Below are 66,912 nucleotides of genomic sequence, written 5' to 3'. Positions count from 1 at the left end.
TTAATGTGAGGGAGAACTTTTTCCAAAAAGTAAGTGTAACCTTTTTTTGTGGGACAAACTAAAAAGGGAAGTTGACATCTATTATGGGACGGAGGGAGTAAAATCTACGTCAAAAAATGATTATACTAATTATTAATTGCTGATGTTGTGGCCCACACCAGCGAACAAGAGACCCACCTCTATGTCAAAGAGCTTTTTTTGTTGTATCAGTCTTTCTTTACTATTCTCTCATCATTTGTAATTCGATTTTCTTCTTCATCATTCATCTCAACATCCCTACTTTATTTGTCCTTCCGTTGACTTTTCCAAAACGAACAACAAAAGCTGATCGGATCATCATCGCAAGATGGCGGCGACTGCTTATGCATCTCTAGCTTCGTTGTTGAATACTATCAATCAGATCCAAACTCATCCTCTCCTTTCCACTTGTTTCGATAACTACCAGTTACAATCTCTTCAGAAAACGGTAGATTTTCTCGTCAATTTTGTGGAGAATTATTCTGAAGAAGGAGAAGATCTGATGAGGCCGATTGGACATGCAGCTCGTGAAGCTAAAGACATGATTGAAGTCGAAGCTGCTCATCAAATTACTACCTTATCTGCTAGCAAAAGTCTAACAATGTTGCTTCGCCTCGAGAAGATGATACGAGAAATGAGCTCCATCACGGATAAGGTTATCAAGTTTAAAGAGGAAACCCCATCCGTCCGTTCAACGCCTCAACCATCATCATTGTCTTCATCATCGTCGTCACCAGTTCCTCGTGCAGCTAATAAGACTTCCATGCTGGGATTTGATGGCTACATGGCGCAGCTTCTGGATGAGCTCATTGGACATGACTCTCGAAGAATACTCCCAATTGTCGGAATGGGAGGCGCTGGTAAGACCACTCTTGCCAAAAATGTCTATGAAGATTCTCATGTTGTGTATCATTTTGATGTTCGTGCTTGGATTACTGTGTCTCAAGAATATAATGCAACTCATATGCTTTCACAAGCTCTTTCTTGCCTACAAGTACGAGATATCGAGAATAAAACTGATGATCAACTAGGTGAAAAGTTGCATCAAACTTTATTTGGTCGGAGATATATGATCGTATTAGATGATGTGTGGAGTGTTGCGTCTTGGGAAAAGATTATGCCTTACTTCCCGGAAAATGGTAATGGAAGCCGAATTGTTGTGACAACCAGACAACAAGAGGTGGTTAATTACATTGGCTCCTCTTCACTTGCTGTGGGTTTTCTTGATTATCAGAATAGTTGGGACCTTTTTTGTGAAGTGACATTTGCACAACAAAATTGCCCTCCTCAGTTGCAAGAAATAGCGAAGATCATCGTCACAAAATGCGGAGGACTTCCACTTGCAATCCGTGTGATTGGTGGGCTACTTAGAAAAGTTCCGAGGACCAAAAAGTATTGGGAGGAAATCACAAACGACAAGAGCTTGGTTATGGAATATTCAGGTGAGGGAAACAAACCATCCAACATATTGTATTTGAGTTACAAGCATTTGCCTGTTTGGTTGAAATCATGTTTTCTCTACTTGGGATTATTTCCAGAAGATCATCAGATAAACGCGTCTCGTCTTATCAAGTTATGGGTTGCCGAGGGATTCATAAAAGCATCTAAAAACCAAAATTTGGAACAAGTTGCAGAGAGTTACATAAAGGAGCTTGTTGATACGAATCTTCTTTTAGTTGGTAGATTGACAGTACACAAGAAAGTAGAAAATTATTGTGTTCATGATCTTGTAAGAGAGTTGTGCATAAAGACAGCAGAGAAAGAAGACTTTTATTGTGTGCAAAGAGACATAGATGGGAGGCGTCATCACATATTTGATGAAAGATCGACAAGTTTTTACCAAGAATCTGTGACTTCAGAAAAGCCATCAGTTGACGAACCTCTAATATTGAGTTTGCAGAGAGAAGCACCATTTAAGTCTAGATTGTTGAGAGTGTTTTGTGGTAATGGTGAGAGTATGCTAGACATTTCTCTTAAACAAATCAACTTGCGCTACGCATACTACAAATACCATGATGAATCTCATGGAATTAGGAAAATTCCTCGGTCAATATCACTATGTTGGTGTCTGCAAACTTTGATTGTGTTTAATTTGTACCCAGTTGTTTTACCATCCGAGATTTGGAGGATGCTACAACTCAGGCATATAGATATTTGCGATCATATTCAAATTGATCCTCCTGCTGCAGGTGACGTCTCTGTTTTACAAAACCTACAGACGCTTAAAACAGTAAAGAATCTCATTTTTAGCGAGGAGTTGTGTGCCAAAATACCCAACATTAGAGAATTAAATATTCATTGCGACTTGAAAGAGGAATCGGATATTCTGTACGAGTTGGAAGAGAAATTTGAGCTGGATCGGTGTATGCGTCTGAATACTACTGTTGGCAGCTTAAGTAAGCTTGAATTGCTAAGTATCGGTTCCCCAAGCAAGTTTGAATTTCCAAGCACAGATGATGGTTTTAAACTACCGAATTCCCTCATAGGGCTCACTGTAGGCAATTGCACTATTGGGCGGAGAGCTATGGAAATGATTGCTTTGTTACCTAATCTTCAACTTCTTGAATTGTCGGATGCAGTATCAGGATCAGAATGGAATTTTTTTTTACAGAAATTTCATAGCTTGAAACATCTGACTGTTTCTTTTTCGACTTGTTTGATTAATTGGATTGTGGACAAATCCAATTTTCCTGTGTTGGAGACACTTTATCTTTCTTCCTTACTGCACTTGGAAGAGATTCCTTTAGATATTGGAGAGATATCCACACTTCAACAAATAACTGTTTGTGAATGTTCAGAATCAGCGAACATGTCAGCAATAAAGATACTGGAGGAACAGGAAAATCTCGGAAATCAAGCCCTTCAAGTTATAATTAATTTCGGCTCAGCAGCAAAGTTGACAAAAATAGATAAGATCAAGGAACCTTACACATCCAAAAATCTTCAGATCTACAGGTAATAATATAGAATGAAAAATACGTGTATTTCTTCCCATTTTCCGTCTTTTATGCTATGTGATTTCTATACTCCCTTCTTGGTACGATGGAATGAAATGAAAATGAGAATAGTTCGACGGTAGAAATGAAAAGACATTTTTTAACATTTCCTTTGCATTTTCATCCCGTCCTTATTCCATTGTACTAGAAAAATGAATAGAATAGAATAGGAATCATGTTCTATTTCATCATATAGTCTTTATTTCTTCTACACATCTTCGTGAATTTGATAATTTAAAATTATACATTTTCCTTTGAATAAAATTATTGGAATATATTTTTATCAGCCTTATTTTTATACTGTAATTATTCTACTCCCTCCGTCCACCATTTAAATAACCTTTTTGACTCATCACGAGTTTTAAGAAATTATTTGACTTTGTGAATAAAAAAGTAAAGGGCGAAGTGAGTGAAATGTGAATTTAGAGTGTTAGTTTTATAATCAGTGATGTAACAGACTCGTGCTTCTTATACTTGAATTAATGCAATTATCTTCTCTCAACTCTTCTCCCTAGAAGGAAAATCTATGATTATTGGTGTTTTTCTGATAACCGCTCTAATCATCGGAGACCCTGATATCGTACCACATTGAATGTTTTTATAGCTCTACATTAAACCAATTCTAATAATTTTGTAAATATTCTTATAGACAATTAATTAAGTTTAATTAGAATAGAAAGTCAATAAAACAACTATTTTTAAAATTTTGATGATTATCAATGTTTTAAAATAATATGTTATTAAACGAACCGTTCTGATCATCGGAGACCCTTATTGATGCACTTTTTATTAGTACTATATATAATACTCCTTCCGTCTCATTTAAGATGACACGTTTTCCTTTTTAGTTTGTCCCAACTAAGATGACACATTTCCTTTTTTTGGAAACTTTCTCTCTCCAATTAATACATCCAACCATTTTTTTCCACCCCTACTAAAATATTCATCTGTCTTTTTCTCTCTATTTTAATACTTTCACCAACCTTTTCTCTCTCCAATTAAACACATTAATCAATAACTCCTAAAATCCCGTGCCGGCTAAGGAATGTGTCATCTTAGCCGGGACAAAGGGAGTATATATAGTATAGCTAATGGTCATATATCGAACACAGGGAAAACGATAACAGACTGTCTACCTTCTAATAAGCGTCTTCTACTATTTGGAAAAATAAAAGGTTTTAGATTTTTGAAAAAAAAAATTGTATAAACAAGAGCAAATAACAATTGCAGATAAAACATAAAACACAAAGATTAATCAAATGAGATAAAGGGAATTCTGAATGTGCTTTCACTTGGTTATACAAATTCCAACTACAACACCCCAGCACAGTTCATACTTCACTAGAACAAGTCACAAATATAACAAAGTGAATTACAAACACTACGGGCGTCAATCTTAGATTAGTACCTCCTAAAAGCTTCTAAGACTCCTAATGTTCTCGCTCTCAATTAGCAGTGCCGTTTCAAGAGAAGCTAATTGTAACGTCAACTATTTCTTCTAACTCGCAAACCTCCTCTCACGAATATGTTGCAATCCAATAGATTCATAACCAATTGTGTCACTCAAACGTGAAACAATTATCGTATCAATATTTTCACCATGCTAGTAGCCATGGGTATCATTTGATCATCTTTTCTTCTGATTTAGTGTTTTCAAATATTGCCTCCTGCTAAATCTGATCACTTTTAAGCTATTGATGTTCTTGTTCATTTGTCACTTGTAAGATCACATCGATTCATTGGAACTGCAATGACTCTTTATACTGCATGAGTTAAAAGAAAAATCTGTAATAATGATCATCAGCAGGTAGATGCTAGATTAATTAATCTTGTTTATTTCTGAACAACATGATATATGTGCTTTAACTTCAAAACGAGGATTTCACATTGTTAATTAAGAACATCGCTCTTGGTAGTCCTCGAGATTAAAATGAAAGTGCTTGGCTTACTTTCTCTATTGGTGTAAAAGGCAAAACAGGGATTCAAGAATTTCAGAAATTAATTGTATCGATCAAGGAACTGATTGGAAAAGACACTCGTTTTATCGAAAGGGAAAAAGAGATAGGAAACTCCTCCTTGAGGCCACGGTTTTCACAGCCTACAATGATCTTTCTAGATGATTCTCCTAATCTCCACAGCTCTCCTTTTTATAGGAGTTTACAAATAAGCTAAGCAATCAATCATATCCTTATTATATAATAGTAATAGATAATGATGAGAGCAATTAAAGGGAAATAATATTTGTAATTAGCAAATATCTCTGCAATCCTCAATCAGCAATTCTTGACCATGGTAACTTCAATCATCTTCTCAATGAACTCCTTAATTCCAGCAATCACCATGATCTCCTTAATTCTTGTTGATTTGGGTACAGGTTATAATTCGTCACCTGTCGTGGTCCACATGTGTAGACCTTCCAAGAACGATTGCCATCACTTTCCTTGTCTAAGTTGAGTGAATGAACATGCAGGAATGTGCTGAGGTTAGAAAGGCATACATGGGTTCATAAACGAAGACTGAGAAAGATGTTGTCAACGTAATGACTTCTGCAAAGGAAGCAATGAAAGTTGTGGTTGCTGAGAAGATGCATCTCTTTGGTTCTGCTGGAAAAGCATGGTAACCAGCTCTCTCTTTTCTTTGTTCAACATTTTTCCTATTTGACGATAACCACAATAAGAAATTTGGAATTCATATGAGCATGTTTACATTAAGATATGGAAGAAGTTTTGAATGTAAAGAGAATGACTACGGATGTTGCGAATGGTTTTCAGTTGGTCTGTGGCATATGTATCAAAAACAACGTCAAGTAGCATAGTTGTTGTAACACTAACAAATGACCGTGTATGCACACACACTACGTACTCCACCTTATGCTGCCTAATAAACTGTCTAAAACATCACATTCAGGGGCAGGGGCAGTTCAGTTGCAATGATTACTTGTGATTAAAGGCCATGTCTATCACCTCAAATTACTGCTACATCACAGAATGTTGATTCACCACCTAAGCCCACAACAATAATAAAAGAACAATTGTGTTTATTATTGTGATATGAAAGGCGTTTTGATAATATTACTCATAAACTTTCACAGGAACACTAATCATTACTGTATAACAGAATTCCTATGGAGTTGATTAACCAAAGGTTTGTGTATGTAGACTGTATAGATGAGTTACCCCTATCTCAATTGTTAACTTGGTCATCCATAACGTAGTCTCTCATACTAATAGCATCCATAATGGGGCGGACTATCAATTCCTATGAAGTTGATTAACCAAAGGTTTGTGTATGTAGACTGTATAGATGAGTTACCCCTATCTCAACTGTTAACTTGGTCATCCATAACGTAGTCTCTCATACTAAGGGCATCCAAAATGGGGCGGACTATCATCCGCCCGATGCACTGTAGCATAGCGGACAATGGGTTATCCATCGTCCGCGCCCGATAGGTCGTCCGCGGATGATCTGCCGCCCGATGTCCATCGTCCGCCCCACTGTGGGCGACGCGGACGAAAGAGCGGACGATGCGACCCGTTTTTTATTTTTTAAAATTTTTTAATTCACCAAACACTATATATATACCTCACATTTTTCGTTCTATTTCACTCTTCCACTCTCTCTATTCTCTCTATTTCACTAAATACAATGAATCCCGAAGATTACCCAAGTCCGAATAGTCCGATGTTCGGTGGTAGTGCACGGTGGCCGGGTACATAACCAGATGAATATCGGCCCTTCGACTCCAACACCTAGTACGATCCCGACTTCAGCACGGATTCATACAGGCTGTCAGACATGAAGCCTTCTCCCACGCGCGCACATGCCCCACCCTGCGGCCGCTCCTCCTCCGCCGCCCCCTCCGCCGCCGCCGCCTCGGGATCCGCCACCAAAAAGAAGCGGACCAGGAAAGAGCCTAGAAGTTGCCGCTTCCGGTGAATAATGAAGAGTTCACCCCGGAGAGGATGAACTACAACCCGGATGAATCCATCGTCCTGACGAGGTGTTGGATTGATATTTCCGACGACCCGGTGTTCCCCAACAACCAGAAGCAGATCGCGTACTGGGAGCGCATCCCTGATAAATACAACGAGGGCAAGCCGCCTCACGCCTACAAGCGCTAGAGGGAGCAGCTCTGCAAGCACTGGGAGCAGATTAAGAAGTCGGTCAATTTGTTCTCAGTGGAGTGCGAGAAGTGCGAGAGGGAGCAGGGAAGCGGCGAGAATATGTCAGATGTGAGCGATAAGGCGATCGCGATGTACACTTCATTGTACGGCGATTTCAAGCACTACCAGTCCTGGCTCCTCTTGAAGGAGAAGCAGAAGTTCCAAGGAGGGATTCTGCCCCTATCGTATGCGGCGAAGAGGGCGGAGCACACCTTCGTCGGTGATTATATGAGCAGTGACATCGGCGCAACTCCAATGGACCTCAACCATCCGCTGTACGAGGATAAGAGTTCCGACACACCGATGTCCTCCCATCGTCCCTCTAGCGTCAAGGCGAGCAAGGGCAAGGCGAAGGCGACATCCTCACATTCTGCCCCCCGACCCCGACATCGGCTGCAGGACATGCCTACACGGAGTCGGTGGCCTCCACTGACTTTAGGATGTTGTTGGACACACACAACGCTCTCAGGCAGACGGACGACCCAGCTCAAGTCGAATACCTCAAGGATATGATCGAGCGCCTCCACTGCAAGTTGGGAATTTTAGACTAGCCTCTTTATTATCTGTAGAGCACTTTTTTCATTTCTATTTTATAACTTTTTTTTAATTAAGTAAATGTAGGACTTCCCTTATAAATTGTGGTGCTTTTTTTTTTTTTTGCTTGATATATTTGCAAACATAAAATAAATACAAAATAGAAGTATATAAACTATAGAGCGCCCCACTGCAGGTGGAAGGATAGGAGGATAAAATGCTGACGTGGTGGAGCAAAGAGCGCCCTATAGGGCGGACCTTAGGGCGCCCCATTGTGGATGCCTGACGTGGTGGAGCATTGTGGATGCCCTAAGAAGCTCCCCGGAGCCTCTCTAACCTCCTGTCCCACTCGACAATAAAAATTTGGTTCTTCCCACAAACGATCAGTTTTCCCTAAGTGGTTATCCCCAAGCAACCTATCTACGTACTCAAGAATACGCTGAAAACGATTGAATTGCTTGCGAAGTCTACCTGCCTCATGTGGCTCGACATACTACCAGCATACCAAGTAAGTATTATGTAGGGATCAGATCACTCGGGATTCGCTAATTACCGGGACCTCTTTATTGATTGATCTCTGAGATGGCTAGTCTCAGAAATTACAAGCCAAGTACAAACGGTGATACAAGATTACAAGTAATCTAACCCACTGAGATATCTAACTATTACAGGTATAGAACCCTAATTAAGCCCTAACTATTCCAAGATTTCAACCATTGAATTCAAGTCCTTGCCCAATTAGTACCTGCACACTCAAGTAGATAGATCAGTAAATCAACACAAGATCCTTTCGGATCTTAGTAGCAACAAACAAATGCAACAAAGACAGAATAGTAAGGATATGACTCAGGTCACAACAGTGACTACACTAGGCCAAGGACCTCCCCACACGCTTCTGCCACAAGTCACACGATGAGAAACCTTTGAATACTAGGTCAGAAAACCCTAGCTACACCGAATGTCACCCAGACTATTAGAACACTCCACAATCACCAGCAACTCACAAGATCCTCTCAAGTACTCACTTCTTGACCACTGCTCTTCACCAAATTCTAACCCTAGGTGAGAATCCTTCAAGCACTCTGTTGGAAACCGAGAAAGTCTCCAAACTCAAGATCTAAACCGATAAGATCCACTAAAACAAGGATCAATCGGTGTAACCCAAAGATCTGAGGAGTTCACCGGCGAAGTCGCCTGAAAACAAGAGAGAGAAAGCATAGAGAAGACGGAGAGAAAGTTCTGGAGTGTGAGAGGAGAGGAACTGAATTTGGGTAAGTGAGAGGTCGGCCTCTCACTTAACAAACACAACACAGAATCAACGGCCACAAAGCTGGATCCAGGTGAGAGATACACGTGGCAGACATCGGTGCAGTCAAGGTAAGTAATGGATCAAGCCGGGTTGGGCCACCATTACACAAACATTGGGCCACAGCATTTAATCAATTGGATCAGGCCCAATGCAAGATTAAATACTTAAGGTCCAACTAAAAAAGTAGACCATCAATATTCTAACATATTACGTATGCAACACTGGTTCACAGAAATGTAGTAATCGTGCAACATACAATCGACATACAGTATCCACATACAATACAAAGACAACCATTTAAACGACAAATAAGGTTTATGCATGTTGTATAATAAATTCATAAATAAGACAACAAAAATTAATTTTACTTGCCTAGCTTGTATCTTGGATATTTGATCCTGATAATGTACAATTGAATATCAAGGAACATTTTGTACTGGGGTAAATATAGTTAGTGTAAAAAATATATCAAAATACATAAAAAATGTATGTACAAAATATGTAACCTGGTGCCATGTGGGGATGGATAGGCAGTTCCAATACCTTGCTCTCTATTCGGTGGATGTTAAGGCTTCCATTTTTCCCCTGTTCACACTTCCCTAGAAATGTGCTTATGCTGTAGAAATAGCACTTAAAGATCCTCTGGTTCGTAACAAAACTGCACTTTAGAGCTCGAACTGACCATCTAATTCAACTGTGACAACATATACACAATACAAAAATTACAAACTCATACTCCCTCCTCAGTTTCACCATAAGCCATAAGTGAGCTATATCTTTTTTAGCAAAAAATAATATCTTTCTTCTTTTACTTTGTTCTCTAACTTACTCTACTCTCTCTTCATTCCTTTATTGTTTTCTGTCTCATACTTCTCTCTCTCTCTCCACTTAACTTTTTAAATATCAATTTCTTAAATCTTGTGCTCAAAAGAAGCGTTTGCCTTATGGCGGAAAAGAGGGAGTATTTTAAAGACAAATGATATCTATCAATTATCAACCCAATATCTACATATCAAAAATTCATACCAAAATTTTCAAAAATTCATCAACTAAGACCAAACTGGATAGAATAGGATGTTATTCATCCCAAAAATCTAAAAAAATCATCCAACATTACAATCATAAATTGCACAACTACAGTAAATAATCGGCATAAATTCCACAGTTTCAACATAAACTCTAAATTATCAAACTGGGAAACCAACATAATTTAACAAAATAATATGCAATAAACATAGATAAAAGAGAAATACAACAACATAGAAGAAAAAGTACCAGAATATCGCCGGAAATCGCTTGGAATTTCCGAAAATCCCACAAATCGCTGAAAATTTTTGTTGCCTGCTTCTTGTCGCAAATGGGGGAAATGATTTCAGAGTCCCGATTGTATTTAAGTTAGAGATGAATAAGGATCATGCGTCTTTTAATAGTCGCATAAGGCTCACACGTCTTTCCTTAATGAGACAAATGATCCTTATGCGTCTCTCACAATTTCGCATTTAAAAAAACAAAAAGAGCTTCCCTGATTGGGAAGCTCAATGGTAGAATACACCCTAAAAAGAATTTCGTTGTTTCCCAATAGATCACCTACATCATTGACTTCCCAAGAATGGAAATGAGCGCACAGTCTGCCTTCGGACATGGTGTGTGATTTACGATTTGATGATTGATGCACGGCCATGCGTTTCGAGATTGATACGCACGGTATGTGCAAGATATGCAGGTGTTCTGTTGTCTTTTTCTTGACTGCCAACATCATCATTTGATCATTTTACCTCAGACCTACAACCTGTAAGACCAAACTAGCACTAAAATGCATCTCTAAATCAACACAAAAAAGTGCATAAAATTAAGAGGGGAAATCATGCAAAATGTTATCACATCAGCATAATAGAGTTTTTAATCATAAATCAATACATTTCAATGAACTGATAGAATAAATAGAGTATCAAAATAAGGCTGATTAAAATTTATTCCACAGTTCATTTATTCAAAGGAAAATATATAGTTTCAAATTATCAAATTCATGAATTGTGTAGAAGGGACAAAGTCTCAAAGTGTATAGAAATCACATAATCTAAAGGAAAGGCATATTTTTCATTCGACTGTACCAGTAGATTTGAAGATTTGGGGATGTGTAGCGTTCCTTGATCTCTTCTATTTCGCTCAACTCTAGTGATGAGCCGATGTTAATTGTAACTTGAAGGGCTTGATTTCCGAGATCCTCTTGTTCCTCTAGTATCTTTATTGCTGACATGTTCGCTGATTCTGAACAATCATCAACAGTTATTTTTTGAAGTGTGGATATCTCTCCAATATCTAAAGGAATCTCTTCCAAGTTCCACAAGGAAGAAAGATAAAGCGTCTCCAACACTGGAAAATTGGATTTGTCCACAATCCAATTAAACAAACTATCACAATCATAAATGGTGAGATCTTTCAAACTATGAAATATATGTTTAAAGCAATTCCATTCTGCTCTTCGTACTGCATCCGATAATTCAAGAAGTTGAAGATGAGGTAATGAAGCAATCATTGCCATACCCCTCTGTCCAATAGAGCAATTGTCTAAAGTGAGCTCTCTGAGGGAATTCGGTAGTTTAAAATCATCATCTATATATAGCTTTCTCCAATACCATAGGCTTGGCAATTCAAACTTGCTTGGGGAACCGATTCTTAGCGATTCAAGCTTACTTAAGCAGCCAACATTATTCAGATGAAAACACCGATTTAGCTCAGATTCCACTTCAAACTCGTACATGATATTCAATTCTCTAATGTTGGGTATTTTGGTACACAACTCCACGCTGAAAATGAGATTCCGTACTGTTTTAAGCGTCTGTAAGTTTTGTAAAACAGAGACGTCACCTGCAGCAGGAGGATTAACTGAACATGATTGCAATCTATATGCCTGAGTTGTGGCATCCTCCAAATATCAGATGGTAAAACAACTGAGTACAAATTAAACACAATCAAAGTTTGCAGACTCCAACATAGTGATATAGAACAAGGAATTTGCCTAATTCCATGAGATTCATGGTAGATGTAGCGCAAGTTGATTTGTTTAAGAGTGTCTAGCATACACTCACGATTACAAGAAAACACTCTCAACAATCTAGACTTAGAGGGCGCTTCTCTTTGCCAACTCAATATTAGAGGTCTGAAAACTGATGGCTTTTTTGAACTCGGAGATTCTTGATGGTAAAAACTTGCTGATCTTTCATCAAATATGTAATGACGCCTCCCATCTAAGTCTCTTTGCACACAATAAAAGTCTTCCTTCTGTGCTGTCTTTATGCACAACTCTCTTACAAGATCATGAACACAATAATATTCTATTTTATTGTGTTCCGTCAAACTACCAACTAAAAGAAGATTCCTATCAACAAGCTCCTTTACGTAACTCTCTGCAACTTGTTCCAAATTTTGGTTTTTAGATGTTCTTATGAATCCCTCTGCAACCTATAACTTGATAAGACGAGATATGACTATCAGATGATCTTCTGGAAATAATCCCAAGTAGAGAAAACATGATTTCAACCAAACAGGCAAATGCTTGTAACTCATATACTCCCTCTGTCCCATTAGAAATGCAACGTTTTCCTTTTTGGGTTGTCCCACTAAAAATGAAACGTTTCCTAAAATGGAAACATCACTCTCTCTACTTTTCCCTCTCTCTTACTTTACTCTCTCTTCATTAACTCACAAAACAACACTGCATAAAATCCCGTGCCGGAAACCAAATGTTTCATATTTATTGGGACGGAGGGAGTATAATATGCTGGATGGTTTGTTTCCCTCACCTGAACATTCCATAACCAAGCTCTTGTCTTTTGTGATTTCCTCCCAATACTCTTGGGTCCTCGGAGCTTTTCCAAGTAGCCCACCAATCACATGGATTGCAAGTGGAAGTCCTCCACATTTCTTGACAATGCTCTTCGCTATTTTTTGCAACTGAGGAGGGCAATTTTGTTGTGCAAATGTCACTTGACAAAAAAGGTCCCAACTATTTTGATAATCAAGAAAACCAACAGCAAGTGAAGAGGAACCAAAGTAATTAACCACTTCTTGTTCCCTGGTTGTCACAACAATTCGGCTTCCATTACCATTTTCCGGAAAGAAAGGCTTAATCTTTTCCCAAGCCGCAACACTCCACACATCATCCAATACAATCATATATCTCCGACCAAATAAAGTTTGATGCAACCTTTCACCTAGTTGATCATCGGTAGTATTCTCGATATCCCCTGCTCGTAGGCAAGAAAGAGCTTGTGAAAGCATATGAGTTCCATTATAATCTTGAGACACAGTAACCCAAGCACGAACATCAAAATGATACACCACAAGTGAATTTTCATAGACATTTTTGGCAAGAGTGGTCTTACCAGCGCCTCCCATTCCAACAATTGGGAGTATTCTCCGAGAATCGTTTCCAATGAGCTCATCCAGAAGCTGTGCCACATAGCCATCAAATCCCAGCATGGTAGTCTTAATAGCTGGTGATGAAGACGATGATGATGGTGGAGGCATTGAACAGGCGGATGGAGTTTCCTCTTTAAACTCGATAACCTTATCCTTGATGGAGCTCATCTCTCGTATCATTGTCTCAAGGCGAGGAGTCATTGTTAGAGTTTCTGTAGCAGATGAAGCACTAATTCGATGAGCAGCATCAACTTCAATCATGTCTTCAGCTTCACGAGCTGCGTCCCCAATCAGCCTCATCAGATCTTCTGCTTCTTCGGAATAATTCTCAACAAAATCGACGAGAAAATCAACCGTTTCACGAAGAGATTGAAACTGGTAGTTGTCGAAACAAGTGGAAAGGAGACGATGAGACTGGATCTGATCCATAGTATTCAGCAACGAAACAAGAGATGCATAAGCAGACGCCGCCATCTCTGATCCGATCAACTTTTGATGTTTGTTTTGGCAAAATCAACGGAAGGGAAAATAAGAAGTGGAGTGAGTACAATGACTGATGCATAAGAAATTGGATATACAAAAGCTGACAGAAAATGCAAAAAAGGAGCCCCTTGAAAAGCGTGTTCTGTTGTCACTACTCACTAGTGTGGGCCACAGAAATTAAATAAATCAAATAATGCATAAACCATGAATTAATAAATCATTAGTGTAATTATTATTCTAACAAATACTCCCTCTGTCCCATTAAAAATGCAACGTTTTCCTTTTTTGGTTGTTCCACTAAAAATGAAACGTTTCCTTAAATGGAAACAACTATATCTCTACTTTTTCATCCCTCTTACTTTACTCTCTCTTCATTAACTCATAAAACAACATTACATAAAATCCCGTGCCAATTCTCAAATGTTGCATTTTAAATGGGACGGAGGGAGTACTCCATGTTTCCTTCCCTAGGTCATTACTTGTTCTATCTCGACTCGGCACGGAAGTTAAAAATTTTAAAAATAAATATATATATATATATTTCATTCGTCTTAATTAAGTTGAATCACAGCTTTTTTTTAGTTGTTGTATTTTAATTTTACTCCTTTTTACTCGTAGTCATATTCAATAAGAGACTTAAGTATTTTGCTGTAATTAATTTATTCTACTTTCTATTTTGAAGTTATTATATTTCTATTTGTTTTGTAAATATTACTCCCTCTGTCCTTTTTCCCAAGGTATTAGACCAACTTTCCTTTTTGGGATGTCCCAGCATATTAGACTCGTTTCCTTTTTAGCAAAACGCATCTATCTTATTTTATTCTCCACCTACTTTTTTCTCTCTTCTCTCTCCTACTTTTTCCCTCTCTCATACTTTACTCTCTCCATTTTAACTATTTAAATATCAATTCCTTAAATCATGTGCCCAAAAGAAGTGAGTCTAATACTCCGGGACGGAGGGAGTACATTTTTACTATACCTATAGTAGTACTTAGTTATGAATAACTGTCTTAAATAATTTTTATTTTTTATTATATTCATATTAAAAAATTCATAAATATTATATCAATTATTTAGTCACGGGATATATTTTTTATTTTTTATTTTATTTTTCAAAAATAGCTTATAGTTTGTATGAATAATTTACGATCAAAAGATTTACTATAGTATTTTATTTAACAAAATGAAATGAAAATGATTGATCGAATATTGAAGGGCTAAGGTAATGAAAATATCGTACCCCCGAACTAAAAATCCTGGATACTAGTAATTGAATGTTTTGTTTTTAGTCAAAAGAGGAAGTGACTCAACTTAATAGAGACATTCCAAAAATGAATACGACTCAACTTAGTGGGACAGAGGGAGTACTTTTTCCATCTTCTATTAGTTGGCACCAATATCATTTTTCGTCCAAGTCCTCAATCAATTATACTCTTACGTACGTTTTACTTTATCCGTCCTCCATTAGGAGTCTAACTTTAGTTCAGCACAGATTTTAAAAATATAGAGGCCAGTGGATGAGTAAAGATAGTGGAATGTAGAGCCATTTTTATATATTAGTTTTATTATAAAATGTGAGAGGAATTGGTTAATGGAAAGTGAGGTGTACCTACCATTTATAATAAAAGTGAATCCGGGACTCCTAATGGCGGACGGAGAGAGTACTACTTTTGGTAATGAACATCACTTTCTACTAACTCTTTCCACACATATTTTATTATAAAAATAATATACTCTCTCCGTACCAAGTTACTTGAGTCGTATTTCATTTTGGGTTGTCCCAAGTTACTTGAGTCATTTCTCTTTTTAGCTAAAAATAAAACATTTAATCACACTTACTTTATTCTTTCTTGTACTTTACACTCTCTCATCTCTCTTACTTTATTCTTTTTTCTACTTTATTTAACTCACTAAACACTACTTTTTTAAATCTCGTGTCGAAAAGAAACGCCTTAAGTAACGTGGGACGGAGGGAGTATAAAAGTAAGATTCACATTCCGCTAACTTTTTCCACTCATTTTCCACTACATTTCTTAAAATATATGCATGTCAATAGTGCCAATTAATGAGGAACGGAGGGAACAAGTAGGAAAAATCTACTTCCTCGGTCTATGAAAATATATTTTATTTTTCTATTTTAGGATGTCCGCAGTTTAAAGTTTCATTTGTTTTCTATCATACTTCATCTGTCGTCAAAATATAGACAAACTTGTAAATAACGCGGGTTTAATGAGTAAAATTATTATTTGTTGAAAACTTTTCACATGTAGACTTGATCTAATTTTGGAGGATGGTCCAAAATGGTAAAAAAAAAAAAGGGGGAAAGATAAATTAACAAAAATTGTGTATATAAAATACCCTTTAATTTAGTTCTATATTTTAGGATATAATTTTATGACTAATTTATCCTTATTTAATGTTAGTTATTTTTAACTCTATTAGTTTAGAAACGTATCATTGATTTAGATTATGAATTATTTATGGTAATACTAATTAACACACTACATAATTAAAGTACTATATTTAATCATAAAATAATTACTAGTAGTACTATATAATTTAATATAGTACCATATTTTTTTTTGAAAGAAATTCATATTTGATCATTTTATACATTAGTATCTAGTTTTTTTTGTCATTTATATTATTTTTTCATAACTTGTTTGTTTGTTTTTTTTTTAATTTTTTTATTCAAATTATCATACGATATAAATCATCAATGTTGTGACAGTGAAATAATTTAATATATGAAAAAATTAAATTAAAATAGTAAAGCATTTCAATATTTGATATGTGGACTACATGAGAAAATATTATAGCCATAATGGTTTAACATTTCTTGCAATATCTTTTTATTTTTGTGTTATTTTCCTTTAATGCTATTTTTCCTTAGCTTGTTCCCTTTTTCATTATATATCCAAAAGCAGATGTATGAATACTTTTTATTTTAATTTACTTTTAGCTATGAGTATTTTCATATTAAGGAAATATTAATTATTATTTCTTTCTTAATTAACATGGAGGGTGTTTATAGTAGAAATTAAATACATATACAAGTAGTTGCATTTATTTATAATTTTTAGAATCATTCAATCATGAAATAGTTCGATTCAAATAAATTTCTTTAACTTATTTTCTAATATTATCTAAACTTTAATTTCATTGCATGATTTTTTATTCCGAATGTAGCGAATAAAATGATATTGACTTAATGATAATTAATTTGTTGAATGACGGTACTCATAAGTTAAGTACATATTCTTGTACTATTATTTTTATAGTTTACAGTTTTTATCGTAGTCATTTTATAATTTACAATTTTTCGATGCGAATGACTAACATAGCTTTAATGTATTTTTTAAGTAGTACGTATTGAATTTATTTATGTTCCATGATTTTTAAATAATGTTGAGTCACGAGAAAATTGAATTAATGATTATCGATTAGATGTTTGACAATATAGACAATAAAAATTAAATATATATACATGTAGTCACTTTTTAGAATTACTCAATAATAAATTAGTTGAATGTAAATGACTATTATTATTTCAATTTATTATTATTATTATTATTATTATTATTATTATTATTATTATTATTATTATTAATAATAAGTAAAACCGACGTAATTATTATTAATTGGTTGGATGATAGTACAAGAAATTAAGTAGTATATATATACACTGCAGTTATTTTTATAATTTACAATTTAAGAGTCATTCTATTTGAAAGATTTTATCATTTTAATTTATTTGTTACTATTACATATCAATTAGTTGGATGAAAGTACTAAATCAAACTATATATATGTAGTCATTTTTATAATTTACAATTATTTGAATTATTTAATACTAATATAGTTGAATGCGAATGATTATTATCGTTTTAATCAATTCTAGTAAAAAAAAACCTACATAATCACCATTAATTAGTTGGATGAGAGTACTAATAAATTAAGTATATATATATATTGCATATATAGTCATTTTTATGATTTACAATTTTAAAATAGTTGAACAATAAAATAGTTGGATGTGAATGACTATTGTTATTATTTTATAACAAATTTAATTTTGTTTCATGGTTTTTGAGTCAAGATATTGAATATAAAAAAAATCAATTTAATATTTAGTATAGTTGAATACGAATGACTGTTATTTGTTAATATTTAGTTTTTACTATTTTATATTCATTTCATAATTTCGAATAAAGATATACAATACTCAAAGAAATCGATATGATGATATTTAATTAGTTGGATGAGATACTGATTAATTAAGTATACTTACAAATAGCTATTTTTATAATTTATTTATTTTTTATTACACAATGAAATAGTTTGTTTTGAATAACTATTATTGTTTTAGTTTATTTTTTATTACTGATTAATCAAAATAATAATTTTCAACTAGTTAGATGGTAATGCTAAAAATTAAAATAGTAGTAATATTTAATTAGTTGGATGACGATAATAAAAATTTAAATGCATTATGTGAATTATTTTAATGACTACTAACATATTATGTCAATTTATTATAAGATTTTATTGCATAAGGTATTTGAGTGTTGAGAAAATAGAAGAAATTTAATAATCTTCAAATACGTGATAAATTTATCTTTTTAGTTTTAATTTAGCTATAATTATGTAGCTTTAGAATGAATTATCTTTCCTAAATTTGCAGTTATTAAACTTAGAAACTTAATCTTCCCTAAATAGTTATAAAAGGGTAAATATGTAATGTTAAATTATTGTGAATGTAAAATATCTAAAATATTCAATTTTGTATATACAATGTTTGTTAATTTATCACTACTCAAAAAAAATTAATCTAGTTTTGAGGACAAAAAGAGTATTACGTAAGTGGACCTCGAAATTCAACTAAACCATTACACTCACATATTTTGAATTAATTACTTAAAGTCAGATATAACTATAGTATTAAAAGGATTAAAAATCACAAACTTGTAAAACAATTTTAATGTATTATCACATACATGTGCGATGCACACATTTTTATTTACTTAATATTAGTAAAAAAAATTTAAAAAAATAAAGTAATTTTTACACCCAAAACAAAAACAATTTCCCAATCACAAAATAATCAAGACTCAAGAGAATGAATTGAGAAAGCATACGCATGTTTACTTGGGCATAGGCTTGTTAGGAGGAACTATAAAGGACATAGCATATCCAACTGGGGGTTATTGATTAGGAACAAATCTTTGAGAGGTTCTGAAGATTTGATTTATCCCAATATATTAAAGCAAGGAGTGTTACATGTTTTACTCCATTAAAACATGATCTCCATTCCAAAATTCTGACCATAACCTTGGAGTGTATTTGGACTAACCATAAGTTATGCTGTTCTCATGAATGTATTTGTGTGTGTTACATATTGAACTATGTATTGGTCCAAAATTTTCTTTTCATTTTTTAATTTGATTATTATTGTTATTTGTATTCGTCTTTGTTTATTTTTGTATTTCAGTTTAGTTTAGGTAATTAGAAATAAAATACTGATTTCACTTTGTGATCTTAATTACCTTGTGCAAATAATAAAGTTGGAATGTTTTCTAGAACAGGTTCAGCTGCTGGATGGGGGCGAATTGATGATTCTTCTGTAATAAAGGTATATTCTTAGGTTCAGCTGTTGGAATGTTTGTTACAATGTCTCTAAATTCAAAGATTCTTTTTAGAATATTTCAAGTTTATGATAAAGTACTTATCTTAGTACAAATAAATATCAATAATGTTCTTAGTTCTTTAAATCTATCCTAATCTAAAGTGTCAGTTTGGTGAAAAGACCATTTTGCCCTTATCGGCGGAAAACTGTGAAGCTATTTTATTTACCCTTTTGGTCATTTTGCAAAATGGATAGAATTGTGAGTGGATTCTGACTGTGTTGGAATCTATGCCGGTCAATGGACTTTGACCAATTATAATTTCAACAAGACATTTAATTTTGTGAAATTAAATGATATAGCGTTGATCTACGTTCGGAGTAGATGACCGTGGTGATGGAACTGGCAGCGGAAGCGGTGTTGCATGGATTAACATAATTTAACAATTATTAATCACACCAATAAATCACATAATAATCGGATCTATTTAGAAGATTATTTAGACAAAATCTATTCGCTTAATTCTCACATGTATCATGCTCATAACTTGAATTGATCATGCTTAAGAATATTGAAACCTAAAACATGCTTTTCTACGGAGCAGAAAAATACCTAATTAATTCTCCAAAGAATTGAAGATGGCTTGTTGCTTCTCCACGTGACGCTTTGAATACTAGACCACAAATCTTCTCTCTGGTTCCCGAACTGTACTCCGATATCAGTGTGGGCTAATCTCACCAGAATACTAGGACTTAAATAAAGAAGACAGAAGAAATCATTTTGGGAAAAAGGAGTAGAAATCGAAATCTCCTTAAGCTGGGGGGGGGGGGGGACGAAAATTTCAAAAATTTTGAGGATAAAAATTGTGATATTTCTGTCTCCTTTATTCTCCTATTTATATTAAGTTCCTTTTGGGCCCAGACATGGATCTATGGAAGGTTTTGGATATGGGCTCATCCAATTTACTTTTTACTAATTAAATTGAACCCACAATTTAATATAAGTTATAATTAGAATATTACGAGCAGCCACTACAGAAGTAATATTGAACTCTCCCCATCCAAATCCGAAATTACAAGTAATCCGGGTTTCCGTTTAACTTTCATTTCCCGCGCTTAAGATAAAAATGTACATTAATTAATTAATGTCTGCTATGGACTTAATTAATTAACTTCTTATTAATTCCAAGAGTGGACTTAGCATGAAACGCTTATTTATTATTCATAGAGTAATCAAACTCCAACTAGCTAGGTGTAATACCCGCTTTTATTATTACCTTTTAATGTTAAGATTTTGTTTTGAGAACGAACGAGTGATAGATCTTGAACAAAATATCGTATTTGTTTTGATTGGTTGCGATTAGAAATATTAAGTGTTTGAATTGTTGTGGGTTGATTATGTGGTGAAAGTAGTCGACGAGATTGACGTGAAATTCGTCTATGAGAAATTGTTGGCATTCGGTTACGAGTACTTGGAATAACACCAAAGTACTATATTAAAACACCACAATTTAATCAAAATTGTAAACCAAATATTTGAACCTAATATCTTTTTAATTCTTCCTCTAGCTAATTATACTTATTCAATTGGGCTACTTTTATTGTAGCTATTTATTCCCAATTCCTAATTAAAACTCTGCAGTCAAATTGTTGGTCAACACATATTCCTTCTGCCAAATTCATTCATTCTACACGGGTTCTTCTCCACTCCCTAAAACTTCTCTAACAAACAAATCAGTCTCTACATAATATCCTCTCCACAACTGCATTCATTATCATCCGTTCCGCAACAACAGTCCAGTTTTCTTCTCTTCTGTGAAGGTAATTCCTCCTCATTCTTTTAAATATGAAAACCTCCATTGTTGACTCCATAATTCAAAATCACAGTGTGAAGATTCTTCACAGAGGAAGCCGAGATTATTTTATAATACCTTTGCTTGTGCAAATCTTCTTCCTCCTAAAGGTATTTTCTTTTCTTCAATTCCATGTTATAATTCCATACATTCACGGTAGACCACCGAATTGAATATCCGAAACTGTGGAATGATTCTTCTTGATAAAGTCTCAATCTTTAACACCATTAGAAGTTGCTCTCTTGTTTCCTCTTCATTTTAAATTCTTTAAAATCCCTTGTATGCCCAAAAGGGAGATGGATGCTTACCTGACGTGAACGGGCTGGGCAGTGGCGTCGGACAGCAGCTCCGAACCGAGCTTGCGGCGGCGACTTTTACCGACGGTGAGGAGAAACCGAAGGGAGAAAGATGGAGGCAGCTTTGTGCTTTTTATATTGGGGAATTGTAATTCATAAGTTGAGATTTTATTAGAGAGATGAGAGTGAGATTAAGGTTTTGCAAAATTGTGTATTGTAGAGGAGAGGCAGAGGGAGAAGCTGTTTTGGTGAGTTTCAGAGAGAGAGAACGTAGATGTTTTGAGATAAAAAAAAATTGGGAGAGAGACGTGTGATGTTTGGGAGTATATTAGACTACTGTTTTTTTTTCGTTTAGTTTGTGCAATTGGGCCTCTTATTAAATTCTTTGGTAATAATAGGCCTACTGGGCTTTTGTTACAAATGGGCCAGCTTAATTGTTGGTGTGGGTTGGCAGTTGGTGTATGGAGTTGAGTAGGGAGTATGTACGTGAGTTTTGGTTGGGAGTATATAAGTTAAACTCTTTTAATTAATTGTTTACTCTGTTCAAGTTTTGCTATGGGATTAGGAGTATTTTATTTTTACTTCTTTGAGCTTTGATAATTAGATTGGGTTTAGAAGTGGGCTAGTTTATTTGTTTGAATGGGTCGACAGTTGGGCGTATTTTGGTGATGGTCGGACTTTTGGTTGTTTAGTGGAGTTAATTTCTTTTTTTTTTCTCTTTCGGCCCGATAATTTAAATAAATCGCGAACTGATGTTGGATCGAGATTTATCTTGCAGAAGTAGGTTTTCGTCATAATAAAGATGAAGGATAAATTGAGCACACACATAGGATGCATGCATTGTTTTACATTAATTTATTTTGCAAAGTCTAATTTTGCATATTATGCTTTTCAAAAAGGGTGAACTTGTGCACGTTGTTTGCGGTGGAAACGAAAAGTGAATTGAGGAGCTAAGCTTGTGAGGTGGGCTTTCGTTTTAAATAAGGACTATGTCCTAAATACTATTTTATGTGAAAGGAGGTGAAAATTTGTTTGTCTTGCCATGTTTTGTGTTTGAATGAACCTATCTGAAGTGGCTATGCCATGTATGTTTAATCGAATTCGGGTCCCAGTAGGACCGCAAACCCTGCTCGGACTAGTGTACACCCAGTAGATCGTGCGCTATCTCTTTGGAGTTGGCCGGTCTAGTGACTTGGTTCGTGGCCACGTTCCTTGTCATGTATGTTCAGATATGGTGATGGTGATGTGGATGGAAGATGGTTGCAACCGAACTTTATGTGAAAATGCTTTTTAGTGACTTGGGTTCTTTTCATTTAAAACCCCCAAGATCACTCGGTATGGCTTGACAAACTGATTTGGCATGTGTCCACTGAGTGCATCAAGTACTCAGCCCTGCATATTTGTTTTCTTAATGTGCAGATTGAGCGACGACGGGCGTGGAGGATGTTGAGCAGAATTTATGGATTATTTATGTTTGGCTTAATATTGTTGGATGTGTCGTGTCTTCATAATCGGCATTTTCCGTGTCTTGAACGCTTCCGCTAGGTGTCTTTTCTTTAAAATTGTTTTAGTATTGAGAACCTAACTCTTTTCAAAATTGTCTACTTTCTAGTCTTTATTTCTTAGAATTGGTACTTTGTTGAAATGATACTATGTTGTTTTCTAAGTTATTTCAATTATTTAAATATTTTGGTCAAAGATGTGTGTTTCCCCCTTTCTTCCCCGTTTCTTTAATCATCCCCTAGTCGCGATCAACCGTGTTTTCTATCCTTAGAAAATACGGGCGTGACAAAGTGGTATCAGAGCCAAGTTCTTTCCGCTCTGGACCCAAGAGTCTTCTTTCTGTCGTGATCTAGAATCGTTTCTCTAGATCAAAATAAATAAATAAATAAAATTTAGAGGGTCAATGGCTCAACATCCGACCGTCGCGCTCAACCTAAAAAGAGGTAATGCAATTTTTTTTAAAGAGGAAGTTGAAAATGTTGGTATAGTAAAGGAAGAGTTATTTTGTTGTGTGGAGAAAGGAACGAGTTATGGGTTTTGAAAGAGTTGCATGGTGTTTGATACTTGTAAAAAAAAATGGAAAAAGATTTTGAGGTGAATGCTTTCAGTGGTAATGACTAGTTGTTTTGGTGGAAATTTGGTTGAAGAAAATATTTATGTTGAGGAAAATTGTTGAAATTTCAGAAATCTTTGAACTTCAAATGAAAGCTTGCTAGTTCATTTCTTTTGGGAAATTGAGATTTTGAAGTGAATGAGAAGTATGATGTTGTTTTGTCTTGAGATGTATAAAATATGCGTTTATACATGATTAGCTATGTGGTATATGAATAACGTTTTAATTAATAGAGTATGGACAGTGAAGTATGAGGTATATTGTGAATTTGTTGATAGAATGGAAGTATGATGCTATGAACTTTGTATGCAAACATAGAATGCCCGAAATGTCTGTTAGATCGAATGATATCGAACTTAGTTGTAACAACGGCAATATCACTTTTCTGAGTGATAGGACAAATGGAAATATGTGGTGCGAATTCGAACTTATTTGGATAATTACAAATTCACTATTGTCTTTCGGAACGATAAGAATAATGAGAATGCGAAGAGACATTACGTACGATAATGAGTTCAAGAGGAAAAGGTGTGCAAATTGAAGAGAAGTTCCGAACGAGAAAATATTCGAGACAAGAGGAGATGTTAAATGATGTAATCCTACAACGGGGGGAAAATTGTACATGCGATCTAATAAGTTAAACCCAATCTTATGTCAAAAGTGGCGATGCGACGAAAACAGATGTTATTGCATGTTGAGAGCGGGAGTATAATTACAATGTTTTTAAGAGAATGATTGTTATGACGTGCAAAGAATATTATGAAGATATGGATTCTGATCATCGTTATTGGTGGTAACAGCACGAAGAATCTCAACTTGGAATCCACAGTTTCTTAGAACGATGTTACCATGTTTCGGCTTGTGAGAGATGAATGAGGGGGTGCGACCTTAATAGCTAGAACGAACGATTTTAATCAACAGTACTTACTTGGATTTTAAGAAGTTCTTCTTCGGGACCTTTCGAATAACCGTGAGCCCTTGTCCATTTAACACTTTCTTTGACTCATAATTGCAAGTAATGCCCATTATTTTTTTTCCTCCATTGAGTCATAACTCACTTTCAGTTCTTGGAAATTGGCATTTGCCTTTATAACTTTGGACACCTGGATTGATTGTAGTCTTCTTTGACTCATCATTCATAAGGACAATATTTTGACTTTGTGAGCCTCCGCCATTGAACTCTCTATTCCTAAAGTGCTTGTAATTATGTCTTTCACTATGGCCATGTCTCTCATACATGTTGTAATTATGTCTTTCACTATGGCCACGTCTCTCATACATGTTTTCTATGGGATATTATTCTTCGAACTTTTATTCAGCTTTTCATTTTGTAACCATGTATGTGACAAGTTCTTTCTTATAGAAGTGAAATTCTTTTTGGTCCAGTCCCAATACATGTATCGTCTCCATATTAGAACTTTTCTTTCTGCAAAACGAGGTTACGACCTACATTTTGTACTTTCCCTTAACAGATTTAACCAGTTATTTTTTTCAAAAGTCCTCTTGACTATGGCTGCCTTTCACAAACTTATGAACCCATTGGTGTGATATCATTATTCCATATTATGAATTTTGTTGAGCCATGATTAGTGTTGCTTCGTGGCAACTCCCTACGTTTGTAAATCCTCATGCAACTGATTGTTTCTAGCCATGATATGTTGGGATCATTATCCATTGATGTATAGATCATTCAGATTTGGTCGGACAACTGAATTATCTTGTTTAGTAGCCTATTTCAGGAATTGAGATTTATTTCAATTCCATCCAATTTTCGTGACCTATCTTATGATCTTTCAAGCTCCGTTGGGATGACCCAAACCAATTGTTGCAAGTTAGTGCTGAGATTCAAAACAAAAGTCGAGCTGAAATTGTAATTATTGTTTCGTTGAGTGATTCTGGAACTCTTCTAATTTAAGGACATTTTTAGATGTGTTGTTATAATTTGAAATCGGTCCATATCCAAGTTAAGACTGTTTGATTATATTTTGAGTTCTTGATACATATTCTTAGTTCTTGATGCAACACTATGAGGAAAGGCAAATGCTTGATCTTTTTAGATACACATGGGAAATAAGTTTTACAGACAGACACGCGCTGCAATGATACACGAACCAGAAGTGTAGACATGACCAATAGAACGAGACGAGGAATATTTCGCATTACGAACCGCTTGTAACGAGCTGCTAAGAAATTGAATGTCGTGTTATGTACATAGATAATGAGATTGAGAAAAGAAATGTTAAGGAAAATTTTAGGCACATAGGCCTAATTGTCTTATACAGTGTAGAGATCTGTGTAAAAATAGTTGATCGATCGATACGAGGATGATGAATAAAACTAGGTGAACCACGAGAAGTGAAGTATCTAAATGTCATTGCTACAGTACAACAATCGTGGAGAATATACAAGGATGATAACAAGGTAAATACCATCAACAAAGAGAGAAGCGTTCGAGGTGAGATATGTCAAGTAAGAAAAGCAATCGAAAGAAAGAATGCCTGGTAGCACCACCACCTCCTCAACCAAAGTAGAGAGCTAGGAAAATTATTATAAGAATTTTCGCATAGAAAGAAAAAGGAGGGAATGTTGGAAGAAATATTCAATGATATGTTGGGAAGTCATGTTGGATTACCTTTAGTGATAGATAGACAGCCGTAGTTTACAATTGACTTGGAGCCAAGATCAACCCTAAGTACCTAAGACAACATACAAAATGATGACTAAGGAGTTGGAAGAACTCACGATGCAACTGCAAGACCAGTAAGACCTGGGTTTCATCAAATTCAGTGTGCCAACGTGGGGTACACCAATACTATTTCCAAAGAAGAATGACGGAATGCTGAGATGTGTACAAATTATCGAGAGCTGAACGAGATGACACTTTAGAACACGTTTCCACTATCGAGAATAGATGATTTGTTTAATCAGCTTCGAGGAGTTGATGTTCTTGTGAAAATGGATTTGACATCTGAATACCATCAACCAGAGTCTGACGAGAAGATGTACCCAAGACGACATTCCGAACTAGATATGACCATTATGAGTTTATAGTGATGCCTTTCGGATTAATCAATGCCCCGGCTGTATTTATGGATCTTATGAATCATGTGTTCCATCCATACCTGAACAAGTTCGTCCTGGTCTTCATAGACGATGTACTTATCTACTCAAAGAACGAGGAGGAACATGAAGAACATTTGAAGACCACCTTGGAGACGCTAAGGGCCGAGAAACTCTATGCTAAGTTTAGCAAGTGCGAGTTTTGGCTTAAGGAAGTGATTTTCCTTGGACACATAGTGACCGCGGATGGAATTCGAGTGGACCCTGCAAAGGTGGAAGCTGTACAACAATGGAAGTCACCGACTACACCTAACGAGATTCGGAGTTTCTTAGGACTGGCGGGATATTATCGGAGATTCATCGAGGGATTTTCAAAGATAGCGAGACCAATGACTCAACAATTGAAGAAGGGAGTCAAAGTGAATTGGACACCGGAATGTGAGGTGAGTTTCCAGTTGTTGAAGAAGAAGTTGACCACCGCACCGATTCTCGCTGTGTCGGAGCCCGGCACTAACTATGTGGTGTACACTGATGCATCGAAGGTTGGACTGGGATGTGTACTTATGCAAAATGGGAAAGTGATTGCGTATGCATCAAGGCAGTTGAGGCCACATGAGTTGAACTACCCGACGCATGACCTGGAGTTGGCAGCAGTTGTACATGCCTTGAAGATTTGGAGACACCATCTTTATGGAGTTCGCTGTGAGATATACACGGACCACAAAAGCCTCAAGTACTTCTTTGAACAAAAGGATTTGAACATGCGCCAGCGTAGGTGGCTCGAGTTGGTGAAGGATTATGATTGTGGTATAAACTACCATCCAGGAAAGGCGAACGTAGTGGCTGTTTCTCTAAGTAGAAAGTCTCAACCTCAATTGGACATTTTCCTCACAAATGAAGAGCACTTAATATGAGAGTTCAGTAGGATGCGATTGGAAGTCGTGAGAGCGCCTGAGATAGTACAAGGAAGGATCGCCACCTTGGTGATGGAACATGATCTAAGAGCTAGAATTGTCGAAGCTCAAAGACGCGATACTTTACTAGAGAAAATCCGTTCGGAAGTGAGAGCAGGAGAGCAAGGAATTTTTCACGAGGGGGGCAGATAATGCCTCACATTCAAGGGAAGGTGGTGTGTGCCTAAAGACGAAGGACTTAGAAATGAAATCACGAGGGAAGCGCATGAAACATTGTATACTGCGCACCCGGGGAGTACCAAGACGTATCAAGATATGAATAGACAGTTTTGATGGAATGGCATGAAAAAAAAAAAAAAAAAAACATGTAGCGGCATTTGTGGAGAGGTGTCTAGCATGTCAACAAGTGAAAGCCCTACATCAACGACCCTATGAGAGACTGCAACCACTAGAGATTCCGGAATGGAAATGGGAGCACGTTGCAATGGACTTCGTGACAGGATTACCTAGATCTCAACGAGGGAACACTGTTATTTGGGTGATTATTGATTGTCTCACAAAATCTGCCCACTTTGTGTCGGTACGTGATACTTATGGAGCTAATAAGTTGTCAAAGATGTATGTGCGAGAGATCATACACTTACATGGAGTACCGATGACTATTACATGTGATCGTGATTCGAAATTTACATCTAGATTTTGGATGAGCCTGCACCGAGAGTTAGGCACCTAGTTGAATTTCAGTACTGCATTCCACCCGCAGACTGATGGACAAATAGAGAGGACGATACAGACCTTGGAGGACATGTTGAGAGCTGTAGTGCTAGATCGAGGAGTAGGTTGGGAGGAAGTGTTGCCACTAATAGAGTTTGCTTACAACAATAGTTATCAGGCGACTATTAATATGGCCCCGTATGAGGCATTGTATGGGAAGAAATGTAGATCTCCACTTTATTGGGATGAAGTAGGTGAGAGAAGAGTTCTTTGTTCGAATAATCTAAGCAAATTTCGGGACGAAATTTTTGTGAAGGTGGGTAGATACCCGCTTTTATTATTACCTTTTAATGTTAAGATTTTGTTTTGAGAACGAACGAGTGATAGATCTTGAACAAAATATCGTATTTGTTTTGATTGGTTGCGATTAGAAATATTAAGTGTTTGAATTGTTGTGGGTTGATTATGTGGTGAAAGTAGTCGACGAGATTGACGTGAAATTCGTCTATGAGAAATTGTTGGCATTCGGTTACGAGTACTTGGAATAACACCAAAGTACTATATTAAAACACCACAATTTAATCAAAATTGTAAACCAAATATTTGAACCTAATATCTTTTTAATTCTTCCTCTAGCTAATTATACTTATTCAATTGGGCTACTTTTATTGTAGCTATTTATTCCCAATTCCTAATTAAAACTCTGCAGTCAAATTGTTGGTCAACACATATTCCTTCTGCCAAATTCATTCATTCTACACGGGTTCTTCTCCACTCCCTAAAACTTCTCTAACAAACAAATCAGTCTCTACATAATATCCTCTCCACAACTGCATTCATTATCATCCGTTCCGCAACAATAGTCCAGTTTTCTTCTCTTCTGTGAAGGTAATTCCTCCTCATTCTTTTAAATATGAAAACCTCCATTGTTGACTCCATAATTCAAAATCACAGTGTGAAGATTCTTCACAGAGGAAGCCGAGATTATTTTATAATACCTTTGCTTGTGCAAATCTTCTTCCTCCTAAAGGTATTTTCTTTTCTTCAATTCCATGTTATAATTCCATACATTCACGGTAGACCACCGAATTGAATATCCGAAACTGTGGAATGATTCTTCTTGATAAAGTCTCAATCTTTAACACCATTAGAAGTTGCTCTCTTGTTTCCTCTTCATTTTAAATTCTTTAAAATCCCTTGTATGCCCAAAAGGGAGATGGATGCTTACCTGACGTGAACGGGCTGGGCAGTGGCGTCGGACAGCAGCTCCGAACCGAGCTTGCGGCGGCGACTTTTACCGACGGTGAGGAGAAACCGAAGGGAGAAAGATGGAGGCAGCTTTGTGCTTTTTATATTGGGGAATTGTAATTCATAAGTTGAGATTTTATTAGAGAGATGAGAGTGAGATTAAGGTTTTGCAAAATTGTGTATTGTAGAGGAGAGGCAGAGGGAGAAGCTGTTTTGGTGAGTTTCAGAGAGAGAGAACGTAGATGTTTTGAGATAAAAAAAAATTGGGAGAGAGACGTGTGATGTTTGGGAGTATATTAGACTACTGTTTTTTTTTCGTTTAGTTTGTGCAATTGGGCCTCTTATTAAATTCTTTGGTAATAATAGGCCTACTGGGCTTTTGTTACAAATGGGCCAGCTTAATTGTTGGTGTGGGTTGGCAGTTGGTGTATGGAGTTGAGTAGGGAGTATGTACGTGAGTTTTGGTTGGGAGTATATAAGTTAAACTCTTTTAATTAATTGTTTACTCTGTTCAAGTTTTGCTATGGGATTAGGAGTATTTTATTTTTACTTCTTTGAGCTTTGATAATTAGATTGGGTTTAGAAGTGGGCTAGTTTATTTGTTTGAATGGGTCGACAGTTGGGCGTATTTTGGTGATGGTCGGACTTTTGGTTGTTTAGTGGAGTTAATTTCTTTTTTTTTTCTCTTTCGGCCCGATAATTTAAATAAATCGCGAACTGATGTTGGATCGAGATTTATCTTGCAGAAGTAGGTTTTCGTCATAATAAAGATGAAGGATAAATTGAGCACACACATAGGATGCATGCATTGTTTTACATTAATTTATTTTGCAAAGTCTAATTTTGCATATTATGCTTTTCAAAAAGGGTGAACTTGTGCACGTTGTTTGCGGTGGAAACGAAAAGTGAATTGAGGAGCTAAGCTTGTGAGGTGGGCTTTCGTTTTAAATAAGGACTATGTCCTAAATACTATTTTATGTGAAAGGAGGTGAAAATTTGTTTGTCTTGCCATGTTTTGTGTTTGAATGAACCTATCTGAAGTGGCTATGCCATGTATGTTTAATCGAATTCGGGTCCCAGTAGGGCCGCAAACCCTGCTCGGACTAGTGTACACCCAGTAGATCGTGCGCTATCTCTTTGGAGTTGGCCGGTCTAGTGACTTGGTTCGTGGCCACGTTCCTTGTCATGTATGTTCAGATATGGTGATGGTGATGTGGATGGAAGATGGTTGCAACCGAACTTTATGTGAAAATGCTTTTTAGTGACTTGGGTTCTTTTCATTTAAAACCCCCAAGATCACTCGGTATGGCTTGACAAACTGATTTGGCATGTGTCCACTGAGTGCATCAAGTACTCAGCCCTGCATATTTGTTTTCTTAATGTGCAGATTGAGCGACGACGGGCGTGGAGGATGTTGAGCAGAATTTATGGATTATTTATGTTTGGCTTAATATTGTTGGATGTGTCGTGTCTTCATAATCGGCATTTTCCGTGTCTTGAACGCTTCCGCTAGGTGTCTTTTCTTTAAAATTGTTTTAGTATTGAGAACCTAACTCTTTTCAAAATTGTCTACTTTCTAGTCTTTATTTCTTAGAATTGGTACTTTGTTGAAATGATACTATGTTGTTTTCTAAGTTATTTCAATTATTTAAATATTTTGGTCAAAGATGTGTGTTTCCCCCTTTCTTCCCCGTTTCTTTAATCATCCCCTAGTCGCGATCAACCGTGTTTTCTATCCTTAGAAAATACGGGCGTGACACTAGGTTCCGAATAATAAAACCTTGTTTCGCGCTCCTCTTGAGGACATTATCAAGCGAGACTCAGCTCGCACACGATTCAATATAATAGCAATCCTAGCACCGCTAGATATTGATCACCACTACCCAATATATCAGGATCATTGGGTTACGAAAAACCCGCACTATTTGATAAGTTAAAGTAATGCATAATCAATACCGTATGCTCAATGCTAACCTACATTGGTTAAGAAACAAATATTTATCAAGACCTCGCCTTTCAGTAGATAGCATAAGGGCAAGTCTTGCTGTTAGATCCGTTCAGTGCTATACCACACCAATGTCATCTTATTTCAGTAAGGCTTAGAAATATGCGGACTGACATTGCAACCTTTCTCGATGGATAGTCAAATTCCAACTAGGTTGTGAAATTTATCTTTTTCTTTGTTTAGAACTGACCGTGTTACCTTAAAGACGACGCCCACAACCGGTCTACTAAAACAAAGACTTAGACTTTGTTAAGTTAACTTATACATTTAAACATGCATTAACATTCATTAAATGTAAAACATAACAACATTATGACAAAAATAATCTGTTTTATTCATTGGAAAATAAAATAAGAGTTTTACAGTATTCAATCACTCGAAACGTGATTTCTAGTATACAAACTCTAACACGTGGTATATTCATTTTCTCAAATCCGATTCCCAGTGAGTGAGAAATAACGAATTAAAGTTGTGTAAAATTGCAAACTAAATGAGCTATGAGAGAATCTTAGGGAATAATTAAGAGAGTTAATTATCCCACATTGGAAGTTACAACATTATTAATTAAGTATTTAATAAGAAGGATTATTACATGTAATAATTATAGTGGACTAAAATGGGCTACAGAGCCCACATGCGCTCGCCGCCGCCGCCCGCCCCGCCGCCTGCTGTGAGCCTTGAGCCCGTGTCCTTGTCTTTCTTTGACTTGGATCTTGGCGATTGGTCTTTGACCGGGGCGTGTCTCGTCTTGTGGAAAGAGGACTCCTCGACTCGGCTAACAGTTTTTTACGGTTTATTTGTTTCGATTTTAAGTTGTAATTTCGTTTCAGTTTTCCATTTGTATTCCTTCTTTTGGGTTGTATTACGCTCGGTTTATATCTTGTAATTCTAGAAACCAACAATCGCATGACGAGATAAAACTTGCCTTTGAAAGGATTTGGACCAATAAACTGAAACTAAAACTTTGAAACTTTAATCACCTTTGCTGGAGATGTCGACTAAATCCAACACTGCTACTGCCACCACTCCGGCCACCACCGCCGCCATCATTTCCTCCATCATGGCGACCACTGGACCGGTCAATACTTCATCGATTCCATCGATGATGCCAACTCATGGGCTCTTTCCATCTTCATCAACAACCCCTTAGGTGTATGTTAACACTCATGGGCTCACTAGTGGATCCACCTCGGGTGGGTCGGTTGGTTCCACTTTTAGTGGTTCCTTAGGGTCCTTTAATGGATCGAGTGCTGGGGCCTTCGAGTTTCACATGACTGTAGGGATCTTCGAGTCTCACGCGACTGCTGGGGCCTTCGGGTCTCATGCGAGTGTTGGAACCTTCGGGTTCAACACAAGTATTGGCTCCTCCGGGACCAATATGACCATGGCGGGCTCTATGCCCAACATGAACATGACGGGCTTAACGCCCAACATGAATGGTGGGAGCTCTATGCTCAACCATGTTGTTGGCTCCTTCGGGGGCAACGTGAATGGTTCCTTCCAAGGACCAAGTGCGGCACCTTTGGCACCAAGAATGATGCCACCCGCCGAGAAACCACCAAAATTTAGAGGATCTGGCTTTAACAAGGTGGTACCAAAAGATGTTGTTCTACTTGACAACATTGGGCCGCCAACTTCCTCAAGGAGAACGAGCCGCCCGCGCCAAGTGATCAAGAGACAAGGCTCGATATCTTGGCGGACTATGAACAATGGTGCAAAGGAGACTATCTGTGTAAAAATTTCATTCTAAGTGCTTTAGATGATAGCTTGTACAATGTATACTCCGTTGTAACCACATCCAAAGAGATGTAGGAAAGCCTAGAGAAAAAGTACAGTATCGATAATGCTGCAGGTACTGAACATGTTGTAGTATCCAAATTTATGGACTACAAAATGGTCGACTCTAGACCGGTCATGGAACAAGTTCAAGAGTTCCAAATGATCATCCACGGACTCGTGGCTAAAGGGTGATCATCCACTTTGTAGTTCACTGTGATTGCGAATTGATTCACTTCTGAATCTATGTATCTACGAACTACATAAATAAAAATTTTGAACAAAATATTAATGTAAATTTTGAAACTATTGAATGTAAATGAACCGAATAGGTATTACAGTGAACTGAATCATGTTATGAACTATATATGTTTCTACAATTGTTTCATTCTCCATACATGCATCAACTTCTCCTCTTCTTTATTTTTCTCTTTGTCTTTCATCTTTCTTTACATATATCAACAGTTTCCGAATGATTCACTGGTTATCCTATCATATAAAGAAAGTAAAAAAGGATTAATAACAACATTAAAACACAATATACTTGAAACATAAGCATAATTCTATATTTCACTATAAACACAATATAATCACAATATAGACATAAAACAAAAAAAAAATGGTCAAATTCATAAATACACACTTAACATAGTTCAAAATTATACATAAATGGTCAAATTCATAAATTATACATAGTTCAAATTCATAAATTGGTCTTAGTGCGAAGTAGTGACCGGCCTGTCTTTACGGGAGGAACATTACCAGTTCGTAAGGTTTGACTTCTCTAGATAAAGGTTATTAAAATCGTAAAATTAGTTTTTCAGTAATATCGCGACTGGTCTTTACCGGAGCAATATTGCTGCGAAATTATAAGGATTGTATTTTAATAATGCTTAGAGGGAGCTATAGGAGAAGGTGCTTGTCCGGTTCGACCTTTCTTTAGAGGAGTTCACGCACAAGTAAAGAATCCTTAGTGCTTAATTTTATGGTTATACGCTTTAGCATTGTTAGTCAGCCATGCCATTCTTATGGTCTCTGGACTATCTGTCGACATTGTGGCCAGTAAAAATAATGAATTTCTTGCATGAATAAGACCCGGCTTCCTCGTAGAAGAACGTTTGTGCTTGATTTTTGTGGATGTAAAATTGATGAATTGTTTTGTGGTTATTTGCAATTCCTTGAAATTTTACATGTTTATATTATTGGTTTTTATTCTCAGCTTGAATGAAAGATGTTTACTACTTGGGAAGTTTATAGTGCGATCCTTAAATCGAAGGAACGCGATTCTGATTCTTATTTGGATTGGAAAAGGAGACTTGACATTGATCAGTTGGCTAGTGATTTGAGGTTGGTCCTCACTAAGGATCGCCCCTCTGCTTATTACATATCAAACAAGGAAAAGGATGCTTGTGATCAATGGGATACCGCGAGCGGTCATGTCAAGAAGTTTTTGTTGGCCTCGGTCGGCAATTCTCTTGGCAAGGTTGACAAGCCCGACAGGTCATTGATTGAAGAACCTAAATGGTTTGATGAAATGTCCACCAAGTGTCTCATGTGATCGGTGGTGAACATTTTGAGGAGAACGGTCTTGAAGGAGAACCAAAACATTAACGACTATGTTGTGGAGATGGTTGATGGTTTTGATAGGCTCGAGGAGTTGGGTGGGAAAATAGGCCCAGAAACCCAATAACTCATGATTCTCGACGGACTTCCAAAGAGCTATGAGAAAGTAAAGAAAGAGATAATGGACAATCTTTGGCCAACATCTCTTCTAGTACTCTCTAGCAAGCTCATTGAGGCACAAGTCCAGATAAGGAAGATGGAGGGCGGGATGGTCAATAACTCCACTGACCTAAGACGCAAGTCTGACATGGCAGAGAGTTCGAGCCAACCCAATGTGATTAGGAGGAAGACATGATCTTGATCTAGCTATGACATTTATGTTTTGAACAATGAAAGTCTTATTTTGCTTTATTTACATTGTTGAATTTTAAGAGTTTTTGATATTGTTTGGTTTTGATATCATATGGATTATTGATATGGAATTTTATTCCTAGTTTATCAATTGTGTTTTTGGATTATCGATATCATTTTATAATGCTTGCATAATTAGATAAATGAAGTTTTGATTATCCAATTATTTATGACATCAAATGTAACATGGTTAATATCAAAATGTTTACTTGTAATTTAATTTGTTGATTCAATTATTATGAAGTTTTCTTCTAGAAATATTGATTATTAAGTTTCTTTAATCCTTAAGTCTTTTGAACCATTATTTTGTTGAAGAGTCAATAGAACATTAATGTTCGACATGGATTCAATACAAAATAAAATGATCTTATGATCGCGTTTGTTCAAATAAAGGTGTAAGAAAAATAATCACAATAATTGATTACAAGACAAGTAAATTAAATTCAACTAGAAACAAGATAAGTATTTATTATAAATACTAGAAATTCTTGTGTAGTAAATATAGTGTGCACATTAAATTTATTTTAATGTTCCAAGCCAAGAGTTGACTATTTGATTAGTTATTGTTTTATTTATTTTGTTGTGAAAGTGATAATTAAAATAGTGGGAGCTTTTCTTAAATGAATGAATAAATTCTAAGTGTTTAATAAGAGCTTCATAGCTCATTTTATTAAACTAGGATGAATTTAACTCCAAGCACTATTTAAATTGTTTTAATAGCCTTAAAGAATATTGAGACTAGTATTTTTCTACTTTTAAAAGTGGGAGCTAAATTTTGTCTCATAGAATATTCATAAATGGAATTAAGCTAATGTTTGATAGAGTTAAAAGGGTTCACACCCTAGAATGAAAGAAGTGATGAATTGCACACTTTCTAAAACTCTAATAACATTAAAAGACATTTCCAAGTTAGCTATTAAAATTAGAATTGCTTTTGGATTTCCAAAGAAAGTATTTCTAAAGATCACAACAAATGGTTAAATAAATGAACTCTTGGAATTTATGACTATAAAACAAATAATGCAATCATTCGGTTTTATTTTGTCATAAGGACTAATTTCCAATTAGTCATTGTGATGAGGTAATTATGTTCATGCATAAATTTGCATCACAAGTTATATAGCAAGGATAATACCAAGTTAGGTTGGTATTATATAATTAAAGTTTTAGGAATCATATTCGACATGATTAAAAACTTTATATTTGCTATAAGTATTCTACTTTAATTAGTAGAAATTCAGAAGGATCAAAATAGTGGATTTTGATAGAGGAATATGTATAAGTGCACTTGAGAAAGGCACATAAAATTATTCCACTGGATCAAAGGGCCTAGAAATATTTTGATCAAATAATCGTGCTCCTTAGCAAGAATTAAGGTTATAAATTACAAGTATATTTTCGTTCTATGTACTCTAGAAAACTATGTTGGTAGATTCTTTTAAAGAATTATAGTTTTGAGTACATAGTGGCCAAAGCCTGCTTTGAGTATAAGTGGGAGAAAATGTGTGTGAATGTGTAGCACAAGGCCAATAAAGCGGTTGGTATACTCGAAAGCATTCTTTGAGTATAAGTGGGAGATTGTTGGGGTTTGTATACTAAAAGATGCTTCGAGCGTACATGCCTTTGTACAGTCAGCTTGTGCATGTATACGAGAAACGCCACGTCCACTTGTTTACCTAATTATGAGAATAAATAATATAATATAATGGTTTATTATTGAAATATGATAAACAAGTCTAAGGCTTTTTACTAAGAAGGTCAAGTAGGGAAATTCGATGAATCTCCTCATGAGTTTTCCAGTAGGGGACTTGGTCAAATCTAGTAAGAAGAAAAACGTATTCACAACCTAGATAGGCTTTGGCTACCTATTGGAACGGTTGCGGTGTTTGTGATAATTCTCTCTTACCTAAGATGAGATTAGTAACACCGGTGTGGTAAAGCACTGAAAGGATCTAATCCGAAATGTATTCCTTATTGCTATCTACTGAAAGAATATATTTCAAGAAAGTTTAGTATTTTCTAGTCTATGATATTAATATCAATATTGTTTATTCAATCAAACGCCACTTTGACTTATCAATATGTGAGAGTTTGTACGTAACTCAAGTTCATGATATCTTGGGTGGTAGTAATTGAATAACATGAAGGTGTTGGAATATTATTTCATAGAATTCGTGTGTCCAGTGTGGTATGATTAAATCCCTAAGGGGTGATCCCCAAGAGGTGTTTGAAAGAGGAATTTATTATTCAGAAAACTGCGCAGTTGGAATTTATTCCACGAATAATAAATAAAGTTTCAAACTAGAAAAACTCTTTGGAGAATTAATTTAATTCTAGTCACATAGCAGACAAAATAATTAAATTGACGGATCAAGATAATCTTAAACGCGGAAAATATTATAAAATAAAATGGACCCAAGTTATTTGTAATTTGGTGATTTAAGTGGGAGTGCAATATTATTTTTTAGTGGAATAAAATAATATTCCATTGATAATATATTAAATCATGGGTCATTTGATTTAATTAGTAATTTATCTAATGGGTGAGCCCAACACTTAAGTCATTCCATGGATCCCCTTACTAGCCCAATAAGGTCCACTATAAATAATGAATGAAAGGGAAACCCTAGCACACAATCCAAGACACACTAAACCCTAACCCTAGCCGCCAAAATCGGTGCCTCTCTCTCTCTCCCTCTTGGTCTCGATTTTCGTGCCTAGCACGTGGGAGAATTAGGGTTTTGATTGTTGTTCTTGATCTATCCTAATTCATAGGATTAGATCTAGACAATTTGGTGTTGGTATTGGGTTTCCCTAGATCCATTCAAAGTTATTTAATTGGTTTTCTAAGATCCGCCCACACGGATGGAGAATCAAGGACGAGGGAATAGTACGGAAGATTCGTGGTCGATAAACCAAGGATCTCCGGGTGGTGCAGCTAGCAACGTCAATCCAATGATGGATTATGAGGTAACAATCGAATCTACATCGAATATGCATGATTATGTGTTTATTTGATGTTACAACTATAGATCTATGTTAATTGAATGAAATTGGAGTCGAATGCATAATCACCTAAATAGATCCATTCTAGGACCTGTTTGGTTTCCGTGTCTTCCGCTGCGGTAGTCCCAACAACTGGTATCAGAACCAATTTTTAGGCTCTGATTATGTATTTGATTAATTGAATTTTTCGAAAATTATAGTGTGGAAACTTGGGATTTTCGAAAATAATGCAATGTGTGTTGGATCTATGTTTTTCTTGATTTTAATTTTGGATCTATGATATGATGTTCCAGATCGATGAAAGAATATTATGAATCTTGAATTTTATTCAAGTTTTTCACAAAAATATTCTAGATCTATGATGAACATCATTAGATCTATATATTTTAAGTAATATGTACTAGATTATATGTTTGTTGATTACATATATGTATGTGTTTAAGTGAATATATGTTTTTAAATCAAGAAATAAAGTGGTCCATGATTGAATACTTGGATCGATGAAAGAATATTATGAACCTTGGATTTTATTCAAGTTTTTCACAAGAATATTCTAGATCTAAGCAAGTATTCATTAGATCTATAGTTTTATGTTCTTAATATGCTAGATCTATTTAAATTGCTAAAAGCTAGATGTTTAAATGTGCATATGTGTTATGAACATAAAAGATTGTTACAATTAAGAAACAATTAATTAAAATTTAAGATCGCGGTCAAGCGTAGCGACCGCGATGAATCAAGTTAATTAATCGAAAACGAATAAATAAACGCAAGGGATTAAACCCTAGATGTGTTCTAGAACCGGGCTGCCTTCGTCAGGGATCCGAGATCCAGATCTGGTGAGAAAAAGGCGGCGGCGGCGGCTGGTCGGAGATGTCAACGTGAAAGCAGCGAGCTCCAGCAGCTACGTCGTCTTCGGGCGACGGTGCAGGGGCTGACCAGCGGCACCAGCGACAGCCACAGTCAGCGGCTGCGCTGTCTTCGGGCAGCAGCGGCAGCCGTGAGATCTGCAACGTTGGAGGCCGCGAGGAGCTGCGCAAGCAGCCCCGGCAGCGGCAGCGACTCCAGGCAGCAGTAGCAACAGCTGCGTCGCCTTCGGGCACCGGCGGAGGAGTTATCCTAGACGGACAGTGGCTTCTTCTCCGGGCAGCAGTGACGCTGCAATGGCAGCGGCGTCTGCGACGCCGGATTCTTCGTCGCTGGACAATGGTGGCTGCTCCAGTGGGAGCGGCAGAGGAGTAGGCGGTCAGAAGCGGCGCGCTGCAGTGGGAGCAGCGCCGGCAGCCGCGAGAGGCGGCGGTGGCTAGACGCGGCAGCAGCGGCTGCAGCGTGGCCCGTGGCGGCCCAAACCCTAATTAGGGTTTTGGGTTGCATCGTCTCGTCGTCTCGTCTTTGTTTTTCGTTTTTATGTTTTCGTTTCTTAAAGCACAAGTTATTTATAATTGTGGTTTAAAATCCTAAACCTAGAATAATTAAAATATCTTGTGGTAATTAGAATGATTTTGCAATTAAGTCAAGATTCTAATTTAAAAGAGAATATTTGTCTTCTTTAAATATTGCCAATTGAATAATTAGTCAAATAATTGATTTAATTTGTTAATTAGTTGATTTTGGTGGATTGTTTCCATCTAGATAATATCATGGTAATTAACATAAGGAAATTCAATATTTGTTTGATCTAATTTTTGGCTTTTCCTTAATTGGATGGAATTTTAAAGAATATTCTCTTAATATGCTTTCATGTTTTAATTTTAAGGTTTAATTGAAAAATTGTCTATATTTTAAATTTGGTGTGTTATGGAATTATTTCCTAGAAATATACCTAAGGAAAAGACATGAGTTTTTCAATTGTTTTAAACCTTGAAAATTTCGAAAATTACATAAGTAATAATTGGATGGATTTTAATTGGAATCCTATTCCTAGTTTGAATTTTGTCTTTAATATGATGTAGGTGAATTTTATTTCATCTAGATAACATCGGTTTAATTAAAGAAGTGAAAAATTCATTTGGCATTAACATGCTACTTAAATCCTAAATAATTAAAGTTTAAATGATTAATTAGATTTTAATTGGAATTCAATTCCTAGTTTAATTTGAATTTTATCTTTAATTTTGATGAAGGTGAATTTGTTTCATCTAGATAACATCAAATGTGATTTAAAGGTATGAAAATTCATAGAGCATTAATTTTGCTATTAAAATCCTTAATTATTTATTAAGTTGAATTTTGTCTTTAATTTTGATGAAGGTGAATTTTACTTCATCTAGAAAACATCATTTTGAATTAAAGATGTAATAAGATTCTTATTGTCATGTGATTTTATTTGAAAGCTATGAGAATTTTAATTCTCGAATTTAATTGGTGTGTTTTAAATGGATTTAGTCTTAATTGGATAAATGCGGATTTATATATCCAAGTGGGCATTTTAAATTAAGACTTGGCTAATCTTTTATGATATATACCTAGACATTAATTTTAGGATAAGGATGGATTAATTCTATCTAAGTAAATCCTAATAGTATTAAAAGGTAATTCTAATAATCAAGATACGTTATTTTAACTAATAATGTATGATTGTTTAAAGATTGGACTTAATGTCTAGATAATCTTGTTTATGTGAAGATGGAATTTTAATTCTATCTATTTATTTTAGATGCTTAATTAAATGATCAAGTTTCGTCATTATGTTTATGTGAACCTTATGTAAATGTGTTTACATGTTTTATTGATGAGTGATGGATATTTAATTTGAGTTATGATTTTATTTGTTAAAATCTAGTTTAACTCGTGCATCGCCTATGTACTTATTGCCTTGCATGCATAGCTAGTACATGTTTAATTATTCTTTTAATGTGGATATCTGCCTTATCTGCTTAAGTGATAATTAAACTATTAAAACCACCAACAAGAAAATATGAAGCGATAATTACAACACGTTTGTATATGGCCTCCATAAAATTGGTCTTAGTGCGAAGTAGTGACCGGCCTGTCTTTACGGGAGGAACATTACCAGTTCGTAAGGTTTGACTTCTCTAGATAAAGGTTATTAAAATCGTAAAATTAGTTTTTCAGTAATATCGCGACTGGTCTTTACCGGAGCAATATTGCTGCGAAATTATAAGGATTGTATTTTAATAATGCTTAGAGGGAGCTATAGGAGAAGGTGCTTGTCCGGTTCGACCTTTCTTTAGAGGAGTTCACGCACAAGTAAAGAATCCTTAGTGCTTAATTTTATGGTTATACGCTTTAGCATTGTTAGTCAGCCATGCCATTCTTATGGTCTCTGGACTATCTGTCGACATTGTGGCCAGTAAAAATAATGAATTTCTTGCATGAATAAGACCCGGCTTCCTCGTAGAAGAACGTTTGTGCTTGATTTTTGTGGATGTAAAATTGATGAATTGTTTTGTGGTTATTTGCAATTCCTTGAAATTTTACATGTTTATATTATTGGTTTTTATTCTCAGCTTGAATGAAAGATGTTTACTACTTGGGAAGTTTATAGTGCGATCCTTAAATCGAAGGAACGCGATTCTGATTCTTATTTGGATTGGAAAAGGAGACTTGACATTGATCAGTTGGCTAGTGATTTGAGGTTGGTCCTCACTAAGGATCGCCCCTCTGCTTATTACATATCAAACAAGGAAAAGGATGCTTGTGATCAATGGGATACCGCGAGCGGTCATGTCAAGAAGTTTTTGTTGGCCTCGGTCGGCAATTCTCTTGGCAAGGTTGACAAGCCCGACAGGTCATTGATTGAAGAACCTAAATGGTTTGATGAAATGTCCACCAAGTGTCTCATGTGATCGGTGGTGAACATTTTGAGGAGAACGGTCTTGAAGGAGAACCAAAACATTAACGACTATGTTGTGGAGATGGTTGATGGTTTTGATAGGCTCGAGGAGTTGGGTGGGAAAATAGGCCCAGAAACCCAATAACTCATGATTCTCGACGGACTTCCAAAGAGCTATGAGAAAGTAAAGAAAGAGATAATGGACAATCTTTGGCCAACATCTCTTCTAGTACTCTCTAGCAAGCTCATTGAGGCACAAGTCCAGATAAGGAAGATGGAGGGCGGGATGGTCAATAACTCCACTGACCTAAGACGCAAGTCTGACATGGCAGAGAGTTCGAGCCAACCCAATGTGATTAGGAGGAAGACATGATCTTGATCTAGCTATGACATTTATGTTTTGAACAATGAAAGTCTTATTTTGCTTTATTTACATTGTTGAATTTTAAGAGTTTTTGATATTGTTTGGTTTTGATATCATATGGATTATTGATATGGAATTTTATTCCTAGTTTATCAATTGTGTTTTTGGATTATCGATATCATTTTATAATGCTTGCATAATTAGATAAATGAAGTTTTGATTATCCAATTATTTATGACATCAAATGTAACATGGTTAATATCAAAATGTTTACTTGTAATTTAATTTGTTGATTCAATTATTATGAAGTTTTCTTCTAGAAATATTGATTATTAAGTTTCTTTAATCCTTAAGTCTTTTGAACCATTATTTTGTTGAAGAGTCAATAGAACATTAATGTTCGACATGGATTCAATACAAAATAAAATGATCTTATGATCGCGTTTGTTCAAATAAAGGTGTAAGAAAAATAATCACAATAATTGATTACAAGACAAGTAAATTAAATTCAACTAGAAACAAGATAAGTATTTATTATAAATACTAGAAATTCTTGTGTAGTAAATATAGTGTGCACATTAAATTTATTTTAATGTTCCAAGCCAAGAGTTGACTATTTGATTAGTTATTGTTTTATTTATTTTGTTGTGAAAGTGATAATTAAAATAGTGGGAGCTTTTCTTAAATGAATGAATAAATTCTAAGTGTTTAATAAGAGCTTCATAGCTCATTTTATTAAACTAGGATGAATTTAACTCCAAGCACTATTTAAATTGTTTTAATAGCCTTAAAGAATATTGAGACTAGTATTTTTCTACTTTTAAAAGTGGGAGCTAAATTTTGTCTCATAGAATATTCATAAATGGAATTAAGCTAATGTTTGATAGAGTTAAAAGGGTTCACACCCTAGAATGAAAGAAGTGATGAATTGCACACTTTCTAAAACTCTAATAACATTAAAAGACATTTCCAAGTTAGCTATTAAAATTAGAATTGCTTTTGGATTTCCAAAGAAAGTATTTCTAAAGATCACAACAAATGGTTAAATAAATGAACTCTTGGAATTTATGACTATAAAACAAATAATGCAATCATTCGGTTTTATTTTGTCATAAGGACTAATTTCCAATTAGTCATTGTGATGAGGTAATTATGTTCATGCATAAATTTGCATCACAAGTTATATAGCAAGGATAATACCAAGTTAGGTTGGTATTATATAATTAAAGTTTTAGGAATCATATTCGACATGATTAAAAACTTTATATTTGCTATAAGTATTCTACTTTAATTAGTAGAAATTCAGAAGGATCAAAATAGTGGATTTTGATAGAGGAATATGTATAAGTGCACTTGAGAAAGGCACATAAAATTATTCCACTGGATCAAAGGGCCTAGAAATATTTTGATCAAATAATCGTGCTCCTTAGCAAGAATTAAGGTTATAAATTACAAGTATATTTTCGTTCTATGTACTCTAGAAAACTATGTTGGTAGATTCTTTTAAAGAATTATAGTTTTGAGTACATAGTGGCCAAAGCCTGCTTTGAGTATAAGTGGGAGAAAATGTGTGTGAATGTGTAGCACAAGGCCAATAAAGCGGTTGGTATACTCGAAAGCATTCTTTGAGTATAAGTGGGAGATTGTTGGGGTTTGTATACTAAAAGATGCTTCGAGCGTACATGCCTTTGTACAGTCAGCTTGTGCATGTATACGAGAAACGCCACGTCCACTTGTTTACCTAATTATGAGAATAAATAATATAATATAATGGTTTATTATTGAAATATGATAAACAAGTCTAAGGCTTTTTACTAAGAAGGTCAAGTAGGGAAATTCGATGAATCTCCTCATGAGTTTTCCAGTAGGGGACTTGGTCAAATCTAGTAAGAAGAAAAACGTATTCACAACCTAGATAGGCTTTGGCTACCTATTGGAACGGTTGCGGTGTTTGTGATAATTCTCTCTTACCTAAGATGAGATTAGTAACACCGGTGTGGTAAAGCACTGAAAGGATCTAATCCGAAATGTATTCCTTATTGCTATCTACTGAAAGAATATATTTCAAGAAAGTTTAGTATTTTCTAGTCTATGATATTAATATCAATATTGTTTATTCAATCAAACGCCACTTTGACTTATCAATATGTGAGAGTTTGTACGTAACTCAAGTTCATGATATCTTGGGTGGTAGTAATTGAATAACATGAAGGTATTGGAATATTATTTCATAGAATTCGTGTGTCCAGTGTGGTATGATTAAATCCCTAAGGGGTGATCCCCAAGAGGTGTTTGAAAGAGGAATTTATTATTCAGAAAACTGCGCAGTTGGAATTTATTCCACGAATAATAAATAAAGTTTCAAACTAGAAAAACTCTTTGGAGAATTAATTTAATTCTAGTCACATAGCAGACAAAATAATTAAATTGACGGATCAAGATAATCTTAAACGCGGAAAATATTATAAAATAAAATGGACCCAAGTTATTTGTAATTTGGTGATTTAAGTGGGAGTGCAATATTATTTTTTAGTGGAATAAAATAATATTCCATTGATAATATATTAAATCATGGGTCATTTGATTTAATTAGTAATTTATCTAATGGGTGAGCCCAACACTTAAGTCATTCCATGGATCCCCTTACTAGCCCAATAAGGTCCACTATAAATAATGAATGAAAGGGAAACCCTAGCACACAATCCAAGACACACTAAACCCTAACCCTAGCCGCCAAAATCGGTGCCTCTCTCTCTCTCCCTCTTGGTCTCGATTTTCGTGCCTAGCACGTGGGAGAATTAGGGTTTTGATTGTTGTTCTTGATCTATCCTAATTCATAGGATTAGATCTAGACAATTTGGTGTTGGTATTGGGTTTCCCTAGATCCATTCAAAGTTATTTAATTGGTTTTCTAAGATCCGCCCACACGGATGGAGAATCAAGGACGAGGGAATAGTACGGAAGATTCGTGGTCGATAAACCAAGGATCTCCGGGTGGTGCAGCTAGCAACGTCAATCCAATGATGGATTATGAGGTAACAATCGAATCTACATCGAATATGCATGATTATGTGTTTATTTGATGTTACAACTATAGATCTATGTTAATTGAATGAAATTGGAGTCGAATGCATAATCACCTAAATAGATCCGCTCTAGGACCTGTTTGGTTTCCGTGTCTTCCGCTCCGGTAGTCCCAACAGAGACGTCTCGCCCGGCGACTGCCGGAAGTCGTGCGGCGGTCCGCCGCTGAAGGAACAGAGTCTCTGCAACGTGCCGACCGCCGGCCAAGGTGCGGCGGCCCGCCGGAGAAAGGCGGCGAATCCGATATGCCCTAGATTTGCTCCAAGATTTACCATATTTTAAAGATCTTTTCCTTCTACAACAAGGATTGGCTTTCCCCTATAAATAAGACCTCAAGCTTCATTAAATTAGAGAGCTTCTACTTGTAATTCACAGAGATCAAAAGCTAGAGTACTTCAATTGTGCAAGGAGTTGGAGAAGGATTTCAAGAACATCAAGAACGACAAGGTTTCAACCTACGGGTTTTATTTGCTTTAGTTTTATGTTCAAATTGTTTTCCCTTCAATCTATGTGTTTAGCTTATTTCATTATGTGTAACTAAACTCGTAGGATTCTAGGCATGTGTTAGTAACGACTTTGGTTATACAATTCCAGTTTTCTATTTAATATCCGTTTTGTTTTTACTTTGTTTCTTCCTTAAGTAATTCTGATGCTGCATGATTGAGTGACACAATCTTGTATGATTTAATACAACTTGCTTCAAAACTGTGAGAGAGTTCTAGCGACTTAGATTCACTTAGTAGACGCTATAGTTAGCTTCCCTTAAAACAACACTGTTAATTGAGAGTGAGGACTTTTCAAGGGTCTTAGGAGCTTTTTGGAGTTACGTGTTAGGATTGACAATCCTAATCTTGTAATCAACGTTTGCATCGCATGAGCATAAGCTAGGCGACTCGTCCTATCAAAGTAATAACTGTGCTAGGGTATTGTAGTTTGGAATTTGTATAACCATAACTGTGAACGCACATCCCTGGGATTCCCTTATCTCTATCGATTGTCTCCATGTTTTATTTGCATCTAGTTGTTATTTGTTTTCAATTGTTTTCTGTTTTCCAATAGTTTTCCAAAAATTCCCGTTCTTCCAGATAGTAATTGAGTTCTGGTAGAGGATAGACACTTTGTTTAACGACCCGCCCATCTAGGGTATAATAAATGCGGCGATCGTTAACTAGGCGGACTTAAATGCATCAAAGATCATAAGCTAGGGTTTCATTTAAAGGAATTTTCCCAAAGTAATAAATGAACAAACTGATTTATAAGTATAACAACTTAGCAATGAAGTTCAAGAAGAAAAGGGCTATCACAATTAATATTTAAAACAGCAAGGCCCTTAAGATAATCCAAAAATATCATGTCTCAACAATCTAACAAAAAGAAGTAGTTCAATCTCAAACGAACGATAGTAAGTTTCATGTTTTCAGCGGAAGCAACCAAGAGAAGGTGAAGCTGTGTATGAAGACACAACTACACTCGAAGTACCACAACAATCATTTTATTCAATTATTCTGCTCAACACCGCCAACCGTTCGTCACTGCTCAACCTGCACATAGGGAAAACACATGCAGGGCTGAGTACTATAAACATACTCAGTGGACTTATGCCGAAAGCAGTTTTATCAACAATAGTAATTATCATGCCATTTTCAAGTGTTCATCGGGGTTTTATCTTTAGAAAGGCCCGAGGCACCAAAATATATTCTTTATCAAATATCACGGTCGCGCAACCATTTTTCACATCGACGTTTACCATATCCTCATTCTACATGACAAGGAATGCGGCCGCAATCCAGGTCACTAGACCGGCCGACCCGTACGCCAACACTCGGTCTAACATTGGTGTACACTAATCCAAGTAGAGTTTGCGGCTCTACGAGAATCCGAATTCGATTAAATCAATAGTGGCATAGCCACAAGAGATAGGCACGACAAAACAAATCAAGGCATGATAACACAGATCTCATTCTCATCAATAAAGATTTAGGACGATGTCCTTATTTTAAAAGAAAAGCCCACCTCGTCAGCTTAGCTCGCAACTTGTTATCACACTGAGAGCGCGAATTATCACCTTTAAATTAGGTGTATCACAAATCAGTTTCGAACATTGATTCAAAAATCATGCATGTTCCCATGTTTTCCTTTCCCCATTAATTCGTTTTAATATCACCGTTCAAAATCAATATCCAATTATCATATCACTTTTATTCGCACACAACTCAAGATCTATCATCAAAACGTGTCACGCATGAGTGTTTCACAACACACATCACACGCACACGCACACACACAACACACACACACACGCACGCCGAGACACGCACACACGCGTGCACGATCCACACACATACGCATATGCATCCCGTTCATCAATTGGTTTTCCCCTCCACTCGATCTATATGCATGAGGGTTCAAGAACACCGATTAATCGGTTGGAGGAGAAAAGATTGATATAAAAGTACCTTTTCTTGATAGAACGAACGGTAGAACGAAGTAATAACCTTGATATTTCAACAATTCTTGAATTTCAACTTCAATTCTTGGTAAAGAATGAAGAGATCTTGAATAAAATAGAAAACAAGTTGAAGAAGAAGTGGAGAAGTGGGGGACGTGTTTTTCAAGAGAGAGGGGGCGTGAATTATGATTTATAGGTTTAGGGTTCTCTCTTATTTATAGAGTGCAAGATATAATATCTTTAATTAAATAAATTAAAGATTTGAGAAGATTTGGGGAGATTTGATAGTAGAAGTTGGCGTGAATTAGGGGAGAAATAAGGGGAATTCGAAATTCTAGGCTATTTAATTAGCCTATGATTTTATTTGGATACTTTGCAGAGTGGAATAAAATATCACGGAGCAGAATAAAAATAATAAATCCTCCCAAATAAAATAGGAAGTGGCGGTTTTTATGCCTCTCCCACAAGGAATTTAAATTCAAATCCTAATTTAAATAGGATATGGCAAGATCTTCTTAGATATGGTAAGATATGCTAGATTATTTATATTTATTCATGGAAGAGAATAAATAAGGGATCAAATAATATAATAAACAATTCCTCCTTCCCTAAAATATGAGATTTTCGAAAATCTCTAAGTAGTAGGGTGGGTTTCGAAAATTCCATGGTGGAATTAAAGAATAATTGGACTTTGGATTTAATTCGGATAATTATACCAAGCAAATAATTAAATCCAAGAAAAATAGGATTCCTTCTCCAATAATAATAATGGTCGAAAATTCTAAATAAAATGTGTAGGATATTTATGAAAATCCTATTTAATCTCACTCAACCCTTGGGAAATAATTCGCCACAATTATATTACTCCGCACATCAAAATATTCACATATTTGAAAAATCAACTATTTTCACTTCCATTTCATTTTCTCAACACATTGACCTTTCAACGGCCACGTCATATTTTCCACATCTTTGACTTTTTCAATGCCACGTCATATATTGATTATTCAAATAAATCTCAACTCCAAAACGCAATTAGGTCACAAAGCAATCATGCAATAATCACCCACAATTTAATCCACATATATCATAGCATTAAAGGCATTTAATGCAAAAATTTTCACGTCTCAAAAATTAGGATTCGAAAAAGTGGGATGTTACACTTTGTGTTTGCCTTCCCCGTGTTCGATATCCGGTACTGACCTTTAGCTATACTATATATACTTTGTATACTTGCAAGTTTATTTAGTGCGAAAAAATAGTGCATCCTCCCGATTCTTCGACCTCCTTTCGGCAGCTGCTTCATTTGTTGAATCTTTATCACCAATTGGTTTTTTCATTTGTTCTATAGAAATACTTAAAATTAGAAGATTCTTTCTTTTCATATGCATATAGAATCCCTAATAACATGCATCTCAAACACTTCACTCTAACCATGAAATACTTCACTCTAAGCACATTTTACTTCACTAAGATGAAAAAACAGTGCACTAACCATGGAATACTTCACTTTAAGCACACTTTAAGCACATTTTATTTCACTGAGATGAAAAAACAGATCACTAATAACATGCATCACAAACACTTCACTCTAAGCACATTTTACTTCACTGAAATGAAAAAATAGTGCACTATAAGCATGTATCACAAACTCTTCACTCTAACTATGGAATACTTCACTCTAAGCACGCTTTTACTTCACTGAGATGAAAAAACAATGCACTATATGCATAGATCACAAACACTTCACTCTAACCATGGAATACTTCACTCTAAACACATTTAATCTCAAATGTACAAAGAAAACCGAGAGTGCAAAGTTGGGAAGATAATGGGGAAGTTTGAGGGAAAGATCTTAGCTTTAAATAAGGGTTTTGGGGCTGCCGAGTAGCAATTCGTAGCTGACCTCAGCACAGCGGCGGACTTCCGGGCAGCAGAGGCAGCCCGAGACGACGGTAACTGAACCATGACAGGCTGACAGCAACGGCGCTGCATTCTGACCAGACGATGGAGAGACGGTGGTGGCTGCCGGTGTCGCTGTGGCCTCACAACCCTTCCATAGCGGAGAGATGACAGCGCAGACGGTGGCGCTGGCAGTAGCAGGTTGCGGTGACTGGCAGCAGCTCATACTGTGAGACGGCGTGATAGCACTGCGTAGGCTCGAGAGGCGCGGCTGCTGTACACCGACTACAGCCATGCTGTGATCGGCCAAGAGGCGGCAGCGGCGGTGGTCTCACGGTGAGTAGGCGGTGAAAAGTTTAATGAGAGAGGAGTGGAGGTGGTGCTGTTCTAGCAAGAGAGAGACTCGACGGTTGTTTGAGGGAGGAGGAGGAAGAAAATTTTGGGGTTTTATGATTTTGAGAGAGAGGAAGAGAACGACTAATTCTCTTTTGGGAAATTGAGGCTCTTTCTTTAATTTTGGATGGACTAACTGGGCCAACAATTTAAGAAAATAGGCAAAGTTAGAATTAATCTTGGGCCATAAGGATTAATTAGTTGGCCTGAAAATCAGTGCGGAAGGTGTTAGGTACGAACGGAGGGCGAGAATGGCCGGCCGGCATCGCCCGCGACGCCTTGGGTGGCCACGGAAGGTCCGAAAGAGAAAAAGGATGACCTCCGCGAGTTAAGGACGGATTAAAGAAATTCGAGTTAAAGAATTTTAAGTGAACGAGGTCGGCTTTCTTTTAAATAAAGAAAATATCTTTGAAGTATTTAATTCTTAGTATGTTCTGTCTTGCCATGTTTTATTTTGAGCATTGCCTATTTGTTTGTCTAGAAAGGGGATCAACCCTACTAGACCAGTTTAAAGAAATCGAATTCGGGTTTGAGTCTGGGGTGAGCCCATACTCAGGCTAGTGTACACCAGGGGACCGTGCGCCATCTTTCGAGTTGGCCGGTAATTGTGATCGTGGAATGTGGCTATATTCCTGGCATCAGGAAAAAGTTCAGATATGGTAATTGTTCCAGGAAAAATAGATCGCGATCACAGAGAAAAATGTGATGGTTGAAATGTAAAACAGAATTCAAACATGACATGTTTGGGGTTGAATGTGAGACGGTTATCGTAGTTTGTTTTTTGGTTTAAACACTATACTCAATTTGTAGTTACATAAGTTTCTGCCAATACTGAATATATCAAATGTCAACAACCGTCACAATATATGTCAATTATACTTATTAACACTGAATCTGCCTAAGGTGACATTCCTAAAATAAATCTAGAAATTTAAAAAGAACAACTATTTCCCCTTGAGTTTCTCTTTAATCTTAACACAATTTCCCCTTGATATCCCCTATGAGGTTTCTTCCGGCATCCTTTCTTAGGGCATATGTTTTTCTTACGCAACACAAGCTCCTGCTTCGAACAAAAATTCACCGTGCATCCCACCATGTCGCACGTGAACTCTGCTTTTCTCGTTTTTCCATTGTTAGAGCTGGCTGGAGCCTTGCCGGCTGTACTTTTCTTTGTTGCTTTTTCACTACTGGTTTTGATTTGGTCAATCAGGAGTTTTCTTTTCTCTTTGCCTCGCTCTCTGATTGCTCTTTATCTGCTTCCGAGATTTACTCACAGGATACTCTTCTAAAGAGTCATTTTCGTCTTCAAGATTCTCCTCGTATGTTTGATATTAGCCGAGATAATAATGCAAACAAAATATACAGTTATACAATGCGTTATATTGCTAACTATTTAAGTTGCTAACTCTGCTAACTCATCAATGCAATGTATTAAAAATGTCAGCACAGTGATATTAAAATGTCAATACATAATATCAACCCATTATATTAAAGTTCAACAAAATTATGTGTTGACATTTTAATGTCATCATGTTGACATTTTTAATACACTGCGTTGATGAGTTAGCAAGTTAGCAACTTAAGAAAGTTAGAAATTGATCACATCCTTACATTTATGAGTTGTAAATATAAAATATAGTACATCAATTGAAACTATCAGGCAGGTGCAATCGAAACTTTCTGAAGCTCTACAACATATTCAAGGGTGGCTGATGCCGGAATTTGAACACCTTCTCCCAAATCAGCACCTTCTTCTCCAAATCCCAGATTTGGTGGGACAATCACTCTTCTTTTCCCTCCCGCTTTCATGTCTCTCAATGCATATTCCAAACCTTCACATATTCCTTTACCATATGGCTTTGAACCCAACACAAGGGCTATAGCCCTATTCTCAAATGTGTCCACAAACACCTCTCCGCTCCCTTGCACGCTTCCCTTTACATTCATCACTACCAAGTCGCCCATTCGCGGCGATGAACCGCCTCCCACTCTCAATTCGTAGTACCTAAAACAAGGAACAAGTAGATGTAGAATAAGTCAAAGAGGGGAGATATATTGATAGAATGACTAATGCAAAACGTGTAAAGAAAGACTGAGCGAGTGAGTAATCAGAGAAATCTTAGCTTTTTTGAAAATATAAAGACATTCATTATTTATAAGTACATTGGAAACACTAGGGACCTAAAATGAAATAAAACAAAGGAAATAAAATATAAACTTGGAAAAATAGTAAATTGTGTTTTCACCCTATCAATTTGATTTGCAAGCACCATGCAAATTTCATGTCATCTTGACATAGAAAACATATTGGCATTGTCGGTGTATAATGTTGGGCATCACTAATCCTACCTAGAGTGATTGATCAAGACAAGTTTGTATACCTTATGCCGTTTGGCAATACGACCTCTACTTCCTTGTCAACATCTCTGCATAATAATCCAAGCAAAACATGTGTTAGGAATGAGTCATTCATCCTTCTGAAATGCGAACTTTCACACTTATTAGAAATGAGTCACTCACCCCCTGAAAAAGCCTCATAATGGAGAGGGTTATCAACATTTATATATATATTATATGCAGTCTTCACCAAGACAGCGTGGGACAACATTTAGACATTTAACAACACTTATAACAAAGAAATTAATTATCGACTTTAACCAGCTCTAATACATGTTATAAATTAGTCCCTCACCTCTTAAAAAGTGCTATAAAGGGGAGAGTTATCTACTTAGTCATAGAAGAGTTACGATCACCAATTTATTGAAGTGGGACAAGAATGGGTTTGGAATTATTAATCAGCAAATGTTATAATTAGTTTCCATCTCATTTGTAAGCGAATACACGAATACATGAACAACACAAACATACACTACTATATACCTTGTGGATGCTTCTTCTCTAGAAACTTCCAAGCGCGTCTTGATTTGTTCCGAAACGACTCCGACGGCGAGAAAACCAACCCATGCTAGACCGGCGCCGATGCCGAACCGCCTCGTCAAGGTGGAAGCAATCCAATCAGTTGATTCTGCAGTAGTTCTCGGCTTGTCAGCCCTTTGCTTTTCGACGGAGTTTGAACTTAGATTTTGATCAGATGGAGGTGGCACACAATAAGTTGTATAGTAATTGCCTCTTCTTTTTGAGAGTGATATAAATGGGGGACACGAAAAGAGCGACGCCATTTTTGTAGCACTCCAAAATTTTGGATATCAGATGAATGATGAGTATTTATGTAACTTTAGTATATGGCCCTACCTTATCTTTAAAATGATACACAATTAACTCTTTTTTTTTGTATATATATATGTTTTCATTTTAACTATCTAATTTTAGTATTTTAAATACGTAATTTTATTTATTTCAGCGAAATTTTAATGAAAGACTCAAAGGTGAATCAGCTTCAATTGTGAGTGGGTTGTGTGAAATCATGTACTATAGTTTGTCAAGGAAAATAGAAATTAAGTTACAATAAACTGGTAAAAATTTAATCTGTAAATTCCTAAATCTACAGTTTGTGAAACACTTTTATTATGCTGAAATCAATTTTTATCACGGATGAATCCGTTGTAATTACATGCATGATTTGATTGATTGATTGGTAGATTTTAAAAGAGTATTATATTACGCCTTTAGGATCTTATCAGAAGTCTCACTTTGTTATAGACGTGAGTTTTAAAAAAGTTAGTAGAACACGGATTATATTTTTATTATTTATTTTATAGTAAAAGGCGAGGGAAGTGATTTAATATAACGTAGATGGTAGCGTTGAAAATACTAATAGAAATGAAATAATATATAAGGGTCAAATGAAAATAGTAAATAACTTCTAATGAAGAGCTGAGGGTGTAAATATATGACTTTGTTAGCCTCGCTTTGATTAATAGATATATGTAGGGCTGGGGAAAAATACCGAAAAAATGATATATCGATTGTATCGTATTGAAAAATATCGAAAAATTATCGAATTTTCGATATATCGTAATTTTCGATACGATACGATACTGTATCGTAAGTTTTCGGTACGATAACGATATGAATTTTCTTATATCGCGATATATCGTTTTATATCGAATATATCGATATTTTCGATATATCGTTTTATATCGAATATATCGATATTTTCGATATATCGTTTTATATTGAATACACGATATATATCGTATATATCGAAACATATTGAAATTCAATACATATTGAAGTTTAAAATTATAAATATATATAAATCCATTTAATTTTTGTGTTATTTTTCAATTTTGAAATTATATTTTTCGATATACAGGTATTCGATACGATAACGATATTTTAATATATCGTTCTTAACGATATATTGAATTTCGGTACGATATATTGAATACGATAATGATATTGATATTATCCATATCGAAAGTTCGATATATCGAATTCCGATATATCGAAACTTTCGATACGATAATGATATGAAATTCGTTCATATCGATATTTTCGATACGATACACGATACAACATTTTCGATACGATATATCATATCGACCCACCTCTAGATATATGAACTCTAGAACGCACTTTAATCAGCAAGATTTTCGAGCATCACTTAATTTTCAGAGGCAAAAATTAGTCTAAAATATGAGATGCATCTATCTGGTAGTAATTAAAACAATCTCATTTCTATTTGTCCACGCTCTGAGATACACTGGAGAATCTAGTGCAGAACATGGGAACAAGTGTACCTCAAATTTGTATATTACTCCGTCAATTTCAATTAAATTGTGTCGTATTTTTTTTTTATGTCTCAATTAAGTTGAGTCGTTTTCTTTTTTTACTAAAAAATCCATTACCTATTTTACGCTCTTTTTATCTTTCTTACTTTATTCCTCTTCTAAATTTTAATATAATTTCTTAATTTTTGCACCCAAAAATATTAACTCAACTTAATTAGGACGGAGAGAGTACTCTTTTATCACATATTCATATCACATGTCCAAGTACCAACCCCAATTATGCATTCATTTTTTCAGTTTGCTATATTTTATTTTATTTTCCTTTTCTTTTTTTTATTTACTCCTTCCATCCATGATTAAATATCCCAGAGTTGATCAACTTGAGTTTTAAGAAACTACTATTTGACTTTATAAAAAAAAGTGAATGATAAAAGTTAGTGGATTATGAGTCATACTCTAAACATAAAATGTGAATGGAATGAGTTAGTAGAATATGATGTCTACTTATAAAAATAGTAAAAGTAAAATGAGATATTTATCGGCGGACTGAAAAAAAAAATGGGACATTTAATTGCAAACAGAGGGAGTATATTTTATATGATGTATCTGCATTTTATTTATTCTTCTTTCTATTTTATACTTCCTTCAGTTTTAAGAAATTGTTTAAATTAAGAAAAAATTATGAAAAAGGTTAGTAGGATATGGATCTTATTTTTATATAGTACTCCCTCTGTCCCCAAAGAATATGCACTTTGGGTTTGGTACGGATTTTAATGCAAAATTGGTAAAGTTTGAGGTAGTGTGAAAATGTAATTAAAGTATTGTTAGTGGAGAATGGTTCCCATCTCATTAGAGAGAAATTTTTTCAAAATTGGAAAATGCATATTTTTGTGGGACGGACTAAAAAGGAGATAGTGTATATTCCTGTGGGACGGATGGAATATTAATTTAACAATAATTATGAGAAAAATTAATTAGTAGAATATAGATTTATTTACTAAAAATAGTATAAATAAAATAAAGATATTTATTGAGGATCATCGAAAAGAACCGAATAGAGTAATTATTATATTTCAATTTATTATTTAGTTATATATTTGTATGCATGTGAAACTTTTTTAAGTATTTAACTTATAGTTAACATATTGTTTTGTTTTCTATTTTCAAAATAATTGAAATTTTCTTCATAATGTGTGTAAGATTTCCAAATATTTTATCAATTGTTTATACGTGACTAATGAGATCACAATTTTGAGACGTCATGCTAAATTATAAATCTTACGTAGCATACACAATGAGAATTCACGAGACATCAATTTTTTAGTACCGCAAAATGAACCGACGACCAGTTAGATACAATTAATAATAAAATTGATAATTCATAAAAAGAATTTATTTCATATTTAATAGTGAAAAAATAACTTTGTATATAAAGTGGCTATACAATGCAATCTATACAACAAAAAAAATGGTTATTTAAATGATTCAGTGTCCACTAATCACCTATATAAGCTTCCATATGTATTTTTATACTGTGTTTGTTTGTTAGAGGTGCATGATTAATATTGTTGGATAAAGTGAAGGAAGGAGGGTACATTCAAACTAATCCTTAAATAGTGCATATTTTTTCTGCAGATTTAAATGACAAAGGTATTGATCCTTCTCAATAAAACTAAGTAGTTGTATTGTATTGCAATCAATTTGCTTACAACCTATTTTTAGGCAAAAACACAACAAAATCACAAATCTGGTGACCATTGCTGACAAGCAACCTTAAATAACCCATAAAAGCCTCTAATACATAAGCTACCGTCATCTCCAACTATTTATGCAAAATTTAAACTCAACTTTTCGGTATACGTCAAGCAAAAATTAATTTTACTCTACCATTTATTTCAAACTTAAATTTTATATTAATTTTTTAGTATATGTGTCATAAAATTTTTACAATAGTTACAATATACACTCAAATTTAGTATATCCCATAGAAAAATGCAAAAAATGATTTAGATTGGCAATATAATTGGGAAGTTTATAATAAAAAAAAATTAGATTTAATGTATGATTGAAGATATTAATGAGCAAACACATAATTATACACAAAATTAAAACATTTATATAACATACGTAAGAGGGTAAATATTTATGTACTATATAAAATATATGGGTTGTCTTTTCTTTAATTACAATATAAGATGATAGTATATACTTTCTTCATCCTATAATAAGAGTCACATTTTTTTATTTAGATTAGTCCTATAATAAGAGTCATATTTCACTTTGGTTATAAATCGTATGTAAATTTCACATTTCACTAACTCACTTCACTCATTTTATTATAAAACCACTATAAAGTGAGGTTCATATTCCACTAATTTTTCAACTTTGCATTTCTTAAAACTCATGTCCACATCAAAGTTGACTCCTAATATGGGATGGAGGGAGTATATTACATAGTACTATATAATACTACCGTCGCACATTAAGAGTCCAATTTGCCATTTTAGCATGTCCCACAATATGAGTCTTATTTCATTTTTACCATAAATACAAAGTAAATCCATTCCACCAACTTATTCCACTCACATTTTATTACTCCCTCCGTCCACGAATAGAAATCCCGTTTTTCCATTTTAGTGCGTCTCCGAATAGGAGTCTCGGTTCAATTTTACCATAAATGTTAATAGGGTCTCACATTCCACCAAATCATTCCACTCACATTTTATTTAAAACTAATATATACAAGTGGGACTCATATTCTACTTAATTTTTTCCACCCACTTTTCTTAGCATTTCTTAAACCCGTACCGCCAAGGAATGGGACTCCTAATAACGGACGGAGGGAGTATAAAACTAATTTGTATAAATAAGACTCATATTCCACTAACTTATTTAACTCACTTTTCTTTACATTTCTTAAAACTCGTGATATAACTAAATATGGACAGGGAGTATATTTCCTCCTTTTTCCATTCTTTTATTTAAAAGGTTATACTCCCTCCATCCCATAATAAGTCACATTCTGTTATTTTGGTCCGTTCCAAAATAAGAGTCACACTTCATTTTTACCATAAATAGTATGTATGGATCATATTCCACTAACTCACTTCATTCACATTTTATTATAAAATCAATACTCCCTCCATTCCATAGAATAAACCTCATATTCCACTAGCTCAAGTAATTTTTAATCAAACACTAATGGTGTTATAAATATTCACACCAAGCAACTGATGGAAATAATTAACCAACTGTTCGATCTATTTTCCAAGATTGATTTTAAAGGATATTAATAAATTATTTAAATTAAATGTTAATGTCATTAGGATTTCTTTTACAAACCAAATAATTGGATGAGAAAATTTACCACAGTTTTATTTATTTTTGTGATATTAGATCTCAAACACATTATAAAAATTTCTTTATTAAAAAGCTAATGTTATTAGTATTTTTTTACAAACCAAATAATTGAATAAGAATATTTTATAGCTTAATATATCTATATTTGTGATAGGAGTATAAAATTTCAAGCATATTAAAATAATTATTTAATGAAATATAAATTTTATTAGAATTTCTCTTATAAATCAAATAATTAAATGAGGATAATACATTAGAATTAGATCTATTTTAAAAATCTCAAATATATTTAAAAAACCATTAGTCAAACATTAGTATTTATTTTTAAAATAAAATAGTTGAATGATTATGTGAACATTATTTATTGAGATTAAACAATTACGGTTGGAATAAATATTGGTGTTTGACATGCTTGTCTATAATTAAGGAGAATTCTGCTTGGGAGGAAAAGGGAATTTGGATGAGAGGGAAAAGAAATGCAAACAGGCGCAATTTGTGAAAAAGAGTTGAGACTTGAGAGACCCGCGATTTCCACTTAAAAGCAGTGAAGGTATAAAAGTAAACCCGAAATTAAAAAGAAAACTGATTTTTTTTCTATTGAACCAGTTCTGGTTGTACATGACGTGGCTACTTAGCTTTTTCCAGTTTCTCCTTCTCTTATACTTTACCAAATTACACATTAAAATCCGTGACAACCCTAAATAATCTATTTTTATGAGACGGGGGAGTATATAAAAATGGGTATCATATTCCATTAATTATTCCAATCTACTATTTCTTATATTTTTTAAAATATATTGCCCATAATAAGAGTGACTATTATTATGAGATAGAGGGAGTATAAAATTTGATAATTTTTTCGAACAACGAACAACCTCTATTCAATCATTTTCACTTCGATTCTTTAGAAGAACACGAATTTCACGTATTTGGACTGAAAATTAAAAGAGCAATAACTTCATGAATTTGAATTTTAAAAAGTTTTGGAAAAGATAAAAAGAAAGTTAAAAGCTCGTACGTGTAACTGCATACAAATAATCTTATTTAATTCATTTTTTTATTATTATGATTTACATTGAAATATCAAATACTCCGTACAACATAGAATTGTAAATTTGCAACACAAATAATTTGTCATTGAGAGTATATGTCTAGCATAATTCGTTGATATTACAAATATAAGATTAAAAAAATTAATTAACTATATATCAAGTGTCAGGGGGAGTGGGGGAGTGATCAATTGCTAACTCATCATTTAATTGCTAACTACAACTAATTTAAGGCCATTGGATTTTAGAAAACATGTGGTCTACAATTTGCCACGTGTAATTTTCGTTTTTATTAATAAAATAAAAAAAGATAAAAAAAAACGCCAAATTAGGGTTTTAGATGAAAATGTCAATATAGTGTTTCGAAAATATCAACACAATGCTTTGAGAATGTCAACACGATGCTTTAAGAATGTTAACCCATTGCTTATATTGACATTCTACATGTATTATATTGACATATTTTATATAGTATGTTGACATTTCTGTTTTACGAAAAAATTGAAAAAATTTCGATTTTTTTTTCAAATTTTGACGTCGGAACATATGCATATATGATATCGCTGGAATCCTTATAAAATTATCTTTAATTTGATATATGTTATATGAATTTAAAGTTTTGGAATTTCTTTTAAAAGTTAGTTATAACTAAACATGTAGTTAATTGACATTAATACCCCTATTGATATTTTATGGAATTAATCCTATGGCTTTATTGACGTTTTTTGTTGATCGTATTGATATTTCTTGGTTAATGATCTAGGCCCTTAATTTGAATATCTAATAACTATTATTTAGTTGTAATTAGCAATTAGGTATTGAATTAGCAATATAACACTCCCCTCAAACCCTCAAGTGTCATTAGTAAATATAGAGATTTGCTAAAATATGAGTTGACGAATAATCCAATTGAAAAGTTAAATGTACTTATTTCATAATTAAGGACACATTAGTCCAGAAAATATTGATACTTTTCAGATGAATTGGTTTTATAATGAAATAACATTAAAGTACTACTATTAGTAATTAATATTCAATTTGTGTGACGTCATGGCTATTTGTCTCCATCCTTTAGTAATAGTATCAGTTATTCAGTTATTCACAGTTTTACACTATTGTTCAAATGGAGCTTATTATCAGCAGGTTTACATGACAATTAAAGATCTGAATCCATTTTGTCTCCTTCTCACAATATTAGCTGTATTGCAAATTGTAATCATTTGCGGGCATCCTATTTTTAGGTAAAACACAACAGAATCATAAATCAGGTGTACTTTCCTTAACAATCTTATATGAGATCACAAACGAAAAGCCTGAAATACCTTGAAAATAATTCCAACTATGAAACCACTGAATTCAGATATAGTACTTTATAGAATACATGAGAGAGAAATATTTATATGAGTGTCTGCCCTTAATTGAAAATTATATACTCCCTCCGTCCCGGCTAAGATGACACATTTCTTAGCCGGCACGGGATTTTAGGAGTTGTTGGTTAAAGTGTTTAATTGGAGAGAGAAAATGTGGGTATAAGTATTAAAATAGAGAGAGAAAGAAAGATGAATGTTTTAATAGGTGTGTGAAAAAGTGGTTGGGTGTATTAATTGGAGAGAGACAGTTTCCAAAAAAGGAAATGTGTCATCTTAGTTGGGACAAACTAAAAAGGAAAACTTGTCATCTTAAGCGGGACGGAGGAAGTAGTAATCAGTAAATATATTTCTCTCCTTTTCCAGTCTTTTCACATTAAAACACGTATCTTTCAGATTTAAAATTATTGGTTGTAGGTGAATGGAGTAATATTTTTCTCAAATTTTCCTATATTTTTCATAGGAAAATCAGAAATAAAAAATGTGCACCACTAAAAAAATAGAAAATTTCATATATTTTTATCTTTATTATATTCTCTCTTTTTAATATTATTCACATCTCATTCATTCAGAATGATTATCATCCATCGTCAATAATAAAAATTTCATATTTTAAACTGTGTATTCCCACAATGATTTGTTTTATTTCACTTTATAATATGATACACCACTTTTTATCTCCCTCTTACTTATTCAATTTTCACTAATAATATCTTAACTATTTTTTTTTTGCCCTACTTTATTATTTTCACAGTAAAATACGTATCTTCTAATTTTAAAATTATTAACTATGGGTGAATGGAGTAATATTTTGTCAATTTTCCTACATGTTTTTACTTTTTCGTACAAGAAAACATGAAATAGAAAATGGAAACCACGTAAATACATATAAAACTTTATAGTATATTTTATTTCACTGATTATATTCTCTTTTTTTTAATATTTTACGTCTCATATATAATTCATAATTCAAGATTACGACATTATTATATAACATAAGATTTTAGATATAGTTGTCAAATGTATTAAAATTGAGAAAAAAAAATAATTGAATAAGAAAAGAGAAGATAAATGTTTTATTCCAAAAAAGTAAATACTAGTAACATTTAATTTGAAAGGTAAAAAATATAGAGAGAGTATAAATATCCTATATATAACAACTATGCAGATGAAAGATACAGCTGCAGGCAGTGCTAAATGCTTGAAATCTATTAGTATTGATACATTCATTGCTTCACTCAAACAAAGACTATTCTTCCTCTTTCTTATAAAGCTACTTTTCTCTATCTCTTTGAATTAAGTAGAAGTTTCATTCCCTTTCCGTTCCCCAAACGTTCAATCGAGAAATAAATTTAAGACAAAATTAAAGGAGGATGCTGAATGGCATGCTCTGGATGGACGGCTCCAAAGGCCGAGACGACGATGACGACCAGGCGTCTTCGTGGCCAGCGCCTGATCAGCCCCAAAACAACAACAACAACAATGATGAAGCGGCCTTGGTGAATAATAATAATGAAGAGATGGAAATGTCGAGCTTCAAATCGATGCTGGAAGCCGAGAACGAAGAGTGGTACATCGCCAACGGCTCATTCTCGCCGAGCTTCAACAACCCCATGGCCGTGGATTCGTCGGCCTCATGCTCTCCAACATCAGCCTCTGTCTTCAACAATCACCAACTCAACTACTTTCCACAGCCAAAGCCATTGTTGATCCAAAACAATAATAACAACAACAACAACAACAACGCGGCCTTGGAGAGTGGATATCTGGAAACCGCATTGAATAATAATAGTACTATTCATCACCGGATTCCCAACTGTGGCGACGCCATGTTGGAGGGCAATTCGTTGCTCTTCAACAACGGATCCAAGGTTTTAAAGCCGCTCGGATCATCGATGGGGTCTCAGCCGACGCTCTTCCAGAAGAGGGCTGCTCTTAGGAAGAATCTTGGGAGTAATTTGGGGTGTTTGAGCTTAGATAGAAATATCAACAATAATCAGATATTACTATCTAATCATGAGAGGAAATTAGGAAGCAGTGGGGATGATTTGAGCATTGATGGATCTAATTTCAATTGTGATTCTGACGATGATAACTTGTTAGAGAGTAGTGTTAGGAACGTCGATGGAAAGGGGAAGAAGAAGGGCCTTCCGGCCAAGAATTTGATGGCCGAGCGCCGCCGTCGGAAGAAGCTCAATGATAGACTCTACACGCTCAGGTCTGTCGTGCCCAAGATTAGTAAGGTATATATGCTTCTAATCACTAATCTTTCCAATTACTATTATAAGTTTTTGTTTCTTTAGCCATTCACGCTCTTTGCAAGCTTCATTCATTCTTTTTCTTTAATTTCTCTCGTGATATATGTTTCGATTTGATTTAACAATTCACTAGTTTTGTTTGGTGTGTTATTAATAATGAGATATCGATTTTCATTGGCATATACTATAATGTACACTGATTGAGAGAGGAGGCATGCACATTAAAGTAGTGTGTGTGAGACTGATAGCATTTATTTCGGTCACATGGAATCTATGAAGAACTTTTTTTTCTGAAATACATGTTGCATTCAGGACCACAGACCAGAAATTCAAGTAATATACTTTTATTTATTCAATTAACACATTTTATATAGCGTTTTCTTCAGATGACATTTGAATTTCAGCTGAAAATTTTATGTTATATATGGGCCCCATCCCCATCACTTATTATTTGTCATTAATTGTTTTCACCACTTCCTTATTCTTTTCTTTATAAAAAAATTACAAACCTATTCAAGGTCATAAGTTAACTATTGAAACAGTGACTGTGTTGTTACATGTATTTATTCATTCCCTGGAGAGACCTTCAACATTCCTTGACACAAAATGGAAATTCAATTTTCAATCACTGATTCTGACACTAGCTATATACTTGCTCTGATTATAACTTCAATAGAATAATCAGAAAGAAATAAAGATCCGTCAAAGATGGAAATCCGGATTTAAAAGTTTCTTACGCCACGTTTTTTAAGTAACTGAATGAATAGATAAAAATAATTCAAGCCACTGTACCATTTACTTTTGATGAATTGATTATTGATTATTGATTGGTTTTGAATTTGTTAGACCATCAAATTATCTTATCACTCAACATAAATCCCATATTGTGGAAACAGATGGATAGGGCATCAATACTAGGAGATGCCATTGATTACTTGAAGGAGCTCCTGCAGAAGATCAACGACCTCCACAATGAACTCGAGGCCATCCCGGGTGCATCTACCCCGACCACAAACATGAGCTTCTACCCAATGACGCCTACAACGCCTGGGATTCCTGCCCGCATCAAGGAAGAGCTCTGCCCGAGTGCCTTTGCAAGCCCATTGAGCAGCCCCACCGGACAACCGGCTAGGGTAACTTACTCAATTTGATAATCCACATATATATACTTGAATGATCAAATTAAATGTGCAATTTATTAGAGTGTGTTTTGATAGGTTGAGGTGAGACTAAGGGAAGGAAATGCAGTGAACATCCACATGTTTTGTGGGCGTAAACCCGGGATTCTACTCTCCACTCTGACTGCAATCGACAATCTTGGACTCGACATACAACAAGCTGTCATCAGTTGCTTCAATGGCTTTGCACTCGATATTTTCCGAGCTGAGGTATTTTTATCATACAGCATTAGTTACTATTGTTAGGATTTGTCAGTTGAAGATGATTCAAAATGTATATTTTTATTTCAATAATTTGTTTTCATCTATTTATAACTAAGCAAACTTCAATATATATAGTATAGTATATATTGATTGTTTGTACCTTAACTATGTGTGGAATGTGTGATCAGCAATGGGGAGAAGGGCAAGAGCTAAACCCTGACCAAATAAAAGCAGTGCTCCTCGATTCAGCTGGCTTCCATGGCATGCACTGACTGACCTTCAACTCTAAACAAGTGATCTCTGCCGTTTTCGATCATCATTTTTCTTTGGTTTGTCGTTTAGATTTGTTAAAAGCAATGTTTTCTTTCTGTCTTTGAATTCCCAGATTTTGTTAATCTATTTTGATATTGTCGTTTATGAATAAGCCTGGTTATGGATGAGTCGCTTGTCATTTTAATCCACGGCGTTTTGCTTACATTTTTAAGAGCTTTTTATGAGTGAGCTCTACTTTCTTTCAATATACTCCCTCCGTATTCGAAAAATAGAAACATTTGAAACGGCACGAGTTTTAATGCACAATTGGTAAAATAAGTGAGTAGAATTGGTAAAGTAAGAGAGAGGAATATCCGACCCGGAAAATCAGCAACCGAAGGTAAAGTTCATGACTTTTCATGCAACTTTTAAAGTTGATGGGAAAAAACAAACTTATGTCAATGTTCATGACTTTTGAAGCAATTTATTCAAAACAAAATTAGTGAAAAATGAACTCCTCTTTTATATATTGACTTTATAATAGAATATGAGTGTAATGAGTTAAGTGAATGGTTAGTTCTCTTACTTAAAGTGGAGAAAAGCAAATGGAATTTAAATCACACATTCCAAAATAGCAAAATTGAACATTGTTTTACGTACGAAGGGAGTAATTTTTTTGTACTCCCTCCGTCCCAAGATATTAGATCCTTATTCCTTTTTGGGGTGTCCCAACATATTTGAGTCATTTCTATTCATTGTAAAAATTTACTTTACTACCAACTTCACTTACACCACTAAACAACATCTCCTAAATTCTTGTGCCCAAAAGAAAGGGCTCTAATATCTTGGGACGGAAGGAGTACTCTTTTTCTTATTTTTTTGATCTACTCTTCATTTTATCTTCATCTGCATATTTATACTCCCTTCCTATATCCTCTGTCCCAATAAAAATGAAAAGTTCTTCTTTTTAGATTGTCCTATTAAAAATGAAACGTTTCCTAAAATAAAAATATCATCTTCTCTACTTTTTTTACCCCATCTTACTATATTCTTTTTAGATTATCCTATTGAAATTGAAACGTTTGTTAGAATAAAAATAATATTATCTCTACTTTTCGGCCATCTTACCTTATTCTTTTTTCATTTACTCATAAAATAATATTGTTTCTTTATAAGTAAAGGCCAAAGTTGGTCGATCATTTTATGTTTTTGGTCCTAAACATTATCTTTTGGATATTTTGGTCCTAAACATATGGAAATTTTACGTTTTTGGTCCTACACATTATCTTTTGGATTGTTTGGTCTTGAACATATGGAAATTTGATCATTTTGGTCCTCCGTCAATATTTCTGTTAAAAACTAACGGTCTCCCGATTTTGACCAAATTAAACTTTTAATTCTGATTTTTTACTCCCTAATTAATTTCCAAATTATTTTAATAAATATTCATTTAAACTCATCTAAATTATGGCCGACGAAGCCAAAGCAACGCCGCCTTCTCTGCCGGCAACCTCTACCCCTCCAACCACGTCCTCTACTCCAACCGCTCTGCCGCCTACGCTTCCCTCCACCAATTCATCAAAGATCTTTCCGACGCCAAGAAGATCGTCGAGCGCAAGCCCGATTGGGCCAAGGGCTACTCCTGCCTCGACGCCGCGCACATGGGCCTCCGCCGCTACGCCGCCTCCGCCTACAGAAAGGGCCTCCAGATCGACCCCTCCAACGACGCCCTCAAGTCCGGCCTCGCCGACGCAGAGTGGCCCGACGAGCCCCTTCGGCTAGGCATTCGGGCCCGAGATATGGGTGAGGCTGGCGAGCGATCCCAGCATGAAAGAGTATCTCCAGCAGCCCGATTTCGTGAAGATGATGCAGGATGTTCAAAAAAGCCCCAATAATCTGAATTTGTATTTGAAGGATCAGAGGGTTGTGCAAGCGCTTGGGTCGTGTGCTCCAAATAGATTGTGGAGTCGAAGATGAGGGAGATTTGTAAGGTGTCGAGGGTAAGGAAGGGTTTTGGGGAGGAGAAGGAGGAGTCGCAGTGGACGGAGAAGA

General features: G+C 35.1%; 4 protein-coding genes and 2 long non-coding RNA genes across 11 annotated transcripts in view; 4 read left to right on the top strand and 2 right to left on the bottom strand.

Moving 5' to 3' along the window:
- The window catches only part of LOC125207501 (putative late blight resistance protein homolog R1A-3), a 9,010-nt gene extending 3,126 nt beyond the window's left edge, over nt 1–5,884 (top strand). For 2 of the 5 annotated variants that reach the window (XM_089061061.1, XM_089061062.1), the window contains exons 4-5: nt 446–2,973; nt 5,485–5,884. In XM_089061061.1, coding sequence (XP_088917187.1) covers nt 446–2,973; nt 5,485–5,554 — 2,598 coding nt within the window. In that variant the 3' untranslated portion in view covers nt 5,555–5,884. Of the gene's footprint in view, nt 1–445; nt 2,974–5,388 lie in introns of all 5 variants that reach the window. The other 3 variants (XM_048106877.2, XM_048106876.2, XM_089061060.1) reach the window with 3 other exon arrangements.
- Nucleotides 5,885–8,252: 2,368 nt separating this feature from the next.
- LOC125203742 (putative late blight resistance protein homolog R1A-4) lies at nt 8,253–13,995 on the bottom strand. The gene is made up of 3 exons (XM_048102170.2): nt 11,132–13,995; nt 10,296–10,809; nt 8,253–9,714 (listed from the first exon to the last, which is right to left on the bottom strand). Exon 1 carries the CDS (start codon nt 13,914–13,916, stop codon nt 12,723–12,725), a length of 1,194 nt encoding a protein of 397 aa, XP_047958127.1. The 5' UTR covers nt 13,917–13,995; the 3' UTR covers nt 8,253–9,714; nt 10,296–10,809; nt 11,132–12,722.
- A 7,270-nt stretch (nt 13,996–21,265) lies between these two features.
- Nucleotides 21,266–23,395, top strand: LOC125208578 (uncharacterized). The gene is made up of 4 exons (XR_007174136.2): nt 21,266–21,369; nt 21,436–21,511; nt 22,597–22,660; nt 23,117–23,395. It is a non-coding gene; the product is annotated as an uncharacterized LOC125208578 (long non-coding RNA).
- A 7,217-nt stretch (nt 23,396–30,612) lies between these two features.
- Nucleotides 30,613–31,415, top strand: LOC148923085 (uncharacterized). The gene is made up of 2 exons (XR_016132322.1): nt 30,613–30,680; nt 31,137–31,415. It is a non-coding gene; the product is annotated as an uncharacterized LOC148923085 (long non-coding RNA).
- Nucleotides 31,416–52,086: 20,671 nt separating this feature from the next.
- Nucleotides 52,087–53,707, bottom strand: LOC148923084 (peptidyl-prolyl cis-trans isomerase FKBP17-2, chloroplastic-like). Its single transcript, XM_089060427.1, has 3 exons — nt 53,379–53,707; nt 52,880–52,924; nt 52,087–52,503 (listed from the first exon to the last, which is right to left on the bottom strand). The coding sequence occupies exons 1-3, from the start codon at nt 53,675–53,677 to the stop codon at nt 52,155–52,157; spliced, it is 693 nt and encodes a 230-aa protein (XP_088916553.1). The 5' UTR covers nt 53,678–53,707; the 3' UTR covers nt 52,087–52,154.
- An 8,447-nt stretch (nt 53,708–62,154) lies between these two features.
- LOC148923083 (transcription factor ICE1-like) lies at nt 62,155–65,048 on the top strand. 2 transcript variants are annotated; one of them, XM_089060018.1, is made up of 4 exons: nt 62,158–63,211; nt 64,123–64,359; nt 64,444–64,614; nt 64,797–65,048. In XM_089060018.1, the coding sequence occupies exons 1-4, from the start codon at nt 62,342–62,344 to the stop codon at nt 64,878–64,880; spliced, it is 1,362 nt and encodes a 453-aa protein (XP_088916144.1). In that variant the 5' UTR covers nt 62,158–62,341; the 3' UTR covers nt 64,881–65,048. The 2 variants fall into 2 exon arrangements, with proteins under 2 accessions (XP_088916145.1, XP_088916144.1); XM_089060019.1 differs by lacking the exon at nt 64,797–65,048 and having other exon boundaries at nt 62,155–63,211; nt 64,429–64,568.
- Nucleotides 65,049–66,912: the final 1,864 nt, after the last annotated feature.

Source organism: Salvia hispanica, chromosome 6 (genome assembly GCF_029641045.1).
Source record: "Salvia hispanica isolate PSC_SH4W2 chromosome 6, Shi_PSC_v1, whole genome shotgun sequence".
NCBI lineage: Eukaryota > Viridiplantae > Streptophyta > Magnoliopsida > Lamiales > Lamiaceae > Salvia > Salvia hispanica.
This window is presented reverse-complemented; position numbering and strand designations above follow the sequence as displayed.

Excerpts from the sequence above, each read along its gene's own strand:
- LOC125203742 (XM_048102170.2), bottom strand. The coding sequence starts at position 13,916 with ATGGCGGCGTCTGCTTATGCATCTCTTGTTTCGTTGCTGAATACTATG.
- LOC148923084 (XM_089060427.1), bottom strand. The coding sequence starts at position 53,677 with ATGGCGTCGCTCTTTTCGTGTCCCCCATTTATATCACTCTCAAAAAGA. Across the intron at positions 52,925-53,378 it reads AGAGAAGAAGCATCCACAAG|AGATGTTGACAAGGAAGTAG; the intron begins GTATATAGTAGT and ends ATTATTATGCAG. Across the intron at positions 52,504-52,879 it reads GTATTGCCAAACGGCATAAG|GTACTACGAATTGAGAGTGG; the intron begins GTATACAAACTT and ends TCCTTGTTTTAG.
- LOC148923083 (XM_089060018.1), top strand. The coding sequence starts at position 62,342 with ATGCTGAATGGCATGCTCTGGATGGACGGCTCCAAAGGCCGAGACGAC. Across the intron at positions 63,212-64,122 it reads TCGTGCCCAAGATTAGTAAG|ATGGATAGGGCATCAATACT; the intron begins GTATATATGCTT and ends TTGTGGAAACAG. Across the intron at positions 64,615-64,796 it reads TCGATATTTTCCGAGCTGAG|CAATGGGGAGAAGGGCAAGA; the intron begins GTATTTTTATCA and ends ATGTGTGATCAG.